General features: G+C 38.5%; 1 protein-coding gene and 1 long non-coding RNA gene across 3 annotated transcripts; both read right to left on the minus strand.

Annotated features, from left to right (window-relative positions):
* Positions 1-23,164: 23,164 nt before the first annotated feature.
* On the minus strand, positions 23,165-39,382 carry SPRYD7 (SPRY domain containing 7). Of its 2 annotated transcripts, XM_032874098.1 has the most exons (6): positions 39,188-39,382; positions 38,860-39,012; positions 38,478-38,594; positions 35,804-35,970; positions 27,500-27,602; positions 23,165-23,790 (listed from the first exon to the last, which is right to left on the minus strand). In XM_032874098.1, the coding sequence occupies exons 1-6, from the start codon at positions 39,291-39,293 to the stop codon at positions 23,693-23,695; spliced, it is 744 nt and encodes a 247-aa protein (XP_032729989.1). In that variant the 5' UTR covers positions 39,294-39,382; the 3' UTR covers positions 23,165-23,692. The 2 variants fall into 2 exon arrangements, with proteins under 2 accessions (XP_032729989.1, XP_032729990.1); XM_032874099.1 differs by lacking the exon at positions 38,860-39,012 and having other exon boundaries at positions 39,188-39,378.
* A 1,864-nt stretch (positions 39,383-41,246) lies between these two features.
* On the minus strand, positions 41,247-43,449 carry LOC116877284. Its single transcript, XR_004384602.1, has 3 exons — positions 43,414-43,449; positions 43,029-43,139; positions 41,247-41,382 (listed from the first exon to the last, which is right to left on the minus strand). It is a non-coding gene; the product is annotated as an uncharacterized LOC116877284 (long non-coding RNA).
* Positions 43,450-65,701: the final 22,252 nt, after the last annotated feature.

The raw sequence follows: 65,701 nt of genomic DNA on the forward strand, positions 1-65,701 counted from the left end.
AAGTCTGTGAACAACTATTATATAGTAGTAAATGCTATGGAGGAATAATATAAGACAATGTGTTTGGGGGTCTGTTTTTGATTAGTCTTCAGAGATGGTAGCTCAAAGGAATAACATTTCCTAGTGAGCTGTAACTTGAATGACAAAAGGGAGCTTTCATAACAAGACCTGAGGGAAAAGCAACCCAGGCAGAGGAAAGAGCAAGTGCAAAGGCCCTGAGATGGGACCAACTGGGCATGTTGGAGGAACAGTCTGGTAGGGAGCAGAGTTGGAGAGGGAAGCAGGGGTCAGCTCCTGAAGAGCAGAGTTTCCTGACTTCCTACATGGTGGACCTAGTTCTCCAGCCAGTCTAGGGGACAGCCAGAGCTAAGTACAGCCTTATCTGTTCTCTCAGGGTTAGGAGTTAGGAAGGGATTCTGGGGACTGCAGGAGGCCTTTGGAATGTCATATGCAGGGAGTAAACGGGGTTCTGACTTTTGAAGGCCACTGTGGCTGCTCTGTAGAGAACAGACGTTGAGGTAAATGGCAGTGGCCCAGAGCCCATTTACGAGCCTACTGTTGAAGAAGCTAGAGATGCTGACAGAAGTACAGACAGAGACATGAACAAATTTGGGACATTTTGGAGGTAAAGTGCATAAGTAATCTGTCCAAGCCTATACAGCCAGCAAGAAGCAGTGCCAGGATTTGTGACATCTGAGTTACATTCAGAGGGGTTCTCTACTGAAATGATTACTTAGACTGAGCAGAGACAGTGTTCATCACAGTTAAGGGCCAGGGCATGAACCTGACTCTGATGCCGGCCAGGTGTGACCTGGAAGAGGTGCTTAACCATATTGTGCCTCTGTTTCTTCATCTGTAAATTGGGATGATAACAACAGCACCTCAGAGGATTATAGTGAGAACATAGAGCATGCAGAATACTTCCTGGCACATATAGACAGTGAATAAATGTTAGCTATGGGACACCTGGGTGGCTCAGTGGGTTGAAGCCTCTGCCTTCGGCTCAGGTCATGATCCCAGGGTCCTGGGATCGAGTTTCGCATCCGGCTCTCTGCTCAGCGAGGAACCTGCTTCCCTCTCTCTCTCTCTGCCTACTTGTGATCTGTCTGTCAAATAAATAAATAAAATCTTTTTTTAAAAAAATGTTAGCTATTTTTTAGAAATGGACATAACATAAAATTTACCATTTTAGGTGTATGGTTCAGTGGCATTAATATATTCACAAGATGTACAAATATCACCACTCTCCATTTCCAGGACTAGTTCATCTTGCCAAACTGACATTCTGTACCCATTAAATAATGATTCCTCATTGCTTCTTCCCGGTCCCTAGTGTTCTGTATTCTGCTTTCTGTCGCTGTGAATTTGCCTAGTCTCAGTACCGCAGATAAGTGGAATCACATAATATCTGTCTTTTTGAGTCTGGTTTTAAGTCTGGTTTATTTCACTTATTATAATGTCTTCAAGGTTCATCCATGTTGTAACCTGTGTTTCATGACTTTGAAGGCTGAATGATATTCCATGTTTGTATATACCCCATTTATTTATCCATTCATCTGATGATAGGCATTTAGATTATTTCTAAATTATTATTAAATTATTATTTTTTTTAAATTTCTTTTCAGTGTAACAGAATTCATTGTTTATGCACCACACCCAGTGCTCCATGCAATACGTGCCCTCCATAATACCCACCACCAGGCTCCCCCACCCTCTCACTCCCCTCCCCTTCAAAACCCTCGGATTGTTTTTCAGAGTCCATAGTCTCTCATGATTCATCTCCCCCTCCAATTTCCCTCAACTCCCTTCTCTCCATCTCCCCATGTCCTCCGTGTTATTTGTTATGCTCCACAAATAAGCGAAACCATATGATAATGACTCTCTCTGCTTGACTTATTTCACTCAGCATAATCTCTTCCAGTCCCGTCCATGTTGCTACAAGTTAGGTACTCATCCTTTCTGATGGAGGCATAATACTCCATAGTGTATATGGACCACATCTTCCTTATCCATTTGTCCGTTGAAGGGCATCTTGGTTCTTTCCACAGTTTGGCGACCGTGGCCGTTGCTGCTATAAACATTGGGGTACAGATGGCCCTTCTTTTCACTACATCTGTATCTTTGGGGTAAATATGCAGTAGTGCAATTGCAGGGTCATAGGGAAGCTCTATTTTTAATTTCTTAAGGAATCTCCACACTGTTTTCCAAATTGGTTGCACCAACTTGCATTTCCACCAACAGTGTAAGAGGGTTCCCCTTTCTCCACATCCTCTCCAACACACATTGTTTCCTGTCTTGCTAATTTTGGCCATTCCAACTGGTGTAAGGTGGTATCTCAATGTGTTTTTAATTTGAATCTCCCTGATGGCTAATGATGATGAACATTTTTTCATGTGTCTGATAGCCATTTGTATGTCTTCTTTGGAGAAGTATCTGTTCATGTCTTCTGCCTATTTTTTTTTTTGTTATAAAACATTTAATGTCTTCTGCCTATTTTTTGACATGATTATCTGTTTTGTGTGTGTTGAGTTTGAGAAGTTCTTTATAGATCCTGGATATCAGCCTTTTGTCTGTAGTGTCATTTGCAAATATCTTTTCCCATTCCATGGGTTGCCTCTTTGTTTTGTTGACTGTTTCCTTTGCTGTGCAGAAGCTTTTGATCTTGATGAAGTCCCAAAAGTTCATTTTCGCTTTTGTTTCCTTTGCCTTTGGAGACATATCTTGAAAGAAGTTGCTGTGGCTGATTTCGAAGAAGTTTCTGCCTATGTTCTCCTCTAGGATTCTGATGGATTCCTGTCTCACGTTGAGGTCTTTTATCCATTTCGAGTTTATCTTTGTGTACAGTGTACGAGAGTGGTCGAGTTTCATTCTTCTACATATAGCTGTCCAATTTTCCCAGCACCATTTATTGAAGAGACTGTCTTTTTTCCACTGTATATTTTTTCCTGCTTTGTCGAAGATTATTTGACCATAGTGTTGAGGGTCCATATCTGGGCTCTCTACTCTGATTTCAAGCTTTACTACAAAGCTGTGATCACCAAGACAGCATGGTACTGGCATAAAAACAGACACATAGACCAGTGGAACAGAGTAGAGAGCCCAGATATAGACCCTCAACTCTATGGTCAAATTATTAGATTATTTTTGGCTATTATGAATAATGCTGCTATGAACATAAATCTGTAAGTATCTGAGCTCCTGCTTTTAACTCCTTTGGGTGTATACCTAGAAGTGGAATTACTGGATCATATAGTGATTCTACGCAATTTTAACTTTTTGAGGAACTGCCAAACAGTTTTTCAAGTGGCTGTATCATTTTTCATTCAACAAACAATGCACAAGTGTTCCGTCTTCTCTACATCCTGGCCAACGCTGATTATTTTCCAATTTTTTGATGATAGCCATCCTAATGAAGGGGAGGCAGAAAAATAATTTTTAAAGAAAAAAAATGAAATTTTCCCAAAAGATGTTTGCAACCTGGCTGTTGGCAGATGCCTTTTGTCTGGCATTGAAAGGTTTTTTAAACAAGAGCCAACATTTTTTTTAAAGATTTTATTTATTTATTTGACAGAGAGATAATAAGCAGGCAGAGAGGCAGGCAGAGAGAGAGGAGGAAGCAGGCTCCCTGCTGAGCAGAGAGCCCGACGCAGGGCTCGATCCCAGGACTCCAATATCATGACCTGAGCCGAAGGCAGCGGCTTAACCCACTGAGCCACCCAGGCGCCCCAAGAGCCAACATTTTAAAGTCAGATTTCCTTCTCTCTGTCTGTCTCTCTCTCTGCCTGTCTCTCTCTCTGACACACACACACACACACACACACACACACACAGAGCTTCTTCCCAGACATCCCATAGACACAGGCCAGGACATGTGAACATGGTTGTTATATTTTTGCATATGTGTTCTGTGAATCTTCTTTTTTTTTAAATTTATTTTTCTATGAACCTTCTTACTGGACTAACCCACTTTACCTTTATTTCCATACTGGATTTTTTCCTCTCCGTGGTGGAAATGTGCAATCTCTCTTTGCTGTCCACATCCCTTCTTCTGCCTGGCCACATTCTCCTGTTCAGCAAGGCCTCTGTTCTCACCTTTCCCAATGTCTTGGTTCTCTTCAGCTCCCTCTGGGTCAAGGAAAGAGGTGACTGGCAACACTGTTGGTTAGGGGGAGCACCAAATGTCCTAAGGGGTCCCTGAGTGTAGCTGGAATGTGGTAAAGCCCACCAATTAGGGATTCTGAGTCAGTCTCTGATGGTTATCCAAAAAGACTAGGCAGTAGCTTTGTGAAGTCTCCCAGCCCCCACTCCAGGACTACACTGACTAATATCATTCATGAATCTCCTCCAGGTATTCTTCCCCTTCTATTATGTCTTCATTCATCCCTTGATCTAGTATGCATTCACTGAGCACCCATCATGTGCCAGGCATAGGCTGTGGGGATACAAAGTTGGTTCCTGCTCTTCCCAAGGACTGATGGGGGAGCTCCTAGAACATTGAGACTAGTTGGGTCATTATTATTCATCACAGAAACCACCAGGAAAAGAGGAAAACCAACTGGTAGGATTGCTTGGGTTTATTCTAGCGCAGTGGTTCTCAAACTTGAGTTGTGCGTCAGAATTACCTGGAGGGTCTGTTAGAACAGGTTGCTGGGACCCATCTTTGAGTTTCTAATTCAGTAGGTTTTGTGTGAGACCTTTGAATTTCCAACAAGTCCTTAGAGGGTGCTGATGCTGCTGGTTCAGGACACACCTTAATACTCTTCTATGAAAATTATGCCAGGGTTGTTCTAAGAAAATTCATATGATAGCTATTGCTATTAAATGTTATGGGAGGACTGCTAAAATGACTGGCTGTTGTGATAGCAATCCCAGATTATTACTGTTGGGGCTAGAAATGAGCTATCCCTTTGGCTGGGCCCACGCTTGGGGAAAGGAATCTTACTTCAGGATATTGAACCAGTAACTTTCTGAGTTGTTACTTCGGCATGCCAGGGATCTTTAGAGAAGCCCTTTTAAGTCTCAACCTAGCTGAAGTCAGCTTTGAATCTTTCCCTGAAGGTGAAGCTACTGAGGCTGCTGTCACCAAGACCACTTACTGGAAATGGTGGCTTGTCCAACATAGTCACTTATCTCTGCAGAAACATCTGGAGTTCTAATCACTGGGGTTATCGAAGGGTCACTTATCTTCTCTTTTTCTGGGCAACGAGGCAGGTGTTACCTTGTTGATTCAAGAACTGAATTCTACAGTCTCCTTTTATTTAAATTTTGTCCTAATCAAGAAACAAGCAGTTTTTTATGTATTCCCATAGTCTATAATAAAAAAGGAGCAGAGAAGGAGAAATTCCTAATCGGCTGCCCTTTGAAAGTATAAGTTAGTATTTGCAGTGCATATGTCTCCAACTACGGTTCTCTTTTACTTTCAGTTTGCATCTGTCCTATTTTGAGGGAAATCATTGCTTAAAATCCTAAACAGTGTTCTACCTAGAGCTGTGGTTCTCAGGCTTGGCTGCACATTGGAATCACCTATGGAACTTTTTTTTTTTTAAGTAACATATAATGTATTATTTGTTTCAGGGGTACAAGTCTGTGAATCACCTATGGAAAATTTGTAAAGTCTTGATTCCAATGGCCAAAGCTGGAACAATTTGAGCAACAAAATTAAGTAGTATTGGATTATAACCTAAAATAGAAAAAAATATTCATGGGTCCATACTGACATATATAAATGCCTGAATAAAAAGACAGGGAATATAGGCAAATCTTCCATGCAGAAGAATTCTAAATAAATTATATAGATAGTCTGTCCTCCAGGAGTCTTATCTCCAGGAGGTAAACTGCATCTGTTCCCTCCTACAACCAAAAAGGAGGCATAAAGCTTGGGGGCCTCTTTGGATTTTGGAAGCGACATATTTTTCACTTGAGTGTGTTATTCCAGCCCATTCACCAAGTGACCTAAAAAGCTGCTAGTTTTGAGTGGGGCCCAGTACAACAGAAGGCTCTGCAACAAGTCTAGACTGATCTACAAGCTGTCCTACTGCTCAAGCCATATGATGCAGCAGATCCGATGGGGTTGGAAATGTCAGTGACAGATAAGGATGCTCTAGAAGCCTCTGGCAGGTCCTTATAGATGAACAGCAGCACATGCCCTTGGATTTTGGACCAAAGCTCTGCCATCCTCTAGAAATAACTATGCTCCTTATGGGAAACAGCTCTCAGCTTGCGACTGGGCCTTAGCAGAGACTTAATGCTTAACTATGGGCCACCAAGTTAACATGAGACCTGAGCTTCCCATTGTGAACTGGATGTTATATGACCCCCTCAAGCCATGCACAGCAGTGCTCCATCATCAAATGGAAGTGGTATATATGTAAGTATGCACAAGAAAGTTACATAAAAAAGAGGACCAAATGCACTTGATCTCACTCCTGGTACACTGTCTTCTCTCCCCAGCCTGCATTTATAGACTTATGAGGAGTTGCCGACAATCAGTTGAGCGAGAAGGAGAAGACTTGGGCCTGGTTTACAAATGGTTCTGCACACTGTGAAGGCACCACCTGCCAGTGAACAGCTGCAGAATGATAGCCCCTTCCTGGGATATCCTTGAAAGCAGTAGTGAAGGGAAACCCCCCAGGGTGACAGAACTTCAGATGGTGCAGCTGCTCGTTCACTTTGTTTGGAAGAAGAAATGGCCAGATGTGTGATTATAGATTGCTTCCTGGACCGTGGCCAATGGTTTGGTTAGAAGGTTAGGGAAGAAACTGATTGGAAACTCTGTGACAAGCTAACTTGGGGACGTGTATGTAAAAAGACGTCTGTGAAGGGGGAAAACATGACTATACTTGTGTTCCATATGAATATTAACCAAAAGGTGAGCTTAGCAGAGGAGGATTTTGATTATCAAGTGGATAGGATCACTTGTTCGGCTTTCCCCAGGGAGAGGCTCTGTCATCACCCAGAGTGGTCACAAATGAGTGGCTCTGGTGGTAGGGATGGAGGTTATGCCAGGGCTCAGCAACATGGACTTCCACTTACCAAGGCTGACCTGGCTATGGTCACCACTTTGTACCCCATCTGCCGGCAGCAGAGAACAACACTGAGCCCCCAGTATGGCATTATTTCCCAGGATGATCAGCCAGCTACCTGGTGGCAGGCTGATTACATTAGACTGGTTCCCTCATGGAAGGAGCAGTGTTTTGTTTTTACTGAACTGGAAGTTAAGACTGCTGCCCAGCCACTTTGAGCTCCTCATGCTTCTGAACCAACAAGCAAAGAAGGGAGCTATTATGTTGCCTGGGGTGACTGATCTTGCCTACCAAAGAGAAATTGGACTGCTACTCCATAGTGAACGTAAGGAAGATTATGTCTTGAATATAGGAGATCTCTTAGGGTGTCTCTCAGTATTACCATGTCCTATGATTAAGGTAAATGGAAATCTACAACCCAATCCAGGCTGGACTATTTATGGCCCAGATCCTTCATGAATGAAGGTTTGGGTCACTCCATCAGGTAGAGAACCATGACCAGCTGAGGTACTTGTTGAGGATAAAGGGAATACAGAACAGGCAGTGGAAGAAGATATTTATAAATACCAGCTACCACCATGTGACCAGTTAGAGAAACAAGGAGTATAATTTTTATGAGTTTTAAAGTTACAGCATATCAAGGAGAAGAGTAAACATTACTCGAGGACTTTATGTCCTCTTCTGGGTAAAGAGTTAGTGTGTTGTCTGCTGTATGCAAGCTAGTTGTACCATATTAGGTGGAATTATGATTTTTCTACTGTCTTTATTTGGAGATTAAGTATGGTTTAAGGAGGTGCATATGGATGCCACATTCATAAGATATGGGCTTGTGATGGTTAATTATGTTTCAACTTCCTGGACCATAGGGTTCCTAGATACTTGGTAAAAATTTATTCTGGATGTTTCTGTGAAGGTGCGTATGGATGAGGTTAACATTTAAATTGGTAGTCTGAGTAAAGCAGACTGTACTCCCTAATGTAGGAGGGATTCAACCAACCAGTTGAAGGTTGACCTTCCTCCAAGTAAGAGAGAATTCTTCATATCTGACAGCCTTTGAACTGGGATATAGGCTTTTTCTTGCTTTCAGACTCAGACTGAAACAGTGGATCTTCCTTCTCACACCTTCATACTCAGACTAGAACTATACCATTAGGTCTCCTGGGTCTCCAGTTGGCCATCTCACCTTGCAGAGCTTGGGACTTGCCAACTTCCATAATTTCCAATTCCTTATAATCTCTTCCTCTCTCTCTGTATGTATTTCTTTATATCATATCATACCTGCCTACTTATTGACTATTGGATCTGTTTCTCTGAAGAACCCTAACTAATGCAGAGAGAATGAACATATCTCCCACGCAGAATTCCAAATCTATTCTGCTGACAAGGAGGTAGAACATAACTCCCCACTCCTAAGTGTGGGCTATGCATGGCGAATTCCTTCCAAAGAGTACAGTATGGAAGGTGAGGGGTGGTGGAAAGAGTAATGTTATAATGGAGAAACCTGACAAACACTACTGCAGCTAGGTGACCAAGATCAACATCAACAGCAACAAGTAATGCTAATAGTATGTAACCTTGACATGATGTTATGAAAATGGCACTTTATCTCTGTGGTCTTACTTCCCAGGACCCATAACTCCATGGGTCCAACTTCAGGAGCAGGAGCAGAAGCATGGAGGAGTGGTGACTTGGGTCCCCCATGCTATCTCTTTTTTTTTTTTTTTTTTTAAGATTTTATTCATTCATTTTACAGACAGAGATCACAAATAGGCAGAGAAGCAGGCAGAGAGAGAGGAGGAAGCAGGCTCCCCGCTGAGCAGAGAGCCCAATGCGGGGCTCGATCCCAGGACCCTGAGATCATGACCTGAGCTGAAGGCAGAGCCTTTAACCCACTGAGCCACCCAGGCACACCCCCCCACCCCCCGTCCACACCATGCTATCTCTTGGCACTGGGAAAGACTGCCCTCTACATCTATGAGCTTGGGAATCATGGTCTTAAAGGGGATGGAGTGATCATCTGGAGAAAGAAGAGATAGATTGTTTAATACTACAGATTGGTGAAGAAGGTTATATTAGTTTTATTTATATTTTTCTCTCTTTCCATAATTAGTATGTAACATTTTTGCCATTTTATTGGTAACAACTTTATTGAAATTTAATTCATATACTATATCTCTTACTCATTTAAAGTGTACAAGTCAATGGTTTTAAATTTACAGAGTTGGGGCGCCTGGATGGCTCAGTGGGTTAAAGCCTCTGCTTTCGGCTCAGATCATGATCCCAGGGTCCTGGGATAGAGCCCTACATCAGGCTCTATGCTCAGCAGGGAGCCTGCTTCTTCCTCTCTCTCTGCCTGCCTCTCTGCCTACTTGTGATCTCTGTCTGTCAAATAAATAAATAAAATCTTTAAAAAAAAATTTACAGAGTTGTGTAACCATCAGTACAATCCATTTGAGAATATTTGCAACCCACCAGAAAGAAATGTTCCCTTTAATAGTCACCACTCATTTCCTCCCTAGCACCAGGCAACCACTAATCTATCTGTCTCTGTAGATTTGCTTTCTCTGGACATTTCATATACATGAAATCATACAATGTGTAGTCTTTGATGTCTGACAGGCTTCTTTCCCTTAGTTTAATGTTTTCAAGGTTCATCTCTCCTGTAGTATGTTGCCAAATAATATTCCACTGTAAGGATATGCCACATTTATTTATTCATTCATCAACTTATGGATTGCTTTGGACTGACTGTTGTGTTCCCCTCAAATTCATAGGTGGAAGACTAATCTCCAATGTGTGGTGGTATTTGGAGGTGGGGTCTTTGGGAGGTAATTAGGTCATGAGGGTGGATTCCTCTTGATAGGATTAGTGGCCTTATAAAAAGAGACATACAAGAACTTCCTTCCTCTCTCAACACCCTAGAAGGATAGAATGAGAAGATGACCATCTGCAAACCAAGTAGAGGATTCTCATCAGAATCCAACCATGATTTTGGACTTCCAAACCTCCAGAACTCTGAGAAATAAATGTCTGTTGTGTAAAACACTCAGTCTTTGGTAATTTGTTATAGCAGCCCAAACCAGACATGGACCTTTGGGTTGTTCCATTTTTTTGACTATTATGAAAATGTGTCTATGGACAGTCATGTACAGGTTTTTGTGTGCACATGTTTTCAATTCCTCTTGGGGTGGGTGGATTTGCTAGGTCATATGTTAGTTCTATGTTAACCTTTTGAGGAAACTTTTTCAAAGCAGAGCACCTTTTAATATCCAAAGCAGTGTTTGAGGGTTCCACTTTCTCCATACCTTTGCCAACACTTGTTACCATCTGTCTTTTTTTTTTTTTAAGATTTTATTTATTTGACAGAAAGAGAGACAGCAGAGGGAACACAAGCAGGGGGAGTGGGAAAGGGAGAAGGAGGCCTCCTGTTGAACAGGGAGCCCAATGTAGGGCTTGATCCCAGAACTCTGGGATCATGACCAGAGTCAAAAGCAGACACCCAACCACTGAGCCATCCAGGTGCCCCTATTATCTGTCTTTTTGATTATCGCCATCCTGTGGGTGTGAAGTAGGGTCTCATTGTTTTGATTCGCATTTCTCTGATGGCTGATTATATTAATTGTGAGTGTTCTTAGAAGTTATGGATAATAAATCTTTCTTTTAGTGAATTTTTTTAATAAAGCATGTTGCAGGCCCTGTTACTGTTCTCTCACTTTCCAGGAATTAAGGCACTGACTTAGACTATTAACATCTCCAGGACCTTGGCCATAGCCTTCCATTGGTCTCCCTGCCTCTACTCTTACCCTACACCAAACCACCATCCACATGGCTGCTGGAATTATTTAACTATCCTTGTGTAAAACCCTTCTTAAGGATAATTACCTTAGCTGGAATGTAAGACTGGATTCAGCTACTGGATTCAGCTGCCCTTTGGCATTCCCCTGGTGCTGCTCGCTGTTCCCTGACCAGACCTGGTGCCTGTGTCCACTGGCTCCTCCACTTGGAATGTTTCTCTCTCAAAACCCTATTTTCTTCCTCTTCCCACCCCAAGAAAGAAAAAAGTAACTGCTCTTCGCTGTATCCCCATTACACTTTTCTTTTACCTTCACACCATAATGATCTCTTTCTCAAGTCTCTAGTCCCAGTGACTCTGTAAGTAACTCTGAGGCAGAGAACATTACTTCTTATCAAGCTACTTATATATCCAGGGCCAGCCCAGTGTGTCACACTTCCATGGTTGAGACTCAGCAAAAGCTTATGGTCAGACCAGCTAAAACAAATTCATGGAAATGTTTCTTTCTGGTAATAGCCAGAATCATGTTCACTTTTCTTAATCGATTGAGCCAAGTATGTATTATAGTCAATAGATTGAATTGAAACCTTAAAAGACAGATATTCATTTGTTTGTGCACTGGGCAGGTATGGGTATGACATCCAGTCAGGAGGCAACTGCAGTGATCTGGGAAGAGAGACAATGGTGATTTATTTTAGGAACCTTGAAATAGCAGGTGGATAAAGATGCTGAAGCATCCATATCTCTTCCTTGTATATGAGACAAAGTAAAGAACTCACCCCATCATTTCCATACTAAGTTCCTATGCTCTCTACACTGATGATAAAATGATTATTTGGTTTCCATCCATTAAGCCTATGACTCAGTGAAGAAAATGGACAATTATATTAACTGAGGGAAATTTTTCTTGGGATTTTTGTTTCTTTATGAAAAGCTCCGTTAAAAAACTTCCCTTTCATGCACTCTCTGGAGCCGAGTCTTTAAGCAGAGGCTGAAAAAAATTATTTAGGAGCTCTCTGTTGGAGTCCTCCCCAACCCTCCACACTACAAATGTCAGCTTTTAAAGGACAAGAACCATGTGTCTCTTTTTATATCTCCTTTCAATGCTTAGCCCACTCAATAAATGTCAACAAATGATCACATTCTTACAGATAGATGGATATGGAAGAAGCCAGAAATCCTTTGTTTAATTCATTGGATTTAATTGTCAGATGAGAAAAGTATTCTATTGGAGAAAAACAGAAGAAATTCTATCTGATATGAATTAACAGAAATCTCTAGAAACATCCCGAGACAATATAAAACCATACTTAGGAGTATACAAAGTTTAAAAGCTTACGTATTTAAGTAAACTGATAATGTTCTGATAACGCCTTAGTGATGCAGCACTTCCTGAATTAGGAACAATCAACTTCCAATATCCGTACAATGAACTGCTGTCTTGTTTCTACTGCTTTGCCACCACCACCTTCCTTCCTGCCTTCCTGGAAGTATCCCTTGTACTTTTTGCATGTTGAGATGAAAATTAGGTGATAGTCATGATCTTTATGGAAGGTAAGAGAAAGAGGAGCACAAAGTATTATTTTATTTTGTAAAGCCAATTGCACCATCTCTGTCAATGGGACTTCAGGGGAAGAGATGAAACATCTGTTGAGATTCTACCATGTGGCCAGGTAGAAGATGGGGAGGCAGAGTTATTTAGGTCACAGGTCTTGTCTGGTTTGGTGAGGGAAGGGGAGAAGAAACCTCAAAGGGGATGCATAGGGCCAGGATGTGAGTGGGGGCAGCATTCCAAAAATAGAAGAGCCTGCAGGTAAAAAAGCTAAAACCTAGAAACAGTCCAGATGGTTAAACTTTAGTAGGTCGTTGCCATGAAATACCACTCAGCAATTAAAAGGAACCAACTATATATTTTTAAAAAGATTTTATTTATTTATTTGACAGACAGAGATCACAAGTAGGCAGAGAGAGAGAGAGAGAGAGAGGAGGAAGCAGGCTCCCTGCTGAGCAGAGAGCCCAATGCGGGGCTCGATTCTAGGACCCTGGGATCATAACCTGAACTGAAGGCGGAGGCTTTAACCCACTGAGCCACCCAGGCGCCCTTAAGTAAATAAAATCTTTAAAAAATTTTTAATTAAAAAAGAAAAATAAGAGTGGGCTTGAATTCTCCAGCCACTTCTTGGCCACATGTACTTGGACAGTTTCTGCATCTGTAAAATGAGGATGATTATAACTTGTTCATAAGGTCTTTCTGAATGTTAAACAAGAGAATGCACATCAGGTTCTTAGAACAGTGGCTCACACATAATGCTCAATCCATTTTATCTTCTTTTGTGGTCCCTTGGAAATGCTGAAGGAAGTTATAATATTTATACCTGCAATCAACTTTTAATTATCTTCCTAAATAACCCAAATTTACCAGATGAGTACTGGCCAAAGTATTATGCAACACTCTTGTTACTAAGAAAAGGAGTTCTTTGATTAAATGTTTAGGTAATGTTATACATTCTATCTCACTCTCTTGGTCACAAGCTAGTTCTCTAAAGTACTGTAGTAAATAGACATGTTTCCTAAAGCAGTTTGGCTCTTGAATAATTTTTGCACAATATCCACTAACAACCTCAAGAACAAGTATTCTCTGAAACACACTTTGGAAAACTCTATGTTGACTAGATATAGATTAGTAGAAAAGCTTAACTACACATTATCTCAAAATAACAAATGGCCACTTTTAATGGCCAATAAAACTGATCAAAATACATTTGTATTAACATATTGAATCCATATTTTATTCCAAGGCATATCTACCAGACCTGGATCAGTAGTCATTTTTAAATAATCAATATGTAATGAAGATTGAAGCCGTTACTCAGATAATTAAAGCAAAGGTAGAGAAAGAAATTGTGCTTGTATAGAGCTGCCTTTTGTGGCCTTTAAATCTTTATTTTTTCCACTTTTTTAATGGCAAAAACACTTAAAAAGAACTGCTTCTGAAAAATTTATCTGCAGAAGGAACAAAAAAGTTATTCAAAGTAAATATGTGGGTTAATGACACCACAGAAATACAAAGGATTGTAAGAGAATATTATGAAGAATTATGTGCCAACAAATTGAACAACCTAGAAGAAATGGATAAGTTCCTAGAAACATAACCTACCAAAACTGAAGCAGGAAGAAATAGAAAATTTGAAGAGACCAATTACCTACAATGAAACTGAATCAGTAATAAAACAAAACAAAAGAATTTCCCAACAAATAAAAGTCCAGGACCAGATGGCTTCACAGGTGAAGTCTACCAAATGTTTAAAGAGGAGTTAATGACTATTCTTCTCAAACTTTTCCAAAAAATAGAAGAGGAAAGAAAGTTTCCAAATTCATTTCATGAGACCAGCATTACCTTGACTCCAAAATAAGATAAAGACATCACAAAAAAAGAGAACTATAGACCAATATCCCTGATGAACATAGATGCAAAAATCCTCAATAAAATATTAGCAAACTGAATCCAACAATATACTAAAAAAAAAATCATTCACCACAATTAAGTGGGATTTATTCCTGGGATGCAAGGATGGTTCAATACATGCAAATACATCACATCAATGAGAGTAAGGATAAAAACCATATGATCCTCTCATAGACACAGAAAAAGCATTTAAGAAAGTACAACATCCATTCATGATAAAAACCCTCAACAAAGTGGATTTAGAGAGAACATACCCCAACATAATAAAGGCCTTATATGAAAAACCCACAGTTAACATCATACTCAATGGTGGAAAACTGAGAGCTTTTTGCCTAAGGTCAGGGATAAGACAAGGATGTCCACTCTCACCACTTTTATTCGACATAGTACTAGAAGTCCAGCAATCAATAACAATCAATAAAAATAGCAATCAATAACAAAAAGAAATAAAAGGCATACAAATTGGTAAGGAAGAAGTAAAACTCTCACTTTCTTATACCACACACAAAAATAAACTCAAAATGAATTAGAAGAGAGCACAGGCAGTAATTTTTCTCACACTGGCCATAACAATACCTTTCTAGATATCTCTCCTGAGGCAAGGAAAACAAAAGCAAAAATAAACTATTGGAACTGCATCAAAATAAAAAGCTTCTGTACAGCGAAGGAAACAACCAACAAAACTAAAAAATAAACTACCGATTGGGAGAAGATATTTGTAAATAACCCATCTAATAAAGGATTAGTATTCAAAATCTATAAAGAATTTATACAACTCAACTGAGGGTTGCCAGGGGGAGGGGGTACGGAGAGGTGGTGGGGTTATGGACATTGGGGAGGGTATGTGCTATGGTGAGTGCTGTGAGGTGTGTAAACCTGGCGATTCACAGGCCTGTACCCCTGGGGCTAATAATACATTATATGTTTATCAAAAAATAAAAAAGTAAATAACATATCAGAAGAAAAAAAAAAGAATTTATACAACTCAACACCCCAAGACCAAATAATCCAATTTAAAAATGAGCAGGAGACATGAATAGACATCTCTCCCAAGAAAATAGACATATGAAAGCGTGTTCAATGTCACTCATCAACAGGGGAATGCAAATGAAAACCACACTAAGATATCGTCTCACACCTGTCAGAATGGCTAAAATATAAAACTCAAGAAACAAGTGCTGGCGAGGATATGGGAAAAAAGGAACCCTTGTGCACTGCTGCAGGAATGCAAACTGATGTAGCCACTGCAGAAGACAATGCGGAGTTTCCTCAAAAAATTAAAAATAGAACTACTCTATGATCCAGTAATCATACTATGGGTATTTACCCAAAAAATATGAAAACACAAATTCAAAGGAGTATATCCATCCCTGTGTTTATTGCAGTATTATTTACAATAGTTAAATTATGGAAGCAGCCTAAGTGTCCATCAATAGATGAATGGGTAAAGGTGATATATATATATGCACACATATATATGTGAATATATATACACACACAATGTATGTGTGTGTATATATATACGTATATATACACACACACAATGGAATATTATTCAGCCATAAAACAGAACAAAATCTTGCCATTTGCAACAACGTTGATGAATCTAGAGAGTAGAATGCTAATAAGCCAGTCAAAGAAAGACAAATATCATGGAATGTCACTCATATGTACAATTTAAGAAACAAAACATATGATCAAAGAGAAAAAAAGAAGACAACCCAAAAAATAGACTTTTAATTATAGAGAACAAACAGAAGGTTACCAGAGGGGAGGTAGGTGGGGAGACGGCTGAAGTAGGTGAAGGGAATTAAAAGTACACTTAATCTTGATGATCACTGAGTAATATATGGAACTATTGACTCACTATATTGTACACCTGAAACTAATATAACACTGTATGTTAACTACACTAGAATTAAAATAATGAGTAAATGTATATATATATTTATATATAGATGTTGGTTAACAACCCAAATTTATCAAATAAAGATGTATAAAATAGGGCACCTGGGTGGCTCAGTGGGTTGGGCCCCTGCCTTCGGCTCAGGTCATGATCTCAGGGGTCCTGGGATCGAGTCCCGCATCGGGCTCCCTGCTCAGCAGGGAACCTGTTTCCCCTCTCTCTCTGCCTGCCTCTCTGCCTACTTGTGATTTCTGTCAAATAAATAAATAAAATCTTAAAAAAAAAGATGTATAAAATAAATCCTAAGGATTCTAGTCCACTGTTACCATGAAACATTTTCACCGTGATGCTGGTAAAGACAAGTCTATGTCAGTTTCCTTATGTTACTGCTGCTAGAATAAAACTGCAGCAGCACTATGAGCACAGCCGAGCACTTCCTTGAAAGTGAAGACTGTTTTACTCATCTTTGCATCACCAGCCCAGCCTTGCGCTTGCCACATTATAGATGCTGAAACATGGTTATTGAACAAATAAGCTCAGTCCTATAAAAACAATCAAATTTACTGTATCATGAGATTTCAAGAACTTACTCAGTTTCCACCATCATTTCTGAAAAGAGCTATGGATTACTTAAGTTATACTGTCTTGTTTTTCAAGATTCCTATCCAATAGGTAGGAACAGTTTTATTAGTGTGACAACTGCTTAAAGGAAGATAATATACTTCTAAAATGTTGGAAAATTGTTTTTTTTTCTTTTCTTATAATTTATATTATTATATTTGCTTTAAAGTGTTCTTCAAAAGTAAAAAGGAGCTTCAGAATCTGAATCTTCATAAAATCTGAATCTATAAAATCTAGCTAATTTTATTTTTATTTTTATTTTTTTAAGATTTTATTTATTTATTTGACAGACAGAGATCACAAGTAGGTAGAGAAGCAGGCAGAGAGAGGAGGAAGCAATCTCCCCGGCTGAGCAGAGAACCCGATGCAAGGCTGGATCCCAGGACCCTGGAATCATGACCTGAGCCGAAGGCAGAGGCTTTAACCCACTGAGCCACCCAGGTGCCCCCTAAAGATAATTACAGGGTCTAGGAAAAAATTCAGAAATGACAAATACAGAAGATATATCATAGCTTACTTCATTAAAGCATTGCGGATTTTCCAAGCTTCCATGGACATATTCCAGTCTAATTACAAGAATATAACACAAGGGGCGCCTGGGTGGCTCAGTGGGTTAAGCCTCTGCCTTTGGCTCAGGTCATGGTCTCAGGGTCCTAGGATCGAGCCCTGTATCTGGCTCTCTGCTCAGCAGGGAGCCTGCTTCCCTTCCTCTCTCTCTCTCTCTGCCTGCCTCTCTGCCTACTTGTGATCTCTGTCTGTCAAATAAATAAATAAAATCTTAAAAAAAAAAAGAATATAACACAAGGAGAAGAGTCAAATGTTTCCTTGTTATCTGTCTTTGAGGCCACACCTCCATGTCTGCACAGGACCCAGGGATGAAAGTGAGTAAATCATTAACTGCTGTTTATTTGTGCTAATGGAAATGTGTCACAAAGACAATACAAAAAGGTAGATATTTATTTCATCATTTCTCACAACCATTAAATAAGGGTAATCAAATGTCAATCTACCTAATGGTCTAGCCTGGTCTTTGTCTCAGACAGTTGTATCAGGGTATGTTTTTTTTTTTTTTTTAAGATTTTATTTATTTATTTGTCAGAGAGAGAGGAGCGAGAGTGAGCACAGGCAGACAGAGTCGCAGGCAGAGTCAGAGGGAGAAGCAGGCTCCCTGCCAAGCAAGGAGCCTGATGTGGGACTCGATCCCAGGACACGGGATCATGACCCGAGCTGAAGGCAGCTGCTTAACCAACTGAGCCATCCAGGCGTCCCGTATCAGGGTATGTTTTGTAGGATTGCTAAACTGTCTTTCATGCTGTCAATGTTAAAAATGATATATTCCTAAATTTCTAGCTTCCATCAAAAACCATTTAGAAACCTCTAGAAATTGTTAATGGATTAATCTAATTGCATGCCAGGGTAAAATGAACTTTGTACAGTGCCTGAGTGTTTACATTTACTTAAGGAATGTTGCATTACCTGGATTTTGCTAACTATGTCACCCTCCAGGACACCTAATTTCTCTTGGGTCACTTTGCCCATGTGGAAGTAAGAATTTGCACAAATGGCCTCCAGTCTGTCTGTTGCTTAACAACTCCGTTTCAAAACTATGTCTTCCTATACCACCTCTGGGTGGAATGATCCATTTCTTACATAGCATAAAGTTTTTCTGCCTCTGAGTAGTTCTTTTTAACTTTCAAGGGTTGCTACCTTATTTATTAGCACTTAGGAATCTGGTCAGTAAATCCAAGTTTAACCTACCCATCCATACTCACTCTGATTTTATAGATTTGGGTAATATTCATTCTCAGTCTTGACTTCCAGACTGACGGGCCTACTTGTCTAGTGGCTGGCCTTCTCTTGGTCACTTGTGACGTTCTTCCTTGGGCTTTCTTCAACTTACCCGTTCATCTGCAATGCAGTATGTAAATCATACATAGGTAAAGAGAGACAAATTTTGTTTTGTTTCTTATAATGGTAAGATGCTCTGCTTAATTTTCAAAACCCTTCCTAATAGTAGCATTTTATAGACACTTTTGATTATGACCATACCCTGGACTGGTAGCTATAGAAATCTTTCTGAGCTTAAATAATATGTAGGAGACCATGATTGCCTTTCCTGAAATACATTTGTGAGAATCACACACATGAACCTACAGAACTTTTTGGCTTTATTTCTAGTCTCCTTTTTTCCTTTTTTTTTTTTTTAAGAGATTTTATCCATTCATTTGAGAGAGAAAGAGAGCACATGAGCAGAAGGGCAGAGGGAGAGGGAGAAGCAGACGCTCCCCTGAGCCCAGCCACAGGGCTCAATCCCAAAGATGACAGGATCATGACCTGAGCAAAGGCAGACGCTTAACCGACTGAGCCACCCAGGTGCCCCTCTAGTCTCCTCTTTATAATGATCAGCATTTCACAAATCACTGTGGCTTCAATAGCCCAGTGAAATGAATATTTTCTCCTAACAGTCTCATAATCATTCATTCATTCAGCAACCTGGTAGCCTTCACTATTTTATCACCATCCTTTTAAACAATGTAGTATTTACTAGAACTGGTCTACTCCATATGTGGCTTCACCAGCACTAGTACTTTCCTGGGTCTAGGGATCGGGTTTATGCTGGTGCCTGTCAGGGCATCAACTAATAACTTACCAGATAAATTTATCAGTAAGAGATAATTCCCTGTAATCTTATTTCTAAGATATAATATTTATTATACAATTGTTTTTTTTATGGTTTACATTAAACACTGAAATGTTTAACAATTTTTTTTCCATTTATCAATGTATCTTGGGTATCAATGTATCAATGGGTATTCTAGAGCCATACTTATGAATTGTAATTAGCGAGCTCCTTGAGAGCGGGGTCTATCTTATTTAAGTATTTATGAAACACAATACACAGATGATACAATTATTGAATGACTACATGGTAATGATTCCTATGTAAATACAGATTACACATTTCAGCCAATACTGAGACAATTTTTCCTTTAAATTTCTATAGAATTCTTTTTTTTTTAAGATTTTTTTTATTTATTTGAGAGAGAGACAGTGAGAGAGAACATGAGCGAGGAGAAGGTCAGAGGGAGAAGCAGACTCCCATGGAGCTGGGAGCCCGATGTGGGACTTGATCCCGGGACTCCGGGATCATGACCTGAGCCGAAGGCAGTCGTCCAACCAACTGAGCCACCCAGGCGTCCCAAATTTCTATAGAATTCTTGGATGCTGTGTGATTTCATTTATATTGCTAATTATATTTATCATTATTCTGTTATACCTACTTCAATAATTTTGTCCGTTATTTTAAAAGAGCAAGTTGAAGCGGAATTGTGTATCTTATTCAGCACGTGGAAGAACGACAGTTAATTGATTCTACTATTACGTTTCCACTCATTGACGTGAACAGCCCAATTAGCTCCCAACAGTACTTCCCCCGCCAGGTTGCATAATTAATACAAATTAAAGTGGTAGTTGGTTATATTCCATGTATGAATACTATGTTTGGTTATATCTGTGTACAGGGAAATTCTAGTTTTGATGAGAGATTTCTTCTCACGATCATATCTAGTGTTTTTGCAGTATCTAAAATAAGTTGATTTAATGTATTTTATCAAAACTTGTCCAAGATCTCACTTGCATTTCCAGCTATGCTTTTGCTGTCCCTAACTACTTATATTAGAAAATAAACATATACCAACAAATCATACATGTCTGTTCTTGTTAATGATTTAGAAAAGCCCTAATTCAAATTGTTTTATACCATTCTGAAGTTAATGTGTAGTAGTCTGTAATCCAAGTTTAAAATATGTTATATTTTAATATTATCTTAATGAATGAGCCAAAGGCAATTAAAAGCCAACTTTGTTTTTTCTGGCTTTTAAGATTTTATTTACTTGAGAGAGAGACAGAGAGAAATAGAGCATGAGCAGGGAGGAGAGGGACAAGGAGACCTCCCGCTGAGAAGGAAGCTCAATGCGGGGCTCAATCCCAGGACCTTGAGATCATGACCAGAGCCAAAGGCAGACGCTTAACCGATTGAGCTACCCAGGCATCCCTTTTTTCTGGCTTTTAATATGTAAACTGATCAAAAGATTTTCATTGGTTTCACATATCTAACATTACAAATCCTTTGCAATATTTCTATCATTGAAATAACATGGATAATGAGTAATTTTCAGTCTAAGGAAAATTGCACTAGTATGAAAATATGGATTTTTGCAATATACAGAATCAAGACATCTGTCTCTTCGGCCAGGAACAAATGTAGGTCTTTGTGTGTTTTATGCCCTATCTAGGTCTGTATTTCCCTACCATGAACTATTTAAGGTATGGGTTTATACCATACTAATATTCTTCATGATGACTTCATGAAGACTTCATGACTTCATTTTTAAATTTCTCCTAGCTCAATGTAATTTTTTTTAATGTATTTAATCTCTACACCCAACATGGGGCTCGAATTCACAATTCCGAGATCAAGAGTTGCATATTCTTCTGACTGAGACAGCCAGGCACCCCATCAATGAAATTTTTTAAGACTTTATTGTTTTGAATAGTTTAGATTTACAGAAGAATTGAGTAGTACAGAATTTCCACATATTCTCTCTCCCAGTTTCTCCCATTATTAACATCTTAAGAGTAGGATACATTTGTTACAATAAATGAATATTGATACTTTATTATTAAAATCCACAGTCTATTCATACATCCTTAGTTTTTACCTAATACCTTTTCTCTCTTCCTGGATGCCATATTACTTGTTATGTCCCCTTGGGCTCAGTTCCTCTTGGGTATGATAGTTTCTCTGACGTTCCCTTTTTTTGATGACCTTGACAGTCTGGAGGAGTACTATTCAAGTATGTTGTAGGATGCCCCTCTACTGGAATTTGTCTGTCTTCCTTAAGATTAGACTGAGGTTATAGGTTTAGGAAGGTAATTTTCCCAAGAGGATTAGATAACTTCGGATTAAAGACACATCAAACTGTTGTCACGGACATGGCACAACCCATGTATCATTTTAGTCCTGTGCCTATTCCATAAGACTAGAGGCAGAAAAGATAGTCTTGAGTAAAGAACAGGATAATTTAAAAAAATTTGGCTTAAAAAAAAATAACTAAGAGGTAGATAACATTATAAAGACAGCAAACAGTAGTCATTTCAATTCGCTTTCCAAAGTAAGCATGTTCTTTACAAATTAAGATTCAGAAAGTCAGACAAAAATGCATAAATAATATCATTCAATTCTGTATCTTCAGAGGTAAATATGGGTTTTACGTAAATAAATTTACTCAAGTATATTTATGTTTTCAAAGCATATTGTCACATTTTCACCTACCAAACAAACAATAAACACTGCAGGATTCTCTTGCCTATGGGTCAAAAATAGTCTTAAATCCTTAGAAAATTTATAGTAGGCAATCACTCTCTCCTAAACAGTGGTTCTCAAACTTTAGCATGTATTACAACACCTGAAAGACTTGTTCACACTTCCTGGGTGCTATCCCCAGCGGTTTCTGATTCAGTGGGTCTGGGGCGGGCCTAAGAATATGCATTTCTAACAAGTTTTTGAGGCGGCTGGTCTGAGGACCCTATGAAAACTACTGCTTAAGAGTCAACAAGGAAACGACATTCTTTAAGTGCCTATGGTGATTCAGGTATTTTACATATATTGCCTTATTTAACCAGTTACAGAATCTTACCAAGCAAGTATGAGTATCCCTTTTATAAATGGTGAACTTGAACTCAGGAATGCTAAAGAACTCAGCTGAGGAGGTAACGGGATTAGAGGGCAAAATCACAATTCAGATTTCTGATTCTAATGCCCATGGTTTTCTAGTACAACATACTTCTCCTTGTTGACAAAGGAGTGAAATATACATGTCCTTGGCTCACTAGCAAAGGAGACTCTACCAGAGTGTGTACAGTGATTAGTTCAGGTCAGTAGGGTATAGAAGAAATCTTTACTGAAGACTTGGCAGAAGCTCAGGGTCATGGAGAGGACTCACTTTCTCTGAACTTCTGAAATAATCAAGGATGAAGTGAATTTAATGTATAATTGACAAAATAGGAAGAACATGTATTTAATATAGTACTAATTAGTTACTATTATTTTATTATTCCTTACAGAAAAACATACATTTAAATAAAAGTTCTTAAAAGAATAATCTCATTTACAATTAAGTTTAAAGCATCATACTATTCTAAATGTCTGCCAGTGTATACTACATTGCCAATCAACCACTACTTACTCTGGTATTGAACTAACACAGCATGACGGTCTTCAACAAAATGCTCTGACAGTTACCAAAACATTCACCTCCTTTCACAAAGCAAATTAAAAGCAATGACATACAAAGTAAGCAATTTAAAGTTTATGAAAAGGGGTACACTTTACTGTAAATAAATCACCAAAAAAGAAGTTGCCAATAATATATTTTCTATCTCTTTGTTATACTCTATATAAAAAAGAACACTCAGACACAAATTAGACTGCAGACTTAAAATAGTTAATGAGGTCTAAATTTCAGAATGAGAAAAACCCACCCAACTCTACATCTCTATTATAAAAACAAATATTTTATGTAAGAAAGATTCCCTTTTAAATATCTATATACATATTTCCACTTAATACTGTTAATCAAACCCATAGTTATATTTATTTAAATAAGAATTAAATAAACTGCCCCAAATGCTGATTTCATCTCACAAAACAGAAGTATTTCAAATCACAACTTCCAGATGGTATCTTGAATACACTGGTTCCTTGAACAACATTAACAAGCATATTTTTAAGAATATATTTTCATCTACAGGTCAGGTAAAGCTTTATTAAATGGTAAACACTCTTAAAAGTGCAGAAACACAAGTTTCAAAAACAAATACATTCAGAAGATCTGCTGTTCAAATAATATTTTTTCAAAACCAGGTGGAGGAGTATGATAAAATTCACTGAACTGGCAATCCAAAATTGCACTGTCATCAACTAAAAGACAGAAAAAGAAAGAAATTAGAAGCTAACACCTTAATTCACAAGAATACATAATTATAAAAGACTATTATCATAATTCCATAATATTAACCGGCAAAAAGAATAAATACACCTGCTGCCCAGATTATAAAACATCATCTTATTGGGTAAAAAGATACACAATAAAAAATTAAATTAAAAACGCTGAAAGGATATACATCAAAATATTACTAATAGATAGTGTGAATGTGAGTACTTTTAATTTTTTCCTTATTTGCCTACCTCTATTTTCTCAATTTTACATATTAAGATGTGTTACTTTTTAAAAATTGTTTTGAAAAATTACAGATTCAGATAAGGTTGCAAAAATAACAGCATTCTCTGTACTCTTCATGCACTTTCCCCTAGTGGTAACATCTTACATTAACCATAGCACCATATCAAAACTGGAAAACTGACATTGATAAAGTACAGTTTAACGAGACTGTAGGCCTTATTTAGCTTCTACATCTTTTTACCAGCATTTATCAAAGAGAAATAAATGCATATAACCAAACAAAGACCTGTACATAATGTTCACAGCAGCTTTATTTGTAATGGCCCCAAATTGGAAACAACTTAAATATCCATTAACAGGCAAAAGGAAAAACATATATTATGATAAAAGCAGACAATAAACCACACATACTACTTGGCAATAAAAATGAATGAATTATTGACACATTCTACAACATGATCAGTCTTAAAATAATTATGCTGAGACACGCCGCACAGAAAAAGAATACAAATTTTATGATTCAGATTATCTGTAGTGACAGAAAGCAGATCAGTGGTTGGTTGGGGCTGGGGTGGAGAAAGTGAGTAGGAAGGATTATAAGGGAACAGGAGGAAATTTTAGGGGTAATGAATATATCCATTATGTTGACTCTGGTAATGACATGAGTATTCATAGCTACTTGTTAAACTGCACACATATATTAAATGCACATCACCAAATATTTTATATTTCATAATAAATGCAGAAAAAAGTTAAGTACTGGATTTGACATTTATGAAAGCAGTAGAGATTTTAACAAAGGTGGTTTCAGTGAAGTGGTGGTAAACGCAGTGAGATGCGGCTGAAGAAAAACTGAACGATACAGTAAGTGGTACTATTAGTACTGCAGCTGGATAAAGAAGGGCAAACATAGGGCTACTGAGGCTAGGAGTTTAGTTGGGATAAGGATGTTTCAGAACATTTACAGGCATTGAAGAGAGATGTTCCTTATGTGACATATAAGTGAAATAAGTGACAAAGTGAAGTCCCAGAGTTCGGGAATTTGAAATCTAGACTGTACAGTGTTTTTGTTTTTGTTTTTTTTTAACATGAAGGATACCACTTCGTCTAAGATGGGACAGAAAGAAGGCAGGATTGGATTTGATTGCAAAAAACTTCAGGAGGGCTGGGGTGAGAAGATGGAGTTCACTATTAACAGCCTGTTTCTTTATAGAGTAGAAGGTAAGGTCATCTGTGGAGATGAGGAGAGAGTTCAAGAAGTATGGTGAAGGTCTGGAATGTGCAGAAATGTAAAAGAATTGCCACAAAGGTTGAGAGCTTAGGTTCTAATAAGGCCTAACTTTGTGATGACACTTTTCTTCAGTGTGATGTAGCTTTTTCTCTCCATAGTATGAGTCGAAGAACTGACAAAATGAATAACTGGATGGATCTAGGATTAGGAATGGGATGGAAGATAAAAGGTAAAGGAATTAAAGTTTATTTTTATGTATGTATGTATATATGTATGTATTTATTTATTAATAATCTCTATACCCAACACGGGGCTTGAACTCACTACCCCTAAGTAAAGACTTGGATGTCCTATTGACTAAGCCAGCCAGGCATCCCTTAACTTTAATTTTTATCTCTGATATTATTAGACCATTAAAATACTTGGCTTAAAGACAATGCATCTGGTGAGTGACTGGTATGTAATGAACTTTTAGAATGAATCTACTTCGAAAAAAATGAATCTGAGCTCTTACTGTGTTTTCTAAAGATAAAAATGTGGAGGCACATACTTGGGAACACATATCATTTGAGGAGATAAACCCTCAAATGATGCATTGCATTTTTTTTTCTGTGAATGTATAAATAATATACAGCAAGACCCACGCCTGTTTTATAACTTGGAATCTGTTCTAAAATCACATGGCAAAATAAAATACAATAAAATGAAATAAAATGAAATAAAAAAAATATTTGGCTTAATTTAACTGATTTATCAATGTCAATTTAGGAAATATACTTTATATAATTTACTGTCTATAACTTTACTACATTAAAAATTATGCTAAATCAAAGAAACAATCTGGAATAAAATTGTATTTGCTATACTCATTTGTATAATTTGATATTTATCTCATTTCTCAGACTAAATTATTTAGAATATTAAGCTACATTTCCATTTAAGTAGATAAAGAAATTATTTTACCCAATATGGCAAAGAAACTAACCAAAATCAAACTTAAAAATGCACTTTTATATGCAAAGATGTGGAAAACCACTGAAAAATAATTTTTGGGAGAAAAGACTAATGAAAACAACTAAAAAGTAAAGCATAAGCTTTAGTTGTTATTATATTATTATTTTTATTTGTTATGTGTATAGTTTTCGGACATCGTAGCCTATCGCACTAACACTGCTACCTTTCTAGTAAATTACTATAAAAATTAATAATTAGTTCTTATAATGGCTTAAATCTAAGAACTTAAAGTAATTAAATGAGAAAATATTTTTAAATTACTAAAACCATAGGCAGAAAAACACAGCTGTTGATTTAAACTTGGTAACATAAAAAATAAAGCAGAATAGAAGGATAAAGACACTGCACTTATTATTTTTTTTAATAAAGAGACACCTTATTTTTTAGAGATACATATAAAATACTTATGAATAAAATGATATAACATCTGCCATTTGCTTCAAAACAATCCCAGGAGGGAAGGTGAAAAACAGAGGAGTATTAGCATTAGGGGATAGATGAGACCTGACAGGCTCCAAGCTGATACCTGTTTGAAGCTGGGTGATGGGTACATGAGGGTTCATTATACCATTCTCTTTACTTCTGTACATGTCTGAATTTTTCTATAATAAAAATTACCATAATTAAATGGTATAGAGTCATCTCTTAAGTAACCCAATTCTTGGGAGAACGCACTTGTACAGAAATTATAGTACATACATATACATAACCACCAGAAGTAAAACTATCAATACGAAACTGTTCTAATTACAATTTCTCTCAGAAGAGTTTTAAAACTTAGGTAACTTTATAGAGATAACTAATGCTCAGTCTATATAAAATTCCCATCCCTGGCTCCAAAATACTCTTTACAATTACTTTTCCTGGTCACCTAAATCTCCCTAATAACTGGAAGAAAGAGCTCTGTAAACTCAGCAAAGCTCTTTGGAACTTTCTAGAATATAAGACTACATGATTAGAAAAGGGAGTATGGTTATTGCATATTTAAGTATAATCACTGTATTTGGAAAAAAATGTTTAATACATGGGGAATAAAAAACTTATTCCTGCAAAGTGGGATTCTAATACCCTACTGAGTACATTCATATAAAAGAGGTCCTTATTAACTTGTCCAGATTTTTGAATGATAGAAAGTTAATGAAAATGTCGAGAAAAAAGTTAACAATCCAATAATAATAGTATTTAGAAATATTTTAGCTTACCATAAACAACTGGATACACTGTCCCTCGTATACCTGATGCTGGACAATGCATATTTTTTCCATTCAAATATACATTTAATTCTACATGGTCATATGTAATACCCTAGGAAGGAAAGAAAATATTAAAAAATAAAATTATAAATGTTCCATAAAAATCTTAAATAGAAAGCACCCACTGAAAAGCATGGAAAAAACTTCATAATTATAATTGTGTCACAACAGCTTTCATTAAGGGTTTACAATTTGATGGAGTTCTGCTTGAACTGAGATTAAAAAAAAAAAATTACTGGTGATTATGTGGGGGAAAGTCAGGTAAAGTTCCAAGAGTTCACATCAGAGTAAAACAAATGAGAACAGTCCGATGCCTAGCATTATATTCAGATAATATGAATTTTATTTTGTGAACATTAAGATAATATAAGTACTGCCTGTCATGTACAGAGAGACCTTTTTTTTTTTTTTTTAAACTTATTTGAGAGAGAGAGAGCAAGTGCACTGTGGGGAGGAGGAGAGGGAGAGAGGGAGAGAGAGAGAGAGAGAGAGAGAGAGAGAGAAGCAGACTCCCCACTGAATGCAGAGCCCGGTGCAGGGCTTGAGGCGTGGCTCCATCTCACAACCCTGAAATCATGACCTGAGCCGAAACCAAGAGTCAGACGCTTAGCTTAACCGAATGAACCACCTGGGCATCCCCAGAGAGACCTTTGAAAATCATACAGAAATCACTGCTCTCTACAGAATTTGATCTTAAGGGGAAAAACAATGAGGTTTTCAGCATTGGGGCTTAATACCTGTCACTGTTATCAAGTTGTGAAGAAGTGTCTTCATAGAACTTATTTCTGAAAAGAAACAGATTTCCATCTCTTTACCTTGCTTTCAAATTCATCAAATGTATTACACCAAGGTAAAGCTAGTGTTTACAATAAAATATAATTGTTAGCTAGTATCAAGTTGAAAAACAGAAAATAGCTCAAAAGAGTTAAAAAAAAAAAAGAATAGACAAGTCTGTATATCTGAAAGTTATTAAAGGTGCAAAAGTCAAAACTAATAATAAAGTTATTATTATTAAAATGCTGGAAAATACTTTGAAAGCCTATATTATGTACCAAGCACTATTCTAAGTACTTCATATTTAGTCCTCACAACAAGATGGGTATTATTATTATTACTATTATCTCCATTTTACAGATGAGGTAGCTAAAGCACAAAAAGATTAAAATAATTTATGTAAGGTTACAGAACTAGGAAGTAGCAGAGCTGGGATTTAAACCCATGCAGTACGGCTTCAGAATACTACTCTATTTGTCATGCCATACTACCTCTCTTTAAAACTTTATGTAACAGTTACTAACTACTGGCAGAAAGTCTTAATTTGAAGAATTAAGAATAGACAGTAGAGCTCTTTCAATAGCGAAATCATCATAAACCAAGAACACCACTCCAAGGATTTCTGACTGTGGATATATTGTATCAACTTTAAAAACTTTTTAGAGGTAGATTAGGACATCTGGGTGGCTCAGTTGGTTAAACATCTGCCTTTGGCTCAGGTCATGATCCCAGGGTCCTAGGATTGAGTCCTGCATCCGGTTCCCTGCTCAGCAAGGAGCCTGCTTCTCTCTCTGCCTGCCTGTACTGCTTATACTTGTACTCCGGTGCTTTCTCCCTCTCTGGTAAATAAATAAAATCTCTGAAAAAAAGGAAAAAGAAAATTTTTAGCGGTAGAAAAAGATCTTATAGATGATCTAGTCTTAACTCCTTCACTTTCTCCTTAAAGCAACAAAGGCACCCAGGCCCAGAAGAGTCAGTGTGTTAAGCACTATAAAAGATTCTCCTGGGGCTCCTGGGTGGCTCAGGTGGTTAAGTCTCTTGCTTTCAGCTCAGGTCATGATCTCATGGGTCCTAGGATCAAGCTCTGCACTCTGCAGGGAGTCTGGCTCTCTCCCTAAAACAAATAAATAAATCTTTTTAAAAACTCTCCTCAAGGGGCGCCTGGGTGGCTCAGTGGGTTAAGCCGCTGCCTTCGGCTCGGGTCGTGATCTCAGGGTCCTGGGATCGAGCCCCGCATCGGGCTCTCTGCTCGGCGGTGAGCCTGCTTCCTCCTCTCTCTCTGCCTGCCTCTCTGCCTGCTTGTGATCTCTCTCTGTCAAATAAATAAATTTAAAAAAAATCTTAAAAAAAAAAAAAAAAAAAACTCTCCTCAAATCTCAGTAAAGCCAGCGTTAAAGAATAATTTTTTAATAGTTAAGAAATATTGAGAAAGACATTGTTTCATTTCAGTTTATGTATTTAAATATAATAAAACTAACTGATGGCTGGGATTAGTTTTTGTAATGAAGAGGCTTTTTTTCATTTAAAAAAACAAAAACAAAATCACACAAAAACAATGTGTCCTCTCTCTATAGGAACCACCTTACGGGGTGTCTAGTGCAGAGCCAAGGTTTGTTATCCGGTCACCCTCCACCAACTAGTGGCAGCATAACCTACTGCAAGCAAGCAGGTATTAAAAGCCCAATTTGCAGCACCATGGCAAAATCAGAGCACTAAAGAAAGAAGTGAGAAAGGATGTAAGAACCCCCAATTCCTACTAGCAAAGTTTAGTTCAAGTATTTCTAACTTAATCTGTCCTTTTATATGATCCAGAAACGGTTTCATTCTGCCACAATGATACCAAAATATCTGACACGTTCAAGGCATTTATCAATAATTGCTTGCATGTTCAGTGAAGAGAATCTGTAATTAAGCTGCCTATATTATACTCCAGGATCCCTCCATAAAAGAAGTTACTTAACTTCTCCTAATCTATGAAATGGTAATAATAATACTATCAATTTTATAGGGTCATTACAGGGATTAAACCAACTAATCCCTGCCAGGCATTTAAAACAGTGCCTGGCCCATAATAAATGTGAGAGAAGTGTTTGCTATGATGATGACGATGATGATGACGATGATGATGATGATGGTGTAGAATGTTAATAAAACTTCTCTGAAATTAAACTGAAAAATGCAATTTTAGACTATAATTTCTACTTCTCAAGACTATGTATAAAAGGAAAAAATAAGCATAACCCAGGTATGCCTTCCTAGTGCTACAGCAGGCCCTGTGAGTACTAAAGGATTACTGCATGAATATAATAATTTGGTCAGATGTTGAAAACTTATTTTTCTTGATTTCTCCTCAGGGAATGGTATATGACTGAAATTCCGCACATATGAGAATGTTTTTCCTGTCTTAAATCCATTCTACTTTTCCTATGCCACTGTCAGCAATTTGGTGAAATTTGTTCTCAAGTGTTTGAACTAGGAATATAAAGGTAATAAGGTAGGGTAATCTTTTATTTTTCTTGACTCTGGATATATTTCATCCTTTTAAAAGTCCTCCTTTTATCAGAATGGATATGAAAACTCAAGTTTAATTTAATAAAGCTAATCATTCTTAAATCTCTCAATTTGTGCTATCAGTTATCTCAATAAATGAGATAGGAAGACAAGAATAACACACATTAGAAGTTCAACAACAAAGAAAAACATTTGTTACTGATTTTCCTTATGTCTGAATTTTATCTTCACGTAAACAGGCTGAGAGCATCGACTTGACTTCAAGACTCTCCTTCAAGAAATATCCATTTGAATAAGGGTGTTCCATATTATGGACATCTGGCAATGATCTACAAATACAAAGCCAACTATTCAAAAAGAACAGGGAAAAGCAGATTTTAAAAATGGTTTATACCTTTTGTCTCCTAAAACAACGTTTTTTTCTTCTCCCCTAAACCTCAATAATTTACCCATTTAAAAACTAGGGGAGCAGGGATGGCTTAGTTGGTTAAGTGTCTGACTCTTGGTTTTGGCTCAGGTCATGATCTCAGTGTCGTGACATCAAGCCCCACGTCGGACTCCATGCTGGGTGTGGAGCCTGCTTAAGATTCTCTCTCTCTCCCTCTCTAAACAAAACAAAACTAAACTAAACTAAATGTTCTTCATAGTTTTTAATTTGCAGAAAAGAAAAGAAAGATCACGGGCATCTGTGTGCCTCGGCTAGTTAAGCATCCGACTTGATTTTTTGCTCAGGTTATGATCTCAGGGTCATGGACTGAACCACCCATCTGACACTATGCTCAGCAGGCAGTCTGCTTGAGGGTCTCTCTCCTCCCTCTCCCCCTCCCTCTAAATAGATAAATAAACCACCACTCTCTTCCTAAAATAAATAAACCTTTAAGAAAAATCAAAAATCTTGGGGTGCCTGGGTGGCTCAGTGGGTTAAGCCTCTGCCTTCGGCTCGGGTCATGATCCCAGGGTCCTGGGATCAGGCCCCACATCGGGCTCTCTGCTCCGTGGGGAGCCTGCTTCCTCCTCTCTCTCTGCCTGCTGCTCTGCCTACTTGTGATCTCTGTCTGTCAAGTAAATAAATAAAATCTTCAAAAAAAAAAGAAAAATAAAAAATCAGAACACAGTTAAAAATCTCAATTTTCACAACTCTCTTCCTTTTCACCAAAATACTGCATTTTTTTCCAATAACCTGGATTTACCCTGTGTCATCTTATTATTAGAAACCTTCCCTCATTATGTAGATTCCTTTCAACTTGGTACCACAGCCAGGAACACAAAGTTTTATGTATAAGGGCATCTTTGCTGAAGGAGATCCTAGGACCCTGTTCTCAATCACTAGCTAATAGCCTGAATCCAGCGTATAAGGTTCTTGGATAATGCCATTTAAGAAGTAACTGGGAGGGGCACCTGGGTGGCTCAGTGGGTTAAAGCCTCTGCCTTCGGCTCAGGTCGTGATCCCAGTGTCCTGGGATTAAGCCCCACTTCGGGCTCTCTGCTCTGCAGGGAGCCTGCTTCCTCCTCTCTCTCTCTCTGCCTGCCTCTCTGCCTACTTGTGATCTCTGTCTGTCAAATAAATAAAATCTTAAAAAAAAAAAAAAAAAGAAGTAACTGGGAGAGCAGAAAGGAATCTCTGGATTACATTTTCAACAGGGTGGTTTTGGCAAAGACTTAAATATATTAGTTGGGAATAAAAATAGAGATGTCTTAATATATGTAACTCTTTCTATCCCCTGCTTTCCAAAAAACTTCTCCAATCAAATCTTAGAATTTTGAGTCCAGTTCTTTGAAGAGTTCTGTAAGTGAAGAAGTTTAATAAGTTTAAGTTTAATGAGGACCATCACTCCTAATAAAATGTTGTAATTCTTTAATAGAAGTTCATAACAAATTAAATACAGGCATACCTTGTTTTACTGCACTAAATAGATAGTGCATTTTTTTACAAATTGAAGGTCTGGGGGCGCCTGGGTGGCTCAGTGGGTTAAGCCTCTGCCTTCGGCTCAGGTCATGATCTCAGGGTCCTGGGATCAAGCCCCACATCGGGCTCTCTGCTCAGCGGAGAGCCTGCCTCCTCCTCTCTCTCTGCCTGCCTCTCTGCCTACTTGTGATCTCTGTCTGTCAAATAAATAAATAAAGTCTTAAAAAAAAAAAAATTGAAAGTCTGTGGCAACCATGTGTTGAACAAGTCTATTGGTGCCATTTTTCCAACAGTGTTTGCTCATATCAAGTCTCTGGGTCACATTTTGGTAGTTCTTGCAATACTTCAAAGTTCTTCATTATTTTTAAGATGACCTGTGTTCAGTGATCTTTCATGTTACTAGTGCAATTACTTTGGTGTGCCACAAACCATGCCCATATAAGATCATCCAATAAATGTGTGGGTTTTAACTGCTCCACTGACTAGGTGTTCCCATCTCTCCCTGGCTCCTCTGGCTTTTTTATTCCCCTAGACACAATATTGAAATTGGGCCAATTAATAACCCTACAATGGCCTCTAAATGTTCAAGGGAAAGGAAATCACATGTCTCTCCCTTTAAAACAAAAGTCCAAAATGATTAAGCTCAGTGAGGAAAGCATGTAGAAAGCCAAGACAGGCCAAAAGCTAGGCCTCTTGCACCAGACAATTAACTGAGTTGTGAATACAAAGGAAAACTTCTTGAAGAAAATTAAAGTGTTACTCCAGTGAATACACAAATAAGAAAGCAAAGCAGACTTACTGCTGATACAGAGAAATTTTGATGGTCTGCTTAGAAGATCAAATCAGCCATAATATTCCCTTAACCCAAAGCCTAATCCAGAACAAGGCCCTAACTCTCTTCAATTTCTATGAAGGCTAAAAGAGGTGAGGAAGCTGCAGAAACAAAACAAAACTGGAAGCTAGCAGAAGCGGGTTCACGAGGTTTAAGGAAAGAGGCCATTCCCATAACACAAAAGCCACAAGGTGAAGCAGCAAGTTATCCAGATCTAATCAAGTGAAGGTGGCTACGCTGAAAAACAGATTTTCAGTGTGGACAAAAATAGCCCTATCCTAGAAAAAGATGCCATCTAGGATTTTCAGAGCTAGATTCTAGAAGTCAATGCCTGGCTTCAAAGCTTCAAAGGACAGGCTGACTCTCATTAGGGGCTATGTAGCTGGTGACTTTAAGCTGAAGCCAACGCTCATTGACCATTCCAAAAACCCTAGGGCCCTTAAGAATGATGTTAAATCCACTTTGTGTGCTCTATAAATGGAACAATAAAGCCTGGACAACAGCACATCTGTTTACAACACGGTTTACTGAGCATTTTAAGCCCACAGTTGAGACCTACTGCTCCAGAAAAAGGACTTTTTTCAAAATATGACTGTTCACTGACAATGCATCTATCTGTTCACCCAAAAGCTCTGATAGAGATATACAACGAGATTAATGCTGTTTTCATGCCTGCTAACACAGCATCCATTCTGTAGCCCAGGGATCAGGAGTAATTTCAACTTTCAAGTCTTAATTACTTAATTACTTAAGTTTCATAAGGCTCTAGCTGCCATACATAGTGCTTCTTCTGAAGGATCTCAGCAAAGTAGACTGAAAATCTTCTGAAAAGGATTTACCATCTAGATGCCCTTAAGAACATTCATGATTCAGGGCGCCTGGGTGGCTCAGTCAGTTAAACATCCAACTCTTGGTCTCAGCTCAGGTCTTGATTTGCGGGGTTATGAGTTCAAGACCCATGTTGGGTTCCATGCTGGGCATGGACCCTACTTAAGAAAAAAAAGGAATATTTATGATTCATGGGAAGAAGTCAAAATTTCAACATTAACAGGAGTCTCAAAGAAGTTGATTCAACCCTCACGAATGACTTTGAGGGTTTCAAGACCTCAGTAGAGGCATGAACTGCAGAGGTGGTGGAAACAGCAAGAGAACTAGAATTAGAAATGGAGCCTGAAGATGTGTCTGAATTGCTGCAATCTCATGAGAAAACTTTAGTGCATGAAGAGGTGCTTCTTGTGAATGAGCAAAGAAAGTGGTTTCTTGGGATGGAATCTACTCCTGGTGAAGATGCTGTGAAGACTGTTGAAATGACAGCAAAGGATTTAAAATATTATATAAACTTAGTTGATGAGGGAGCAGCAGGGTTTGACAGAACTGACTCTAATTTTGAAAGAAGTTCTACTTCAGGCAAAATGCTATCAAAGAGCATCATATGCCACAGAGAAATTGTTAATGAAAAGAGGAGTCAATCTTTGCAGCAAAATGCACTGTTGTCTTCTTTTAAGAAATTGTGAGGGCCACCCTAACCTTCAGCAACCACCATCCTGCTCAGTCAGGAGCCATCAACATTCAGGCAAGACCCTCCATCAGCAAGATTATGACGCACTAAAAGTTCAGATGATGGTCAGCATTTTTTAGCAATAGAATATTTTAAAATTAAGGTACATCCATTTTTTTAAACATAATGCTATGTACACTTGAAAGACTACAATGCAGTGTAAACATATACATTCACTGGGAAACCAAAAACCTAATTTGACTTGCTTTACTGCAATATTTGCTTTATTGCAGTGGTCTGGAAACAAACAACAGTATGTCCGAAGTATACCTGCAATAAATGTAAAAATTTTCTCTAAGAGATATTTAGCTGCAAAAATACCTAATATTTTCTAATATGAATGTCAGCAAAGTTTCAAAATTATGGGCCAAGATTTCTCTGATGTGAGAGAAGCAAGAAATGCTGATAAGCAGCCAACCTGTCAAAATTCTCCTGAATGGGAATAAGGGCTTATACCGATTTTCCTGGCCAGCAACAGCTCTAGAAAGGAGAGTAGTTAGGTAAGGTAGCAGAATCTACACCAAGTGCTCTCTTTGGAATATGCACCACCTCATTAGATCCAATCCCAGTGCCTCAGAATTCAAACCACAAACTCCCAGGCAAAACTATATACACTAAAAGCAGTTTAACTTTAATAATTTACAGTGGAAAACAACTCCACAGTAAACTTACCACCACATCTCCCTCCTGTGGAAGACTGTTTGCTGGCAGCCTATTTTTCTCCTCGTTGTTGTGGTATAAGGCTCCATCATTCCTCATCACCAGACTATGCACATCTCGGCCAAGAGGAATCTGATTCAAGTTAACTTTCTGAGTTGCAACGCCAATACCCCATATTCCTAAAAAAATAATAGTTTAAATGCCCCCAAAATCTGAAGAATACAAATATGAAAGAAGGGGTTGTTTTTAAGAGTGTAAGTTGTTTTTAAAAGAAATCGTGTACTATCACTAAACTATTTTTTATTAATATTTTAAAAACAAATCTTTTAAAAGTAGTTTGCGAACTACACTATGTTCTCTACAGATGCAGTACAATGTAGGAGATAAGAGTGGGTTCTGGGGGTGCCTGGATGGCTCAGTGGGTTGAACCTCTGCCTTCAGCTCAGGTCATGATCCCAAGGTCCTGGGATCGAGCCCCACATCAGGCTCTCTGCTCAGTGGGGAGCCTGCTTCCTCCTCTCTCTCTGCCTGCCTCTCTGCCTACTTGTGATCTCAGTCTATCCAATAAATAAATAAAATCTTTAAAAAAAAAAAAAAGAGTGGGTTCTGAAGCTGTATAGCCTAGGTTAAACTCTGGCTTAACTAGGTGATCTGGGGCAAGGTATTTAACCTGTCTCTGCTTCCTCACCCGTGAACGTGGGGTTCTAACAGTACTTACTTCAAATGGTTATTAAAAGATATAGCAAGGTCACTAATACTTGGAACAGTGTAAGTATTCCCCCCAAAATTGGTTAAGCAGAGCGTTTTTTAAAAAGATATTAGCGATTATCATTATTATTCTCTAAAAGACATTTTGAAAAAGCACATAATTAAATGGTCTATGGTTCTAGTCAAGCACTACCTCAGAGAAGTGGGAAATCAGTCTTTAGTTTTTGCATCTATAATGTGTGACAAATAACATAGATCTGGTCAATACCACAAAGAGGAGAAAATTAATGATGAAGTATAAAATTATTTTCTAAAGGAAAAGTGAATTGGGGGAAATCAGAGGGGGACACGAACCACAAGACTGTGGACTCTGAGAAACAAACTGAGGGTTTTGAAGGGGAGGCAGGGGAGGGATTAGGTGAGCTTGGTGGTGGGTACTAAGGAAGGCATGTATTGCATGGAGCACTGGGTGTGGTGCATAAACAATGAATCTTGGAACACTGAAAAAATAAAATTAAATTAAAAAAAAAAAAAGAAAAGAAAAAACATTTTCTTACCCGTGCCTTAAATCAGTGAGTTTTTAAAACCTTTTGGTCTAAGCTGATTTTAAGCAGGCAGCTCTCCTCTTAACCTGCCAAACAGAATACCTAGAGCTCTGGATTTTGTTTCAAACTGTTTCCTTCTCAGTTTTTATCAAAATCAGTTAGGAGAAAATTTATAAATGGAAGGTTTGAACATCATGTTGCCAATCAATTTTTCTGAATTAAGCAAAACTATCAGAAAGTTGCATTCTGGATATCACTGTCTGGGCTTCCTAAATAATCTTACAACATAATTTATCCTCCAGAGTGGGAAAATTTTAAGAGTGACAGAAGGGGATAGTACTAATTTCATGAAACAACAGTTCTAGACAGGGTTACAGAGTCTCCTTACTCCTAAAGAACTGTGCATGCTGTGATACACTTTGACATAACTGCCTCAAGCTTTCACTGAGAGATCAACTTACAAATTCCAACAATATATTTATTTGAGAGACATCACTGAGAATGCCATCCTTTACAGAAAATCCACATAAAAATTTGTCCTGGATTTAAGGATCAAGAAAGTATTTGCTTCTCTTGAGAAAAGGTAGGCTGTACTTGAGAAGATTTTAGCTACCAGAGACATTTTGCAGCTAACTTATAAAAGAATGAAATGGAAGACAGTTTCATATCTATTCCATATACTTAAGAAAATCAGTATTTTAAATTAATTTAGAAAACAAGCCCCAGAAGGATGTTTTATATCAATCAAGCTTGTTGACTAAGAGTATGATTTACTTCCCTTTAGTTTTCCTATTCTACACCTATACTTAAATTATTCATGCTCTATTTCACTAGAAGTTTTTTTTTATAACAAAGCTTTAAAAATACATTTCCCCACATTCAATCCAGCTACAAATTAACTAATTGCTATTCTAACACTCAAGCAGAACTGTTGTAGGATTCAAAAAAACTCTGTAAATTTTTTAACGAGAAATACAGACATCAGAATTCTAAATGTGCTAACTGCTTCAGAAGACGACGAATTTGGGTATTTTAACAAGAGTTATGAGAAAACATCCAGGATAAGATTGGTTTTATCCTAAGATAAAATAGCAAGAATCTACACCTTTAATGCTTGGCCAAATGAAATGGAGCATCTAACGGCCCTTCATAACGCTAGTGTCTTACACTGATCGTGTAAAACGCACTCATAAGTATAACCAATATGAAGGAGGAAAGGCAGTTCTTGTAACCCCATTTTATAGATAGCAAAATTGAACCTAAAATAACTCAATAACTAAATTAACTACTTTAGCCAGGATCACACATGCGGAAAAAAGTTCTTCCAAATAAGTTTGGTGCTTTTCTATTGCCTCGTTAATCTTTTTCACACACGAAAAATTGCTCTTAATATTTAATTAGTACTTTTAATAGTAAAGGACCATTATACCAACCTGTGGACTGGATTTTGAATTCAAAGTAGCTTTTGTTTTGATGTAAAGGGGCACTGGCTAAACAGCCTCCCGTTCCACATATTCTTCTTCCATTTTTTACAATGACAACATCTGTTCCTAAACAAAAAATGCAGAGACCGTGTAAAGTTTTTTATTTTCTTATCCAACAATCAAGGTCAATTTGTTTCACTTCTCTTAGTCAAAAAATAGCGATGCTGTATTTACTTTGAAATACAGAAATGCTGATAAAAACAATTTTTAGTTCACTATTTTTTCCCCTGAGAATGTTTATATTTAATATTCATTTGTGGCTAGAAATCTTGTTTAGAAACGCAATTTAGTAGTAATTCTGTAGGAGGAGCACCACAGGCGCTCCCCTCGCCTGGGGACAGCTGACGAGTCTCGGGAGGCGGCTGCTCCGAGATTCCAGTGAAAATGGGTGGGTAGGTGCACACAACCAGCTCCCGATGACAGGAGCAGACAGGGCTGCGTAGCCTTGAACACAGAACAGGGCCGAGGTGCAGCCGGCCGGCGTCTGAGAGAGATCCGCGAGACAAAACGGGGTCGAGGGCAGCACCTCAGAACGAGGAGCGGGGGGCGGCGCCCGGAGGGGCAGGGCCGCGCGTGGTTCCTCCGATCTCGCACTGCCCGCGACCCGCCGCGCCACACCCGGCGGGGGCCGTTGGGTCTGGGGAAGGGAGGGCGCTTACCCATGTGCTGCGTGTCCAGCTGCACCGCCGGCATCTCCTTCAGAGGGATGTGTCCCGTCCCGCCGTCCCTGCAGCACCGCAGGCAGCAGAACACCGAGGCGGCCATGGCGCCAAGACCACCGACTCCGACGCCGCTCGCAAGCCGCCGCCTCTAGACCGCGGCGACTCCGCCCCCACGCCTCCGCTCCGCCTCCCGCCCCCGCCCGAGCGCCAGAGTCTGTGTGGAGCGCGCAGACCGAGACAGCGACGCCCCACGCCGGGAGGGCGCAATGCAGGCAGAGGTGTATCCGACCCGGATGGAAGATGTAGAGGCTGAGGCGGGGAGGGGCGGGGCCCTGGAGGGCGGGGCTAGAGGCGGAGCGGGGCGGAGGGCGTGACGTGCGGGCGGGTCGAGGACCTCGTTCTCTGGTGCGCGGGTCCTTTTTCTCCTGGCGAGTGTTCACGACCGAGTTCTCACGTTGAGCAGTTCGTAGGGAGTCGGCACTCTTCGGACACTGAGTAGTCGTAGAATGCTGAGTTTGAAAAACTGTTCCCCCCCCAACCTTGACATTACCTTTAGGGATGAATTGACAGAAGCAAGTCATGCTGGGGGAGTGAGAGCTGGTAAAGGACCCTGAGGTTTTCCACAACGCCCACCACCGTGCGCCCAGGGCTGAGAGAACTTTGCCTCCACCAAAAGCCTCTGTCCGCCACCGTGGCTGGTTTCTGAAGAATTTCCTCAAATTCTAAATAGACGCACAGGCCCCGAGAGTAATGGCTGTTAGTGATTTCACCGTGAATGCGCACCTGAGGTTCTAAGTCGGCCCTGGTACATCTTAGGTGCATGGATGCGCGTTGCGTGGCCCTCCAAGCCGCGCAGTTGAGGAAGGCCAGGAGGCCCTGCGGGGCGGTGGGGGGGGGATACCAGTGTGGCGGGGCGGGAGGGCGATGCTCGATCCGCCTCTGCCAAGCTAACCGTCCCGGTGGACTGGGGGTTTCGAGGAGTGTGGAGGGAACTCCGGAGGCAACGAGGAGGTCGTCCGGCCTCCCGAGGGAAGCCCTCATTTCCTGCCGCCTGCTCCTCTTTGCTTCCAAGTAGGAGGCCCACAGTGTGGTCACCTGTCATCTCCTCCCCTACTTAGATCATCTGTCCCTGGTCGATTTTATTTAATACACCTTGGGGCCCGGAGATGGTCTTCGGTGACCTCTAGAATTAGGCTGGCTCAAACCTTTATTCCCAAATAAGGCTTCGCCCGGGTTCAGGTCCTGGGAAACCGACGCAAGACACCCACTTAATGTGTAATGGGTTTTCTACACATAACATTCTGGTGACCTCAGTGTAAATCTCCTTAATGGAGGATTTTCCCCCCCGACAGAATAAGAGAATTTTTTCAGGGTCCTGGATCTTTGCTGTCTATACAAATAGTGTTTTCATTAAAACCTCCAAGTTCTGTACTTTATTTATTTAGTTACCAGAGAATTAATAACTAAGGTGATTTTTGAAGTGACTGAGGGTAGACTCTCTCGCTGCCTATAAAGTACTTTCTTGGTGATCATTTTACACATGACATTTTTTTTTACTGAAAACCTCAACCTTTATTCTGAGAGTTCAGTTAGTGTTCGGTTCTCTTTCCGCTGGGAGGGAAGGGGAAATTGAATAGAAGGTGGAGAGACAAAATTTCCTGTCGTTCCATGAAGTGGGCACTCTTTGACGTATGTATCTAATCAAATTCTTCGAAATTTTAGGGTGTATATTGTCCTCATTTTAGAGATGAAGAAATAGAGGTAGAGGGATTATATAACTGATGTAGCCTCAGCCGACTAGGAAATAAACAAGGTAGGATGCCTAAGCCTGTATTTGCTCCACCAGATCATGCTGCCTCTCAAATTCCAGAGATTTAACTCTTGTGATAAATGCTGAGCTTCTTTTAAAAGTGCTTTCAATTCAAAATTCAGATTTGTACTTTATTTTTGTATGTTTCATTAATCTCCATATTGGCTATCAGCTGCCATAACTCATGTACAGACAATAACATAAAATAGCAGTTGTTAAAAGGTAAAATATTTATTCAGAAATATTATTAAAAGCAGTACCTGTATTTAATATATAATAAATAATTAGGCCATTCAAGTCACTCACATCTTCAGTGAAAAGCTGGACTATGAGATGGCGTGCCTTCGCCATTACTGTAGAAGCAGAACTGCCACAGTCTTTCCTGGCTAGAAGAGTAATCTGTTGGGCTACAGCCCAGTGCACTTTGCCCCCAATGTAGCAACTCCAGTGCACTCAGCAGTATCAAGCAAGCAAAACCAGTTAGCTCCTAAAACAGACTTCCCTGTCTTGGCATGTGAATGCCATCCATGAGCTCACAGACCTTATCCTTCTTATATCTGGGATTCTATTAACCTTTCATTATTATTTTCAAAGGAATTATCTTTTCTTTTTGAAAAGCACAATGTTAAAGATATTTTGACAGTCTTTCACAGCTATCACTTTAAATAACAATCACAAATAAAGCCTGCAAAAAGTTTCCCAATAGTTAGTTAGAAGGTCGTTTATCTAAGTCAAAAGCAATAAGAGAGAATGACTACTTGGGAAAAAAAAAAAAAGTCAGCCTCAGCGACATGCCAGGAACTTGAGAACTGATAGGACAATAATGTAAAGCATGTGTTTCCGAGTTGAGTTTAACATCATGCTCAAAATTTTCTTTAATGGTTTTTATGCCAACCAGACATCTCCTGTTAGTGAACTTTACACTCTGTACTGGGTCACACAAAATGGTTTCTTTTTTAAAAATTCATTAATCAGTTATTAAGCCAAACTTTTTTCTTAGGGTAATCCAGACCACATTTGTGATCTTTCAAAAAATCAGAAACATTAAAAAAACCTTATACTTCTAAAAAACTAAAAATATTCCTGCGGCCTTGATCTATTCATTATTATAATTTTGAGTTATAGTAACTGACATTTATGTGCTGCTTACCATTGCCAGGCAAAAATAAGTGCTTTTTATAAACTATTTTAATCCCTGTATCAACCCCATGAGGTAAAAGTATCCTCTGCTGTCCACTGGAGGAAGCTGAGGCAAAGAAAAGATAAGGAAGGTGCCCAAGGGGTGCCTTGGTGGCTCAGTTGGTTAAGCAGACAACTCTTGATTTCTGCTCAGGTCGTGATCTTAGGGTCTTGGGATCAAGCCCGGCATTGGGTTCCATGCTCAGTGCCGAGTCTGCTTGAGAATCTCTCACTCCCCCTCCCCCTGCTTCTATCTCTGCTCCTGCCTTCTTGAATGCATGTTCTCTTTTTTAATTAAAACAAAGCAAAATAAAACAAAACTTAAAGAGAAAAGAAGGAAGGAAGGAAAGAAGGTGCCCAAAGTCACACAATCAAGTGATGAAGCTGCATTCAAACCCAGGTTCTAGGGTGTTTGTTTGTTTCTTAAGATTTATTTATTTATTTATTTATTTATTTATTTATTTATTTAAGGGAGAGTGAGAGAGAGAGAGAGAGAGAGAGAGAGAACACACTCCGGGTGGGGAGGGGCAGAGGGAGAGGGGAGAGAATCCCAAGCAGATTCCACACTGAGTGTGGAGCCAAAGGCGGGGCTTGATCCCAGGACCCTGAAATCACTACCTGAGCGGAAAGGAAGAGTTGGAAGCTTAACCCACTCCACCACCCAGGTGCCCGCCAGGGTCTTTGTTCTTAACCCCTATGTAAACTGCCTCCCTAGAGTACTACATTTAAGAATAGATTCCTAATTTTTATTTACAATCTCTTCCCTTATCTCAGAAGCTGATATTTAAATTCAGCTGGTGTTAATTGCACTCCTTTAATCCGGATTTACTGAATTCTAAAGTAACTTACCTATATTCAACAACAAAAGATAACACTGAAAACCTTCTTCTGGAACAGCTTCCCTTTGTTAGCAACACATTCCAGTGTTTTGTAAGGGTGTCCTTCATAGATAGGGTGTCTCTAAATGATCCAAAGAAAAGCGTAGTTAGTACTTACAATTGCTAAATCAGGTAAGCCAAGCTGGAGACTGGGAAAAGATAGAGATCTGTAGTAGAAGGAAAGAGAAGATGGGGTAAAGTAAAGGAATTTGATAAAGATACAGAAAAATAAGAATAATAGAGGATAAAGCAGAATAATTTTTAGTATTGAAGAGGAAGAAAAAGAAGCCAATAGCAAGTGCTCTATAAATGAGAACTTAGGGAATAAAAAATGTGATTTGCCAAGAACTTTCAACCTGGAAGGAGGGTGCCTTCATCTGCTTCCCTTCTGGAGAAGGTAAAGCAGACTGTTATAAACTGAGGGGAATTCTGTGATTTCTCCCCAACCTCAGCTTCTCTTATTCAAAGTGCGGGTATCCTAATGTACTTATACATACTATACATACCTTTCCTTATCACTTTAAATCCTAGGTACAACGGCTGCAATAATTAGAAGAAAGATATATTGAAGATTTAAAAAAAAGAAGGAAGAAAGACAAAGGGCAATCTTGAGGTAGGTTTTGCCTTCCCAGAAGTTAAGGAAAATGAGAATAAGTAGTTAGTCCTGGGATCTACATTCCTTGTCTAGTAGTACAGAGGGTACTTAAACCAGTCACTTTTCTCCAAGGAGGTGATGATAAGTGTTTTGTGCAAAGTTTCTATGGCCAAAGATCAGGCTACATACAGAATCTGATGTTATAGGAAGGAGGTTGCCAAAACACTTAGTTGGCTGGGTCAAATACTTCAGTAAATGTTTCTCAAAGCATTTCAAACATTCAAATGATTCTGTCTTGGGACTGCAGTAAGGCTTGGGAACAAGAAGTCACCATCTCCAAATTATGAAACCAAAAGGCACTGGACATTTGCAGGAGGATCAAACAGAGAAAAAAATTACTTCTAGTTATATGTAATAGCTGTAAAAAAAACAAAATTATCTCACTGAAATTTTGAGAAAGATCTGAAAATATTCTAGGAACAAGGAAGGGAAAATAATTATTAGTTAAGATTTACCTAACATTACTAATTTAAGATATATACAACTTCACATAGTGTCTATGGCTTTATTTTTGCAAGTGTAGAAATATTTATAAAGTTTTTCATAAGGTTTTACCTACAGTTACAATCCCTCTTAACCTATTTCCTCAGTAGTGGTTCTGCACATTAATGGTCCAAATGCAGGCATTCTCAGAACCTTGATTTTTGTGTTGAGAAGGAACTGTTATCTTTCCTTCCATTTAAACATGAGTGTCTGTGAATGTAGATGTGGTTCTGGGTAGGCCTAATTTCAGTTTGGGCCATAACTGCTAGGCCATAAACTTTGCAGATCCTGGAAACTGAGTTACAGGGAACGTGAGACTATTTAAAATTTCTGGTAAAAGTTACTGGTAAAACTCTGGAATATTTGAAAACTGCTTTAAAAAAAAAACTCACTGTGAAATAAATGATTTTGAAATACCAACCGTGAGAGTTAGCTCCAAGGTTATGTTATGGCCAAGAGAACTTCAGTATAGGAAAATGGAACTGCTAAGAATTAAGCATATAAAAATACCATTTTCCCCTCTGATTTTGGCTGTTCCAAACTTTTATTTTATTTTTTTTAAGTAGGCACCACAGTGTAGAGCCCAACACAGGGCCTGAACTCACACCCCGAGAGCAAGACCTAAGCAGAGATCATGAGTTGGATACTCAACCAACTGAGCCATCCACGTGCCTCGCTATTCCAAACCTTTAACCAAACCTTTAAAAATGATTCTATATCTTTTCTTTTAAACTTCCTGTTTGTATGTATCATGTCTAATATCTAACTCAGATCTCTGTTCATGCCAAACACTTAAAATATTCTATAAAAAGAGATATAAAGCTTTGGAAAGGAAATTTAAAAAGTTAGGAAGAGACTCAAATTTTCCCAAAATATCAGAAAAAAATAGTAAAATCCCACTTTATGTGTTCTTAATTCATCAGCATTCTATAAATGTTTGAAAGAACAGCAAATGAATAAAAGCCCTTAAAATAAATACATGTAATATAATTACACTTCCTCTAAAAACCAGAAAGTAGTGTATGTAAACTGAGTTCTTAGAAGCAGATATCTACATTAACTGCACTAAAGCAGGTTGTTGTATAAAGAAAATCTATATACAGAATTTTAAAAATAATAACAGCTTGGGGCGCCTGGGTGGCTCAGTGGGTTAAAGCCTCTGCCTTCAGCTCAGGTCATGGTTCCAGTGTCCTGGGATCGAGCCCCGCATCGGGCTCTCTGCTCAGCGGGGAACCTGCTTCCTCCTCTCTCTCTCTGCCTGCCTCTCTGCCTACTTGTGATCTCTATCTGTCAAATAAATAAATAAAATCTTTAAAAAAAATAACAGCTTTATTGAGCTGTTATAAATATTTATATTTGTAATACATATATTCTTATGTGAATTATGACAATGCCAACCATTTAAAGTATATAATTCAATGATTTTTAGTATATTCATTGAATTGTGCAACCATTATCATCACCTCAAAAAGAAACCCCTTAGTTGGGGTGCCTGGGTGGCTCAGTGGGTTAAAGCCTCTGCCTTCAGCTCGGGTCATGATCCCACTGAGATCGAGCCCCCATTGGACTCTCTACTCCGCAGGGAGCCTGCTTCCTCCCCTCTATCTCTCTGCCTGCCTCTCTGCCTACTTGTGATCTCTCTCTCTCTCTGTCAAACAAATAAAATCTTAAAAAAAAAAAAAAAAAGAAACCCCTTAGTAATCACTCCCTATTCTGCTGCCACCACCCCCCCAGCCCCTGGCAATCACTAATCTACTTTCTGAATCTAGGAGTTTGCCTATTCTGGACATTTCATATAAATGGAATTATGCAATATATGGTCTTTTTATCTGGCTTCTTTCACTTAGCATGATGTTTTCCAAGTTCATCCATGTTGTAGCGCGTATTAGTACTTCATTCTGTTTTGTGGTCAAATAATGTTCTGCTGCAATACCTATATTGTATTTTGTTTATCCATGCATCAGTCAATGGACATTTGGGTTTTTTCCATTTTTTTACTATTATGGATAATATTGCTATGAACATTTGTGTACAGGTTTTTTTTTAGTGAACATGTGGTTATATACCTAGGAATGGAATTACTGGGTTACCTTGTAACTCTTTGTTTAAAGGTTTGAATAACTGCCAAACTGTTTTGCAAAGTGCCTGCATCAATTTACAACCCCAGCAATGTACAAGTTCTCCATGTCCTCACCAATACTTGTTATCATCTGTACTTTTTAATTTAGCTATCCTGTGAGGTATGAAATCGGATCTCAATATAGTTTTGATCTGCATTTCCTTAATGATCTGTGATGCTGAGCTTCTTTTCCTGTGTGGTTTTTTGTTTTGTTTTGTTTTTTTTTTGTTTTTGCAATTTGTGTATCTTCTTTGGACTAATCCTATTCAAATCCTTTGCCCATTTTTAAATTGGGTTACTGATCTTTTTTGTTCTGGAGTTATAAAAGTTCTTATATATTCTGGGTACAAGTCCTTTGCCAGATTATATAATTTGCAAATAATTTCTCCCATTCCATACATTGTCTTTTCACACTCTTTTTTGTTTTAAGATTTTATTTTTTTAAGTAATCTCTACACCCAATATGGGGTTCAAACCCACAACCCAGACATCAAGAGTTACACACTTCACAGACTGAGCTAACCAGTCTTTTCACATTTTTGATGGTTTCCTTTGAAGCACAATAATTAATTTTGACAAACCCATTTTATTTATTTTTTTCTTTTGTCACTGTGCTTTTGGTGTTATATCTAAGAAACCACTGTCTAATGCAAGGTCAGAGATATTTACTCCTGTATTTTTTCTATAGTTGTATACTTTCAGCACCTACATTTAGGTGTTCGATACATTCTAAGTTAATTTTTCTGCATAATGTGAAGTAGGTGTTCAACTCATTTTTTAGTACAGACATCCAGATGTCCTCCACAAGCGTGAAGAGGGTCATTCTTTCCCTATGGAACTGTCTTGGCATCCTCATTGAAAATTACGTAGGAATTTTTATAACTCAGATAACAAAGATTTTATCTGACTACAAAGAATAGTCATGTTGGCTTAATCTTAATTGATACGGGTAGTCAGAAAGCAGGTACCAAGATCTTTTAAATACCTGTGTACACGTTTCAAACATACTCGTAAAGATTACCAGAAGTTTTTGTATCAACTGTTCATTTTATAGTTACTTCTATAAAAGTGAGTAGCAAAACCACATTCCCTCATGGATGCTTTAGGCAGACCTCCAGTGTGTCAATCTTTATCTTTCCCACCCCATCTCTCCTCATCAGTTCTCTGGGTGCAACATCCTGGTTTGGGTCTGTACTAGGAACTCTTCCTTTCACCATTGGTCCTCATCCTCATCAGACCTTATGCTTCCTTCTTACATGACTAATACTTTGTCCACTTTACTCTTCTGAAATGTAACTCATAGATATTACAATGTATCTACATAGATAATTTCAGAAAACCAGTATAATGCCCTGATGATTAATTAAAGGGGCATGCATTCACTTGTTTGTGCTTAACAATATCTTGGAGATCATATGCTTTGATACAATCAGAGAATAGTGCCTGGACTGAGAACAAAAATTAGTACAAAAGCCTACAAAGAAGTTGTATGGTACTCTTCTCAGGATAGTTTTAGATTAAGAGTGAAAAACAAGTCCAATAAGAACCTCCAAATAAATAAATAATTTCAATGAAAATGTTCTTATCATGACACTAAAAATTAAATATATATTAAATTAAATATATATTATGTATGTAATGATGGTAGTATAAGATGAAATTCAATAAAATCCTTGCACAGTATCTCAACTAATTGTGTACTATTCGCTTTGAGCCTAATAATATGATTCTGTAACCTTTTCTGTTATGTGTTTGCAGTTGGTTTTCTTGGTTTTGCAGTAATTGTGCTAGTGTACTGGGTCCCTTTTCAACTAGCTATATGGTTAGTAGTACTTTCCAAGAAAGTAGGTATGAGCATTTTAGTTGGATCTAGAAGCCTGTGTAGTTAAACTGATTAGATTGCTCTTTGGCCTCAAAATCTTTATGTTTTCTTTTGTTACTTTTTTATTATGTTTTATTAATTTCTGTTAAGTGGGCTAACGAGGTCCACATTCATTTCAAATGTACAAATAATCCAATTCAGTGCTTCAAATTAGAAAAAAAATCATCTTTTAAAATGATAGCCAAGTGAGAGCAATATATTTCCAAATCAGTATCATTAAGCATATTTCTATCTATTAATTGCAAGGATGAAAATTTAAAAATCTTGAACAAAGGGTTATTTGTAAATGGTTCAAGTTTGCTAATAAATTCCATGATAATATCCTTCATGCTAATGAAATTGTTCTCATTTTCTTTCTGCTTAAAAAAGAGCTCTTTTAACTTTTAAAATATATTGAAAAGATATGTGATTTGATTTTGAAATATTTTAACTTTAATGTTTAATTTTTCATTAAATCAAAAAATCCTACAGTTGTATCGAATAGTGAACAAAGTCTTTTAAAATAATTTCCTATGGCAAAACTTCTTATTTCTGTGCTTAGAAAAGACATTCACATTTCAAATTCTTTTTCATTATTACTGTAATTTGTAAAACTATCATATATCATTCATCAACTTAATTTTTGTGTGTTTTCTTTAATTGAGGTAAAAAAAATACCATTATTCATACCTGGTAGGCAGAATACTGGGCTCCCCCTCAATGATATTCATGTCCTAAATCCCCAGAACCAGAGAATATGTTATTTTATATGTCAAAAGGGACTTTGCAAATGTGGTTAATTTAAGGATATTGAGATGGGAAGATTATCTTGGATTATCCAGGTAGGTCAACTAGTCACAAGGCTTCTTGTAAGAGGGAAACAGGAGGGTCTGACAGGGAAGGAGATGGAAGCAGAGGTTGGAGTGATGTGTGCCACAGAAAGCAAGTGTCCTCTAGAAGCTGGAAAAGACTTGGAATGGATTCTCCCTAGAACATCCTGAAGGAATGCAGCCCTGCAGATCCATTTTAGATTAATCTCTAGAATTGTACCATAATAAATTTGTGTTGTTTTCAACAACGAAATGTGTGGTTACTTGTATAGCAACAATAGGAAACTAATAAATGCAGTAAAATACATAAAGTGCACTGATATTAAATGTATAGCTTGACCAGTTTTTATAAACATATAGACTTACGCAACTATCCCTCACATGAACATCTAGCACATTTCCAGCATCTGTTTCCCTTTGCCCCTTCCTAGGCAACACCCTACACATCAAAGATATGTACTATTCTGACTTCTTTTCACCATTAATTGCATGTTGTTGGACTTTTTATAAACAGAATCATACCATGTGTATTCCTTTGCATATGACTTTTTACTCAACTTAAGTCTGTGAGAATTATCCACACTATTGCTATATGAGAAATTTGTTTTTTTTTAAATGCTATGTACTTTTTGTATTACATAGCTCAGTTTATTTATCCATTTCTCATAGAATTTTATCCTTTAATTTTTAAAAATTTCTATTTAAAAAACCAAAAAATATTCTATTTAAATTCAGTTAGAATCCTTTTTTTAAAAAGCATATTTTATTTATTTATTTGAGAGAGAGAAAGAGCAAGAGCACACAGAGGGAGGGCAGAAGGGGAGGGAGAGGGACAAGCAGATTCTGCACTGAGTGTGGAGCCTGATGCGGGATTTGATCTCACACCCCTGAGATCATAGCCTGAGAGAAAATCAAGAGCCCAATGCTCAATCAACTGAGTGAGCTCAAAGGTAGGCAAACCCTACCTTTATGCTTTAGAAGATTAAAAAAAAAACAACCTCACTCCAATCATAGTATGATGATTTTTTGACATTTCCCTTAAATATCAGAAATAAGATTTTTTTGCCAACTTTATCGGATTTCTCTATAAAATGTACACTTGATGGTTTCATTGCTTTACTAGAAGAGCAAATTGGCAGAATGTGTACTTTATTTGTGAACACAGTTATGAAATACAACTTCAAAAAATATTTGAATATTACCACATTTTTATGTTGGGCATTTTGAAATAAGAGCTAAAGGAAAATCTTCATATATTTACATATTTACCACATATATATGTATTTACATATATTATATATATACAAATATATATATTTACTGTGAAGGTGAGAGCACAAATATAAGCTGTTCCTGGTAAAGCAGTCCCCCCTTATCCATGGTTTCAGTTTGAAGAAGGTACTTAAAAGGTAGGGTCCCCTGAAATAAGGGGCCCAGAGAAGAAGCCCTTGCAGCCTACATCAAAGGACTGAACTGATTTCAGGACAACCAATTAGTTGATGATAGAAAGTTCTCCTTTACCAAAGAATTACAATGGATAAATATAGGGAGAATGATACCATTTAAATGTCACCCTTTAAAATCCACAAATGCAATAAGGGATCCAAGCAATGATCATCAATGAATGCTAGAACGATGAGCTGAAATGTTGATGTGGAATTTAACGTCATACCGAAACCACCTAAATCCACCGACCAAGCTTAGTTTCACTAAAAATGGAAAACCTGACATTATGTCTCCTAATGTAGGGCAATAGGGAGAACATAGCATGGATGCAGAGTATATCTGCCTTTAAAGTCAAAGCAGAATCTGACGAAAGTTCTAGACTTGGCTTCCCGTTTATAAGAAGTATGGACACAAAAAACAAGTTTGATGACTCTGTTGCAACACAATCAGCCAAATCGAAATGTAGGATTGTCAAGAGCTGTGCAAGGTGTGGAATTTTACCCTGCTTACAAGCTAACAAGCTAACAAGTTAGCCTGTTCCTGTTTTGTGGGTGCTGTCAGAAGACACAAGATTCCTGAGTCAGAGACAAAGGATTTTACTACTCACAGCAAAATTAGTATATTTGAAGTTTCACAGTCTTTTGTGTTGGCTTTCCATGTCCCCGAAGTCCCACAGAACTGACACAAAGGGCCATGATGGATGCCTGGGCACACAGTATTAGAGAAACAGTATTAGAGAAAACACTGGGTTTAGGGGATTCATTGTTTGTATAGTAAGGGAAAGCCAGCCTGCTCTTTTTCCAAAGAGGGAGATATCACCCCAGCCCAAGGTTGCTTGCTATAAACACAACCTGCTGAAATGGACCCTGTAAAGATGGTTAAGGCTTTGCATTCATGGTGTACCCAGGAAGAACTTGCAAGGACACTCAGGACCCATGGCAGATTGCCTCTCTCAACAATCCACCCCTCAGCCCACAATAACACATTCTTGGCCAAACTTGAAATTTTACATGAGTGTGCCACTCCATCAGCCACTCTGATTAATTTGACCACAGAGGCTGGGAGCAAATTCATTTAATTTGTCTCATTCAGCATTTAATCAAAGCTTCTATCAACAGGACTCCAAGCAGCAAGAGGAGGCCACCTTGTAGTCTTCACCTCAATCATACCCGTCTCTGCCAAGGGTGCAGACTCAGCCAACTGTGAGTAAGTCCCAAAGGGGATCAGTAAGTCTTATTTCAGACAGCCAGGATGAGGTCCAAAGCAAAGCTATAATCCATTATGATTCCCACAAGGGAGTTTAAACTGACCTGCTGATCTACTGTGTCATTGCCAATAATTACAGAGTGTAAGAGTTGGGCCAAAAAGCAACTCCAACAGAGGGTTATTCTGTAACCCACACTTCCCCACATACAAAAATATAACCTGAAGAGCACAGGTCGCTCCACTTTGGGATTTGTTGTTCAACTTGGTTTGGATCACCATGACTTTGGTTAACCCACAAGTTAGTGTCACCAAGTAGTTATAGTCTAGATCACCATATAGGGCATAATTCAGGCCACTTAGGCATCAGGAGAAACATGAATTTTTTTGTTGCTGTTCATTAGCTAGCAGTTTAAGCAACACATTCTGTAACTACAATTAAATAAAAATGTTAACAGAGGACCATCTGATCTACACTTTTTTATTAATTTGGTGTCATTTGTCTTTGGATTTTTTTTTTAAGATTTTATTTATTTATTTGACAGAGAGAGAGATCACAAGTAGGCAGAGAGGCAGGCAGAGAGAGAGGGTGAAGCAGGTTCCCCGCCGAGCAGAGAGCCCAACAAGTAGGGAACCCAACATGGGGCTTGATCCCAAACCCTGAGATCATGACCTGAGCTGAAGGCAGAGGCTCAACCCACTGAGCCACAGAGGCGCCCCTTGTCTTTGGGTTATTTTAATGATCGCTTATTACGAGAAAATGGAGAAACTCCCTGAAGAAAAAAACCAAAAAACAAAAAGGCGGAGTCATCTTGCTCCATTTTCTTCATCACTTTGTTTTAATGCAGGAAATAATGTATTCCAATTGCATATGAGAACTGCGGTTTCTGATGCTTCATTAATGTGGTTCTGGAATTCGGAAAGAAAAACTCCCTTATCCCAGATGTCATTTTGTGGATAACAACAAACTGATGGAGAGGCAAAATACCTAGAAGAGCCAACTCAATACTGAAGTAGAACAAAGTCAGAGGACCGACAGGACCCAACTTCAAAACTTGTTATGACAGCAAAGTAAGAAAGACAGTATCTTATTGGTGAAAGAATAGACAAATAGATCAATGGAACAGAATAAAACCCCCAAGAGTAGAGGCTCATAAATATGGTCAACTGAACTTTGACAAAGGAGTAAAAGTAAATAATGGAGCAAACATAAATATCTTGAACAAATGATGCTGGAACTACCAGATATCCACATGCAAAATAATATCTCTAGAAACAGACCTTACACCTATCACAACAATAAACTCAAATTGGATCATAGCCATAAATGTAAAAGGCAAATTTATAAAACTCCTTAAAAAAGATAACATAAAGAGAAAACCTAGATAACTTGAATATGGTGATGACTTTTTAGATCCAACACTAAAATTACAATGCATGAAAGAATGAATTGATGAGCTGGACTTCATTAAAATAAAAAACTTCTCCTCCGTGAAAGTCAATGTGAAGAGAATGAGAAAACAAGCCACAGACTGGGAGAAAATATTTGCAAAAGACACATCTGATAAAGAACTATTACCTAGGGGCACCTGGCTGGCTCAGTCAGAAGAGCATGAGATTCTTGATCTTGGGATTGTGAGTTTGAGCCCCTCATTGGGCATGGAGATTACTTAAATAAATAAACTTTTCAAAAAAGAGCTGTTATCTAAAATATACAGAGAACTCTTAAAACTCAACAAGTAGAAAACAAACAACCTGATTTAAAAATGAGCCAAAGACCTTAACAGACTGCTCTCCAAAGAAGATAGACGGCAAGTAAGCATATGGGAAGATGCTTCACATCGTATGTCATTAGGGAAATGCAAATTAAAACAATAATGAGATACCACCCCATGACTATTAGAATGGCAAAAATCTAAAACAGACACCACCAAGTTATAATGAGTATGTGGAGCAACAGGAACTCTCATTAATTGCCAGTAGGAATGCAAATGGTAAAGTCACTTTGGAAGAGAGTCTGACAGTTTTTTATAAAACTAAAGATATTCTTAGAATATGATCTAGCAATTCCACTCCTTGGTGTTTACACAAATGAATTGAAAACTTATTTCCACACAACAAAACTGCCCACATGTTGTTTATAGCAGTTAGGAAAAACTGAAATTCAAAATGTGTCTGTTTGTTTATTTATTTATTATTTGTTGAACATTGAAACTTAAAAGATATTTAAAATAGCACCTCCTAAAATAAAAAAAAAAAGCCTATAATCTATGATACCTGTGTAGGATCTCTATAAGGAGAACTACAAAACATTGATAAAATAAAGCAAAGAAGATCTGAATAAATGGAGAGATATGCTACATTTCTGGATTGGAACACTCAATATTGTTAAGATGCCAATTCTCCCCGACTTGATCTACACATTGAGCACAATCCCAAGAAAAACCTCAGCAGACATCTTTTACGCTTGATCTTAGCCAAGAGGCCGAGAAGTGATCAGCAGACATATTTTAGATATTGACAAATGGATTCGACATTTATATGGAAAAGGTTATGAAACTAGAAGAGCCAAGTTTATAAAAAATAACAACAAAAATGAAAAAAGTTGGAGGAATTAAGCTACCCAATTTTAAGGCTTATTGTAAAGCTATAGTAATCAAGACATTGTGGTAGTGTTAAAAGGATAGATGTATTTATCAATTTATCTATTGATAAGAATAGAGAGGCCAAAAATAGACCTACAAAAATGTAGTCAACTGGGGCGCCTGGGTGGCTCAGTGGGTTAAAGCCTCTGCCTTCGGCTCAGGTCATGATCTCGGGGTTCTCGCATGGGGCTCTCTGCTTGGCGGGAAGCCTGCTTCCTCCTCTCTCTCTCTCTCTCTCTCTCTCTCTGCCTGCCTCTCTGCCTACTTGTGATCCCACTCTCTGTCAAATAAATAGAATCTTTAAAAAAAAAAAAGTAGTCAACTTATTTTTGCCATAGTTACAAAGGCAATTCTATAAAGATAGTGTTGTCAAAAATGGTGCTGGAATAATCATTCATCCGTGTGTAAAAAAAGAAACCTAGACACAAAACTCATATTTCATACAAAAATTAAGAGACCTAAATGTTAAACTGTAAGACTTCTAGGAAAAAAAAAAACCCCATTGGTGATCTTGGATTTTGTGATCCATTTTTAGATATACCACCAAAAGCACAACCATAATACAAAAAATTGAGAAACTGAATTTTATCAAAATTTAAAACTTCTGCTCTGCAAAATAATCTGTTAGGAGAATTAAATAACAAGCTGTAAATGGGAACAAAATCTTTGCAGATCACATACCCAATAAAGAACTTGTATTCAGGGATGCCTGTATGGCTCAGTTGGTTGAGCATCCAATCTTGGTTTCAGCTCAGGTCTTGATCTCAGGGTGGTGAGATCGAGCCCCAGGTTGGCCTCCACACTCAGAAGCCTGCTTGAGATTCTCTTCCTCTCCCTCTGCTCCTCCACCCCCCTCACACACTCTCTCTTTCTCTAAAATAAAGAAAATGAATCTTAAAAAAAATACACACACACACACACACACACACACACACACAAATACACATAAAACTTGTATTTAGAATATATGAAAAACTGGGGCGCCTGGGCGGCTCAGTGGGTTAAAGCCTCTGCCTTCGGCTCAGGTCATGATCCCAGGGTCCTGGGAATCAAGCCCCGCGTTGGGCTCTCTGCTCCGCAGGGAGCCTGCTTCCTCCCCTCTCTCTCTCTGCCTGCCTCTCTGCCTACTTGTGATCTCTCTCTCTCAAATAAATAAAATCTTAAAAAAAAAAAAAGAATATATGAAAAACTTTTTTTTGGCTGTAATTTTTTAAAGTAGGTTTTATGCCCAGTGTGGGACTTAAACTCACAACCTTGAGATCAAGAGTTGTATGGTCTACCTGCTGAGCCAGCCAAGTGCCCCTGCTATAATTTTTTTAAAATTTAATTCCAGTATAGTTAATGTAGTCTTATATTTGTTTCAGGTGTACAAAGTAGTAATTCAACAATTCTCTACATTACTCTACAATTCTCTACAATACTCTACATTACTCAATTCTCTACATTACTCAGTGCTCATCACGATAAATGTACTCTTAATCCCCTTCACCTATTTCACCCATCGCCCCACCTACCTCCCCTCTGGCAGTCAGTTTATTCTTTATATTTAAGAGTCTGTTTTTTTATTTGTCTCTTTTCATTTGTTTTGTTTCTTAAATAACACACATGAGTAAAATCATATGGTATTTGTTTTTTTCTGACTGTCTTATTTCACTTAGCATAACACTCTCTAGTTCTATCCATGTTGTTGCAAATGGCAAGATTTCATTCTTTTTTAATGGCTGAATAATATTCCATTGTATATATAAACCACATCTTCTTTATCCATTCATCTATCGATGGACTCTTAGACTGCTTCCATATTTTGGTTACTGTAAAATAATGCCGCAATAAACATAGGAGTGTGTGTATCTTTTCAAATTAGTATTTTTATATTCTTTGGGTAGATACTCAGTAGTGGAATTACTGGATCAAAGGGTAATTCTCTTTAGAATAAATGAATAACTCTTAAACCTCAACAATAATAAAACAAAATAACCCAATTTAAAAATGGGCAAAATTTCTGAAAAGAAACTTCCCCAAGAAGATATATGGATGGCAAATAAATACATGGGAAGCTGTCTGATATCTTTAGTCATTAGGGATACATAAGTGAAAACCACAATGGGCCACTATTACACACCTATTAGAATGGCTAAAATAAAGAGCTGAATACAAAATGTTGGCCATGATGAGCAGCGACAGGAACTCTCATTCATTGCTGCTGGAAAAGCAAAATGGTACAGTCAATTTAGAAAAAGATTTAGCCATTTCTTATAAAGTAAAATTTATATTTATCACATGACCCAGCAGCAATCCCACTCCTAGGTATTTATCTGATCAAAACCTATGTTCACATGAAAATGTGTAGGTGAGTATTTGTTTGTAATTGCCCCCAAACAAGCAATCAAGGTATAAATTAATAAACAAACTGATAATCCATACAATGGAACATCATTCAATAATAAAAAGGAACAAACTATTGTTTCATATAACAATATGGGTGAATTTGAATGCATTTTAGGAAGAGGAACATGATTGTTGGGGCTGGTTGATAAATTCACGGAGATCCATTATTGTATTTTCTATTTTTGTATGTAATTGAGAATTTCCATAATAAAAGTTTTTAAATGGTATTTTGATAGAGTATTTTAATGACATCACAATGTCCAGATATGACACAAACGTGATTAAAGTTCCATATTCTGATGCCAAAAGCCACATCTAAAATGTTGCACAGCAAAATGCTAAATGGAGACCAAATCTGATAATATAATTTCATTTAATATCTTAAGATACATAATCAGAAAGCTTTTGAATGGTTTCCAGTACACAATTCTGAGAGGAAATAAGACTCTGGCTCATTGGTTTTAAGAATTTAACCTGCCTGCATACTAGAAACAGTACGGAAAGCTACGTAGAACAGTCTGGACTCTGGCATTGAGAGTCAGGCCAACCGAGTTCCAGGACAGAGTTTGGGGTTACAAGTGAGTACTTTTCCTTCTGTGTGTCTGTCAGTGTATGATATGTTACAGAACAAAGAAGTTGGCTACAAGCTGTCTCTACTAGTATTTTCTTTAACTTGAGACTGAAGTTCAAGAACAGCCACTAATCAGTCATTCCTACAGATCTCTTGAGATCACTTCTGAAGATGAGGCTCATAGAATTCTATTTACTCCCCAGTATAGGACTACCGGAAAGTTTCCCCCCACTATTCTAAGCTATAATCAGACCATGCTGAAGTTTCAACACTTCTGTCCACCCTCTACCAAAAAAGTCACCACTCTTAAAAAATTCTGAGTAGTTTCTGAGCTAACGATAGCATTCTATTTTCTTGATAGAGATTTGGGATACACAGTTGTAAGCATTTGTTAAAATTTGGGGATTTACATGTAAGATTTTGCATTTAATTATATATAAAATGCACTTCAAAATTTGAAAAATTTGAAAAAACCAGGGGCGCCTGGGTGGCTCAGTGGGTTGAAGCCTCTGCCTTCCATTCAGGTCATGATCCCAGGGTCCTGGGATCGAGCCCCACATGGGGCTCTGTGCTCAGCAGGGAGGCTGCTTCCTCCTCTCTCTCTGCCTGCCTCTCTGCCGAGGCAGAGATCTCTGTCAAATAAAAATCTTTTAAAAAAATTTCGGAAAAACCATCAACAAATCTTTAATTCTATTAATGATATGCATGTTGAATTATTTAGGGGGACATATAATGATGTATGTAATTTACTTGGGAATGCATGAAAAATAAGATGAATAGATGATTGGATAGAGAAATGAATAGACATGTGATAAACTAAGTAAAATGCAAAATGTTAATGGTAGAATCCAGATGGTCAGTGTATAATATGTACTATAAAATTCTCTCAGTTTTGCTCTATGTTTTCTAAATTTGCATAATAAAGTGTTTGAAAAACTATCAAGAAACTTAATGCCACCCTAATTCAGCAGGAAATGCAAAAGAGGCCACCACCATGATTAGATCTGTATTCTGATTACCAGGTGTTATATAGTGCTTTAGACCTAATCTAATTTCCTGGATTCTGATCTCTTGTGGTTTTTAGTACTTAAAACTAGTTACCTTATCATCCCTCCACTTTGACTTTCTGGTTTACCTGTTAATTTGCTCATTCATTTTCAAATACTTATCTTTGCCTACTATGAACAAGGCCCTGTGTAAGTGTTGGGGAATATTGCCTCTGTCCCCACGGGGTTTCCATCTATGGCTTATTCCCAGTAAACAGTACCTCTACTCCCTTAATTCTGTGAGGAATGTTGGTCCTGCATCTCTGGCTCAGGCTACACCATCAGGACCATTTTATCATGGAATACTGTTGGCTCCACCCAAAGGGCTAGGAGGTTTTTTTGGAGGGGGGTGTATGAAAAATGTTTTATATTTGAAAAAAAAATTTCCAATTTACAAAAAACACTGCAAAATCCTATACATTCTCTAGGCTGTAGAAACAACTTCCAGTCATCTTGAGTTCTCCCTTTCTCACAGCTTTGGATCCCATAGGACTGCCAAGTGGCATTTCTGTTCCCAGTGGCAAATCTGGTCCTAATGCGGATGCTGTAGTGGAGTAAGGAACCGCAACAGTCAGAAGGATGCCTGAGATATCATAGCCTTAACAACTGTGACTTTGCTCTTTGGCCTCCCTTGGGCTGATTCCTTGTTTCCCAGGCTATCTTCTGATTTCCGTGTAGGTCTGCAGAGAGAATGCAGTGTTTGAATATTTCCCGTCCCTGTACCAGTGGTGACTCAAGTCAATAGGTAAAGTAACTTAAAATTAAGAGTTGTTACATCACATGTCTAGAATTCAGAGAGAAAAAAACCACCAGTCATGCCAACATCCTTCCCGCCCCCATCATCATTATCATCTCTTGTGGGCATTAATTTCTCAGTGTAAATTAAGTTGGTAATAGAATGACCGAGGAAGGGGGCAGAGGCATATTTGGGCCCACTCTATCAGCCACAGCCTTAGCTTCAAATGGTTCTGGGTCCCACAGTGTTTTTCTCAGCTTCTGGGTTCTAAATGCCATTCTTCTCCCCTTGTTGACTTGCCCTCTGACCTCACGCAAGGTCCATTTTACCAACCGGGACTTTAGCTTTTGTTTCTCCACTTTTAGCTGTGTTATTTCAGGATCCTTTGGTCAAGACCCAATCAATGCAGGGCCCTTGGGCCACAGTGATGCTCCTGTGGCTTGTGCTTACCACGTATGTAGAGCTGGGACCTAGACAAGTTTTTTGAACATAAAACTCTACAATTATAAAGATTTCCACCTAGAACATATTGACAGGTACAGAATATTAGTTTTAAAGCATTTGTTTGAACAAAAGCAAACAACAGAATAGTGCCTTATAAACCAGTATTTAATGAAGACTGAGAGCATTGTGGATATTTTATTTTTATTGGTTGGTAATTACGCCTGCATGATTCACAAAATTACTGTAACATTCCTGATTTTATTGTTCCCCCAGGAAATCCTTCTCTCTTTTAAATGAAGTGCATTTTATTTGTCGAATGCATGGGGCACCTCTACCCTGTTATAGAATTCAACACGGTAAATACACATAAAGAGCTATGTGGTTTGACTATTTTAACAGAGGATTAGCTCCCTACAGGGAACAGTGATTTGTATCCCTTACCCTCTGGAACCAAAAGGAGACTGATGACAGAAGTTCGCAAAGACTATGTTGAGATGATTGAATCTTGAGTCATCTTCACATCTCTAGTCTGTTGTGTTCACTTGGATAACTATGAACAGATGGAAATCCATTTCTCTGATAGGGACCCCACAGAACTCACTGCATAGGACCTACTCCAGCCTGGCATTATCTTTTCTGCATTTTTCTTCTGTTACTGTTCAAAAAAGTTATAGAGAAGAAAATGAGTACACGTGTGTGTGTGTGTAACTTGTTTCAGTTACCCTCAGTAACTGTACTCAGTATTGGTACTCAATACTCAGTATTATTCAAATATATTCATCTAATATTATGGCTGCTTAATTGACTCGTTTTTTTATGTACTTATATACACAGCCTCGTAGCTTATGGTTCAATACAATTTAGCACCTCGATGTGAAAGGCACTGAACCATTTTAAATCTTTTATGGAATGAAGTAGGGTATAAACCAACCAACTAACAAACTATAGAATACAATGTGGGAGATGCAAAGAGCACTATACTAGTCCTAACCTTACTAGAACCTAGGGGATATTCTGATTAAAGGCCAAACCAATACTTTATACTTCATAAAGAATTGTGATATAAAGAATTATTAGGGGCGCCTGGGTGGCTCAGTGGGTTAAAGCCTCTGCCTTCGGCTCAGGTCATGATCTCAGGGTCCTGGGATCGAGCCCCTCATCAGGCTCTCTGCTCAGCAGGGAGACTGCCTCCCCCTCTCTCTTGTGTGCCTCTCTGCCTACTTGTGATCTTGCTGTCAAATAAACAATAAAAACTTAAAAAAGAAAAGAATTATTAATAAAATAATGATTAGGGGCACCCAGACATAATGTGTCTGTTATGAAGGCAGACACATAACACAGTCAGTTATGTGTCTGCCTTCAGCTCAGGTCATGATTCCAGGGTCCTGGGATTGAGTCCCACATCTATATCTCTGCTCAATGGGGAGCCTGCTTCTCCTTCTCACTCTCCCTCCCTCTCTCTCTCTAATAAATAAAATCTTTCAAAAAATTTTTTGAAAGATTTTATTTATTTGTGAGAGAGATGAGAGAGTGAGAGCACAAGCAGGCAGCCGAGTGGCAGGCAGAGGCAGAGAGAGAAGCAGGCTCTGTGCTGAGCAAGGACCCTGATGTGGGACTCGATCCCAGGACCCGGGAATCATGACCTGAGCCAAATGCAGTGGCTTAACCAACTGAGCCACCCAGGTGTCCCTAAATAAAATCTTTTAAAAAAAAGAAAAAATAATAATGATCAGAGCTCTTTTTGTAAGTATATGAAGGAGAGTCTACATTTACTCATAAATATTTATTATTTGTTAAGCATTACATAAATAGTATTTATTATTATTTATATAATAGGTAAAGTACTATATGTTAACCATTCTTCAGGATTAACTATTTTATGTTAAAGCTATATGAGAAGATACTGTCTGAACCTCTCTACCAGATATATGAAATTTTAACAAGTTATGTTAAATTCAATTTATGGAAATTCAACATGTTTTAATTTGTCACCAGGCACAAGACATTGGTCACCATCCCCACCTGCCCATCCTGGTCCTTCATCACTCCCACCCCCAACCTCCCTTGAATTAGGATAGATAAGAGAAGTATAAATGTGATTTAACCAGGCATATCTTCTGATGAGCTCTCACTATCGCATACCAACTACCTTGGTCATTACAGTGGCATTTGTATATTTCACACACTTTCATTCAGTTTGTTCCACAAAGCTTAATGTGCTATGTGCAAAATTGCTACAGATACATTCTCAACATTCCCAACACACATTTAAAAAAAAAAAAAAACGGTTATGTTTTTGATGATTGAATAAAATCCAGAGGTGGTGGTTTTTTGCTGTTGTTTGGTAATAAGACTCACATTTGCTGAGAATTAGGTGAGGATTTTCAGGGGCAGGAAGCCTGTTGAAGCATTTGCTGTTAAACAGTCAGCTGACAGCGTTTGTCAAACCACAAGTATCCCGGGCTGGGCTTCAGCAGGTCAGAGGCTGGCCACTTGCCTTAGGTGCTCAGGGCCTCCCGCCTGCCCCTGCTGCTGCACCCTGCCCACTGCCATCCGTGGTGCGCCTTTGTGAGGGTGGGGTTGGGGGGAAGGGGCTCTCACCTTTCACCCCATGCACTTCTGTGCTGCCGGCATTTCTCCCACATGTGCCTTTTGGTGAGAACCTCTAAGTTCTACTCGCTTTTGTCTGCTCTTTTCAAAGACATGTATTTCTTACACTTTAATTATGAACGTCGGCTGTTCGTCATGGGCCGCCCTGCACCCTGGCTTCTCATACTTTGTACTCCTTCCTGCTTCCCCAGCTTTCTCCTTTCTCCATTCTCACCTTTTGCTTTTCCTCCTCTCTCCTGGGGTTCCAGCTCTGTCTTTACTTTCTTTCTTCTTTTGCGTGGGTTTTGGTGGACTATACCTCTGTAGGATCTGTTTTAGAGATTCACTGAATGTCCTCATTTGTAATTACATCCACTATTTGTTACTGTGATGGTTGTTCCTTTAGGGCTTGGTTTCAAGAGATTTGTCCAAAGTGACTTCTGCATATTTCTCAACTTCCCTTATTTTCTCCCCTCACATATTTTGAGAAGGAGTTAAGGAAAACATATGTTCTTCCTCTTCCTCCAAGTTCTTTTGCCCCCTGGCTTGTACAGCGTATTTGTTAACAGCAAAATTTTCTTTTAAAGCAAAAGGAAACCATTGCTAGAGGAGACAAAATTAACTAAAAGGCACACTGAGTGGCTGGGTATGTCCAGAGTCTGATTTAGATGTGAGAAGAGGAGTAGAAGTAGTTTTTGTATTTTAGAAAGTGAGGAGGCCTCCTGGACTAGTTTCAAGAATACCACCAGAGAAAACTCTATTAAAAAAAATAAGAAATAAAATCCAACAAAATTGAGTGGGGAAGATAAGCCAGGCTCTTGTTACTATAAGTGTCAGAGATCCTGGTTGTGTATTTTAAATGCACTTATTTACTTAATATCAAAAGGCATACATATCCTCCTGGCCCCTGTTCTTAACCTCCATTTCCTCTCTGTGGAGTCCTGACCTTTCTGCGTAGCCCCTCTCACACCGACCTTGGATGGGGGCTGTCAGGATTACTCCCAGGTAGTCTGGGTCTCCAAGGCAACACCAGTTAGCCAGATTGCTCTTAGGCAGGCCATCAGTTTCTGTGCACGGAGAAAATGCTAGAATGAGTCATAGTCCTCCTTTCCTAACAAAAGGACATTGTATCGTGCTGTTTGATTTGGGCTCTTGCATGCCACTTGTGGTTGCAAACTTACGGTAGAGGAGGCACAGTTCCAGGGACACACCTCTCAAGTTACGTTATAATGATTTGATTTGGGTGTGCCCCAATAGATTGTGAGATCTTTTAAGGCTGCGACACTTTTCTTTATCTTTGATCCCCAGCCCTAAGCACATTTGTGCCTAGCTCAGGATATGTACTAAACAAAGGTTGCTTGGTTAGAATGCTACAGCAGGCGGGGAAGGGCGAAAGCTGGGCTCTACCCTTGAGGGGAAGAGGTCCCTGGACGTGGCCGCAACACCTTCAAAGGGCCAGAAGAGGGCGCACTTGCATCAGTAGACAGAAAGCGGTTCCTTACCCCCACTTGTTTACTGGAGCGTTACCTTTTGGGTGAACCGAAGGCCTGAGACTGCAGACATTTAAACTTAAACCTGGCACACACGCATCAGGACACATACACACCAGCTGTACAGATGAATGCCTGTGTCACATTCAGTGCAAAGACGCAAGAACAATCCAGAATTAACTTAAGGAATACTAAGCCATGACATCTCTTGTAGAATCGAACCTAAAGAAAAATTACCTAGTGTTTAATAATTTTAAAGTTGGAATGCTGCTTACACTCACTTGACAAACTAGTTCCTGTAATCCGGCTACCACATTTCTCCGTTTATGAAATTTGTCCTCTAGACTCCTGAAGAGGAGATCCACAGAAACATTTTCCTTCTTTCAGCATTGGGTTTTAGGCGTGTTTTGAAAACATGCGGAAAGATGGCCATTTGGAAAAACTACATCTAGAATCCTTCTATCTCTCTTTCGTACCTTCTCATATACTTAAAAATATGGGCATAAATATAAATATATTTTACATAAAATATGTAAAATATAACATGTAAAAATATATAATATTTATATATAAATGACATTGAAATTAAATTTAAAATCTAAGTACATATAAACACACACACACGCACACACACACACATAAAGAGGCAGCGATGCCTAACGATTCAGCCTATGGCTGTGGCCTGGATTTGAATTCTGGTTCTATCATTTATTAGCTGTGTGACCTACCAAGTTACTTAACCTCTTTGTGACTTAATTTCCTCATCTATAAATGTAGTTAATAACAGTACAGATTTCATTAGATTACTTTAAGGATTCTTAAATCTAATTTCATTTCTTAAATCTAATTTCATTAGATTACTTTAAGGATTCAATGAGTTAATCTTTGTATAAACCTTCTAGGACAGTGCTTGGGACATAAAAAGTACTGTAATAATTTTCTGCTAACTAAAATACATAAAAATTTGTAAAGACACTATTTAAAAAATAAATAAGGGCAACATTCCAAAGGTTCCTTTAAAAGCTTAGAAGTTGGCTTTTAATATATCTTTGCAGGGGGAGGAATCAATTGTGTAAAAAATAAAAAAGTGTGAGAAAGAACGTGTAGTTAATTAACCTGACCAAAAGGCCTTACCTTACAATTTCAGGAGAGACTCCGGTGTCCAAGGTCCAGAAAAGTTTTCTAATAGTTTTTTTTTTTTTTCCCTTTTGGAAAGCTTAAAAAAAAAAAAAACAAAAAAACACACAAACTAAAATCCTCAAACCTTCCAAGAATCAAGTGCTTGGAGAATTTTAAATGTACCTGCCCCTCCTGTTGGCTTGTTTCTGACGAACCAGGACTCTTTCTCCGAGGCCGGTTGTCAGTCCTCATTCTCTTCCTTCTCCCGATGTCCCCATTTGAAGGCAGCCTTTACTTGTGTTCTGCTTTTCTATTGGGGCTGTAGGGAGTTACCTGGCGGAAAAAGAAACAAGTTAGTATGTTCATGCTAAGTGGGAAGTCTGGGAGGTCTCAACTTCAGGGCAAGTCATGGCAAAGGGAATCCCTTGCTCTGCATGAGACAAACAGCTCACATCCCTGCCAAAGACCTGGGCGGAGGGCAGTCTGTCCCAGCTCTCAGGGGCTGTCACTGGACAAGTTAAGGCAACTCTAAAAAGGGCAGAAGGGGAGCACTTGGGTTGCTATCATAGACCCTCCTTGGGCCCAGCAGGAAAGCCACCCTCCAGGAAATGTCCCAGGAGGGGAGCCTGGAGCCTCCTCAGAGCCCAGGAAGTGGAGCTGGGGTTCTTGTAGAAGGGAAAGGGGTCTATAAAAGAGATGCTGTCTGTAAGGGGACAGAATGGGTGTCAGAGGTCCTGGGCTCAGGATTCTTTGAAAAGTGAGGACGGGCCATCTGGCTGGCTCAGTCGGTAGAGCATGTGACTCTTGATCTTAGGGTGTGAATTCAAGCCCCATGTTGGGTGTAGAGATCAAGGAAAGGAAGGAAGGAAGAAGGAAAGTAAGAAGGAAAGAAAGAAAGAAAAGTGTGGACAATGAGGTAGGCTGGGGTTTAAAGGACCCTTAACAGACCACGTACAAGAAGTTCTCCCTAGTCAGCAGGAAGGGAGGGGTCTGAGCTGCTCTCTGGCTTCTCAAACTTG

Source organism: Lontra canadensis, unplaced genomic scaffold, assembly GCF_010015895.1.
Source record: "Lontra canadensis isolate GAN:19392208 unplaced genomic scaffold, GSC_riverotter_1.0 scaffold51, whole genome shotgun sequence".
NCBI classification, from domain to species: Eukaryota; Metazoa; Chordata; class Mammalia; order Carnivora; family Mustelidae; genus Lontra; species Lontra canadensis.

What these genes read in the sequence shown, in the direction of transcription:
- SPRYD7 (XM_032874098.1), bottom strand. Translation starts at nt 39,293, where the DNA reads ATGGCCGCCTCGGTGTTCTGCTGCCTGCGGTGCTGCAGGGACGGCGGG. An exon ending in GACTCGTCAGCTGTCCCCAG is followed by an intron (nt 38,595 to 38,859) that starts GCGAGGGGAGCG and finishes TTTTTTGTTTAG; the next exon opens with GAACAGATGTTGTCATTGTA. An exon ending in ATTCAAAATCCAGTCCACAG is followed by an intron (nt 35,971 to 38,477) that starts GTTGGTATAATG and finishes TTATTTTTTTAG; the next exon opens with GAATATGGGGTATTGGCGTT.